The sequence below is a fragment of the Salmo salar genome, chromosome ssa15, assembly GCF_905237065.1.
Source record: "Salmo salar chromosome ssa15, Ssal_v3.1, whole genome shotgun sequence".
In the NCBI taxonomy this organism is placed as follows: domain Eukaryota; kingdom Metazoa; phylum Chordata; class Actinopteri; order Salmoniformes; family Salmonidae; genus Salmo; species Salmo salar.
The window spans coordinates 53,455,969-53,516,916 of NC_059456.1; the positions used below are offsets into that span (position 1 = coordinate 53,455,969).

Consider the following 60,948-nt stretch of genomic DNA (forward strand, 5'->3'; position numbering starts at 1 on the left):
TATCTCTGTATATTACACCAATCACCCTTCCTCTCCTCTCCTCTCCTCTCATTCCTCTCTTTGTCATCCCCATATCATGCCAATCCCTTTCGCTCCACTTCAATACTCGGTGATATCGCTTCATCCAATCCCTCTCCTTCCTCCTCTCAGTCAAAGCTTGACTCCACAAGATGTGTCAAAAGGTCCCACTGTATCTCTCTCTGTTTCCAGACGTTGCAGCGTCTTCTTCTTCTCCTTCCTAGTGTTCCCCACCCATGACCTGGGAACACCAGGTAGGAGATGAAGACGGCAACGGATGCTTTGTATTTCAGAGAACGGGATGCGTTGAGGATATCCTGCAGTCCGTTTAGAATAAATACACTGATACACACAGTATGTAGTCCTAAGCTGACGGAGCCAATCAGTCGTCGAAACAATAACAAAAGAGGCTCCCCACCTCTGTTTTGGTAAAAAGCTGAGGGATGGGGCTGGAGAAATGTAACCACTCTTGAATTCATAGACAATGCTACGGATGGACGGACTGACCATCCATGATATCAAAATGACCATTTTAACCAACTATTGTTTAGAAACAAAGGAGTAAAAAAAAACATATATTATGGGTTCTGATGGGGTAGGACAGTTGAGCTGAGCTCATGAGGCATTTATAAGTTATATTCTTCAAGAATCAATGGGCACATTAACATTCATTTAAAAGTTTTTAAAAAATGATGTGGCAATCGCAGATTACCGCTTTAATCATTTGATGTGTGTATCACACTTCTTGCAGAATGGGAAGAAGAATGACTGTCCTTCTTTCGTCTACAGGCACTTGGGCATGAAAGGGGCGGTTGGAGGACTGGGGGCGATATAGGAGAACAGAGCACCTTGTCGGGCAAGAAAGCAACAGACAGGAAAGTTGGCTAAAGCTGAAGGGGACTGGCAACCAGGCAAAGACAGCACAACTGGCTCATCACTAACTAATGCAGCATCAGAAGAAAATATAAAACAGCACCACGGGAAAGATACAGTTCATTCCAGCCAATGTGCCTCCGAATTAGCCAGCTCCAATGCCTCTGTGTTATATGTTGTTTCTAAAGCTAGTTGTAGAAACATTCGAGTTTCTTAACATTCAAGTTTCTAAAAATAACTATTTTTCATAATAATTTATTCCATCCACTGCAGTCTTAAAGTAAATCCAAAAACCTATTCTAACATTCCTACATTGGGTTGCTGTTACATGTACGGTGAAATCCTTCCTCAGACAGTGAGTTTCTGGTAGTCTGACAGCTCTCTCCACTCCAGGCGCTGAGAGGCCATTTTAATCTGAACGCTGGAATCTGGCAGCCGCTCCCAAGCACCTGCGTCCGTCCAGTCAGTCTGACCCGCTTTTGTTCCAGTCCGACCCCCTAACTTTTCCCCCTTAATTAACCCAACAGAAACTAATTAAACCCGGCTCTCCTGGACCAGGCGCCAAACAAAGGGAGAGAAGGAAGGAGGGATGGGAGTGGAGCGGAGGGAGAGAAAGAGAGGGGTGCGAGCCAAACAGACAGTCAGGAGTGGAGAAACAGTAACAGTGGTCCCCATTAAGGCCCTCGTACCCCGGGCCCTGAGACAGAATGGAGGGAGAGAGAGAGAGAGTGAGAGGGGGAAAAGAGAGAGTAAAAGAGAGAGAGAGAGACACACACAGAGAGAGAGAGAGGAGTGCGAGAAAAGGAGAGGAGAGAGAGAGAGGGAAAGAGAGAGATAGCTATAATGTATTGTTTTCTGGGGAAAGGTGCAGGCTGTTACATGATTGGCCCTCTACTGAAATGAGGAATAGAGGGAGAGTGAGGGGAGGAAAAGTGAGAGAAGGGGAGTGGAAGAGAGGGAGTAACAGAGAGATTGGTTCAGGGTTTGGGAGGAGACATTTTGTTTCCTTTGGGGGAGGCGAGGTGAAGCAAGAGGAGGGGAAGAGAGTAAAGAAGAGGGGAGGAGAGGAGAGGGGAAGAGAGTAAAGAAGAGGGGAGGAGAGGAGAGGGGAAGAGAGTAAAGAAGAGGGGAGGAGAGGAGTTAATGCACTTGGCAGTGGCTGGTGTCTCTAGGCGGAGGAGGCAGGCTCTCTCTGGAGGCTTTGTGTGAAACTCATTGTTTTTTTAGTTACTGTGTTCTGAACACACAGTTGCTCAAGGAGTGGTGTGCGGAAAGGCTCATTTTGGCCAGCGCATTCAGCATGCAGCCGTGCACAATTGGCCTCTTTAGAGCGGATGATTGTTTTATTTGAAAGGGGGAGGCATTCTGCATTCAATCCACCAAATCTAACCTCTACACTATACGGTCAGAACATCATGCAGCTTTTACTAGAGTGGAAGAGACGGAATGAGTGAGAGAGACGGGACGACATAGTGGGAAAGATGGAGAAGGAGTGACACAGGCAAATAGATAGAGATTGTGGTTAGTTGTAGTATCTGTGGCCCTGCTCTTTTAGCCCAGTCCCAGTCTGCTAAGTGATAGAGAAGGTAATTAAGGGCAGGCTGTTGAAGTAGATAGGCCTGGAAAGGAGATTTAAAGAGGGGAACTGATTGTGCATGTCTGATTCCAGCTCTTCAGAGAGTTCTCAGCCCCAAGGCTTATAGCTTTCAAAGGGTGGGTTCTCTCTGTCTCCCTCTCTCTCCCTTGCTTTCTGTTTTCTGGTCCAAATCAAACACACTTTATTCATACTCATTACAGTACAAGCATGACACACACACGGCCGCATGCACGTGCACACACACACACCCTGAAACGTGAGGGTTGGTGAGATAGGAAATATGACCGCGGGCCACAGAGACACTTATAGTCCTCTTTAAAGCAATGGCCTCTTGTAATGAAATCAATTTACAGGGGCAAATAAAAATCAAGTGTGGTTGAGAGAAAGAGAAGGGGGGGGGCATTCTTCAAACCGCATCTCCTAATGACACATTACAGCTTCATCATGTCAACACTTTGAAACAAGTCCATCAGCTCCACAATTTCAAATCCAATCAGTGTTTACCTTCATCAATGGTTGATGTGAGATCTCAACTATGATGAGAAATGTGCTGAGCCTCACAATGAGCAGCAAGGAGGGTTTGTGGTATCACGGCTGTCCGTTGTGCCTGGGGATATGGAGATATGCGTTGGTCATCATAGTGCCGTCCATCATCTATCCCCACACACTGAGAGAAACTCTGAGCCTGCTACACGACCACTGGATGTAGAAACTGGAGAGCGCTTCAGATAGGACTTGACAAAGTTATAGGGCAACACTGCCACCTGTCTTTAAGAGAGCATTACACATCCCAGTTGGTGCATGCATGAGTGTGTGTGTGTGTGCGCGCGTCAGAGTCAGGGTCAACTCTATCTAATTTCCAGTCAATTCTGGAGTTGAATAGCTTTCATGTGGAGAATTCCATGTCCAATTCATCTGACAGGAATTCAACTGAATGGGGTGGAACTCTGGGGAGACAGAGTGTGTGTGTGTGTGTGTGTGTGTATTTACATCATAATCTGGTGAACCCTTATCCAGCCTCTCCAGTGCATCTAATCTCCTCCACCTGCTCAAACACTCAAACAGTCCGGGCCACCCCCTTCACCCCAAACACACACACCCCCCTCTGGGTGGAGTCTCGCCTCCCAGCTTCCCCCTTATCACCCTCAACGGGGAGAGCTCCACCTCCCTCTGATGCCCAGTTGGGCACTGCCACCCCCTCACCGTGCTCCAGCTGGAGAGTGTACCCCCTGCCCTGTAACCTCCAGCATCGCTGCCCCCCACCCCCTTCTCTTTACTACCTACCCTCTGTGCCCCGTCTGCTGCCTAGCATTGCCAAGGGCTTCCCCAGTGTTAGGGGTCAGGCAGTGTGTGTATATACAATCACTATCTGTCCATGTCTCCATGAAAATAATATTGCAAGCAGTTGTTATACTGGTTAACGTATTTGCAGAGATATCAGTTTTATTTTAATTTGTGTACCTTTATCAAATCCATGACGTCCCATTGAGGTAAAAATACGTATTTTTCAAGGGAGAGCTGGCCAATGAGACCAGTATTGCTCTCTCTCCATTACACACACTTAACATTACTTCATCAATAGCACTGCATAATACTTTGCGAGAAACTAGACAATCGCACCATATTTCAACGCACATAACAGTAGCACCCTCTGCTGGCAAGAAAGTATATGGGCTCTGGAAGGAGGCATGTTTCCGTTCATGAACTTGACTTGAATATAATACCTCGAAATGATTGGTTATTTATCTGGTCACTATTTCATTTGTTATTTTGTCATTTATTTGGAATAGCCAGTCCACCTAATAACTTCCAAAGCTTTGCAGAAGTTTGAATTGTATATTTATGACGAAAACAGTGGTAATGTGCGATCTTCGCTGATGCTTGACAGAGCTGTGAAAACCTCAATATTGATTATGATCAAAGATTATCTATTAAATTGACAAGATAGTCAGGTGTCCGCTCTAACAACGGAAATACATGTCCTCAAAGATGGAAGGCAAACGGGAGTAGGCGAGATCAGGTCTACCATTCTAGCCAATGAGAGGGCGGATACTCGTGTGAACAACAGGCACAAGTCGTTTTTCTCAAAGTTGCCGGAATGCCACCTATGTTAGTACGTTTGTAACAGCCTAAACATTACGAAAATTCTATTTAATCAAATAAGCATCACGTAACTCGACACTATAATAGGCCTCCATACAAAAAACACTTTGTCTACTTCTCTCACCCGCCCAGACTTTGGGCGGAATCCTCTCCGTTATGAATTGGTCCCAGGCAATCGTCGGGACGTCCCAACTATGACGTTACCTTCTTCTTCGATGGGGTTTAACGGCGTTTGGCATCCAATGTTAACGGTGCATTACCGCCACCATCTGGACGGGGTATTGAATAAGAAACAACAAAAACATTGTGGGAAAGGGGGAAAACGACATCATGCAAAATGAAACACTTCAACTAACAAAACCCATCCCACTTGTTCAATCACAGTCCACTACACAATACATCCATACACAGGCTCAGGGACCTGTCCACTACACAATACATCCATACACAGGCTCAGGGACCTGTCCACTACACAATACATCCATACACAGGCTCAGGGACCTGTCCACTACACAATACATCCATACACAGGCTCAGGGACCTGTCCACTACACAATACATACATACACAGGCTCAGGGACCTGTCCACTACACAATACATACATACACAGGCTCAGGGACCTGTGATGGTGGAACATCCACCGACAGGATTTCTTGCATGGCCTCCGATGTGAAATCATGAACACCCAAAAAACCGACAATGATTCCAATTTTCATATATACTTCTTCTCCGCTTGTGCTGTACAGTTTATGACCATTGCAATGAATAATACAAAGTCCACCTTTTTAACATGTAGCATTTCACTATCCCTCAGTTGATGTAAAACCTTCACTGGTCGTGGTGGCTCTACTACCATTGCTCCTTCCCCGCCACTCATTCCTTCCAATCTTCTCACAGCCTCCACGCTGGACACTCCTTACTCTTGCCATCTTATTCTCCTTCACCCTAACAGGGCACTCCAGGAATTCAGGCCCATGTTCACCTCCACAGTTGCAGCATATCACTTAATCTGGCATATGATTCCCTTCCCTTCTGCACACACGTGACACATGACCAAATATTTTACATTGATGACACTGAAGGGGCTTGCGCACAAAAGCTCTTAAAGCGTATCTGATGAATTCTAACTTTATATGAAAATGGGAGACTTTATCAAAGAACAGTAAGCATGGATGAAGTTCATTTATTTTTTCCATCCACCAAACAGGTCAGTCGACGTGCACCAACCACTCCATCAATGTCTTCAGTTATATCCTCTGCCTTTTTTTTTTCTTACGTCACCCAATAAATAACCCCCTTGATAGGCGACCTGCTACGAAAATCCACACAGGAAACATTTATTCTCCGATATCTTTTTGAGTCTTAAAACACGCTTCTTCTGCGCCGTAGACACACAAAAAAACATAATTAGATAACTTTTTGTGACTCTCACTGACTCCACACTTTCTTCCAACACATTCCAGATTTTCCTCGAGATCTTAAACGGATTTCCCAAGTAGCATTGATCCGAAATCCTCACTCTGACTAAAAACGAGTCTAGTGGTTTCCTGTTTCCACCACAGCTTTACTTCTCTTGTTTCTCTTTTTATCTGCCACTGTAACCCACTTATTCTCACTTTCTGTACTATTAGCTTCAAATCAAATCAAATTGTATTGGTCACATGTGCCGAATACAACAGGTGTAGACTTTACAGTGAAATGCTTACTTACAAGCCCTTAACCAACAATGCAGTTAAGTGTTAAGTGTTTAGTAAAAAATAGATAAGTAAAAATACAAATAAAAAATAATTAAAGAGCAACAGTAAAATAACAGTAGCGAGGCTATATACAGTTGAGACCTGTACAGAGTCAATGTGCTGGGGCACAGGTTAGTCGAGGTAAATCCGGTAATATGTACATGTAGGTAGAGTTAAAGTGACTATGCATAGATAATAACCAGATAGTAGCAGCAGTGTAAAAGAGGGGGTGGGGGGACAATGCAAATAGTCTGGGTAGCCATTTGATTTGCTATTTAGGAGTGTTTTAGCTTGGGTGTAGAAGCTGTTAAGAAGCCTTTTGGTCCTAGACTTGGCACCCAGTTACCGCTTGCCGTGTGGTAGCAGAGAGAACAGTCTATGACAAGGGTGGCTGGAGTCTTTCACAATTTTTAGGGCTTTCTGACACCACTTGGTATAGAGGTCCTGGATAGCAGGAAGCTTCGCCCCAGTGATGTACTGGGCCATACGCACTACACTCTGTAGTGCCTTGCAGTCGGAGGCCCGAGCAGTTGCCATACCAGGCAGTGATGCAACCGGTCAAGGATGCTCTCGATGGTGCAGCTGTAGAACTTTTTGAGGATCTGAGGACCCATGCCAAATCTTTTCAGACTCTCTAGCAGTTTCAAACAAAACCTCAGTTTCCACCATCTTCTAACTGAGGCAGCACTGTCTTCTGACGTTACCCCATTAAAGTTGACATTTAAAATGGTTACGGTTAGGGTTACGGTTAAGGTCAGTGTTTAGGGCATGAACGTCCCAGGGATTCCATATAGCACTAACCGTTATGATTCCCATGACTGTCGTAAAGCACCACCCTCTTTCAGCTGCAATGGCATTTGCTGCGACAGTACTTTCCGGCAGCGGTGAAACCGAGGAGAAAGCAACGATAGGCGTCGGAAGTAAAACAGAAATAGTTTCTGAAACCCTCGTATTTGCACAATTACCGCATAAGGGAAGTGAGCTTCGTTTATAAACCCTTTCACCTTGTAGATGAAACTTTATTTAGCGTTTTTTTTAAACGTGTATCGCCCCCTTGATGAAGTGGGATGGCTGCAGTGCCGACTGGGCCTAGCAGCGCATTGCCAGCATCCCCGGCTGAAATTATTCCCTTCCCCGGGGATGGGAGTTTCGAACCTGGGCAAGGGGAGCAGTCCAGTTGCGGTCGGGAGGGCTCTGTAGCCTCTGGGGCTAGACAGGACCAGCAGGTCAGCGAGGACAAACGGTCAAGTAAGAAAAAACAGAAAAACATGCTATCCCATGCTAACCCGGCTGCGCTACACCTCAAAACGCAAGCCCTGCAAGAACAGAAAATGAACGGCTTGGTCAGTCCGTTGGAAAATCGACCCAAAAATCTGAGAACGTCCACGGAGTACTGTGACAACAGCAGTTTTGGAGACGACCCGAGCGACAAAAACAATAGCGACCATTGCTGCCAACATGAGGACCACAGTCCGTGTTCGAAAGGCAGCCACCCTCACTTGAACAACAATAGCATGAACGGTATGCTGACTATCACAAGAACTGAGGCTATCCAAAGCCACCCTGTAACGGGAGACAGCCCCGGTGGTAACGTTAGGAAAGGGGAATGCGACCCCACGGAAGCCCCTCGTCCACCGAGCCAGCAGTCCCCAGACTGCGAAGGCCCCGGTGAGCCCCGGGCTGGAGTAGAGAGTGAACCGAACGCCTCATACCAGCCGCCGGTGTCAGAACTAGCGAGGCTGGATCTGAACTGCTCGCCTTGCCGAGGAGAGGAAGAGAGCCAAGGGATTCATTATGTCCGCTACGAATCCGAGTTACAGATGCCAGGAATCATGAGGTTGATCACCAAGGACTTATCTGAGCCCTATTCCATTTATACCTATAGGTACTTCATCCACAACTGGCCGCAGCTCTGCTTTCTGGTGAGTATGACATAATAATTGATTGGATTTATACAGCACTTTTCTAGCAACTGAGGTACTCAAGCGCTTTAGTAGTAAGGGGGAAACTCACCTCATCCACCACCAATGTGCAGCAACCACCTGGGTGATGCACTGTGACCATTTTTGTGTGCAAACACTCACCATACATCAGCTATCAGGTGGAGAGGTGAGGAATGATATGGCAATTAGGAATAGGGCCAGGTTGGGAATTTAGCCATGACACAGGGTTTAAGAGCCTCTTAAGATAAGTGCCATGGGAATTCTTATTACCACAGAGAGTTAGGACACCTGTTTAACGTCCCATCAGAAAGGCCGCACCCTACGCAGGGCAATGTCCCCTTCACTGCTCGGTGGGCATTGGGATCTCCTTAGAACAGAGGGAAGAGTGCCCCCTGCTGGCCCTCCAACACCACTTCCAGCAGCATCTTGTCTCCCATCCAGGGACCAACCCTGCTTAGTTTCAGAGGCAAGCCAGCAGTGGTATGCAGGGTGGTATGCTGCTGACAAGACACTATCTATAGCCCTCAAACTCAACTCTGGACCACTGCATTTTTTTTCATTGTTCCCTTCTAATCAGGGACTGATTTAGACCTGCGACACCAGGTGTGTGCAAATCATTATCAGGTTGAACAGAACCAGCAGGCTCCGGGCCTCGTAGGGTAAGAGTTGAATTCCCCTGACCTATAGTAAAACACCTTCATGACTTGACTTAGGTGTGGTTGGGTAACATTAGCTAAATAAACAGGCCAGTAGTGTCCCATAGCACAGTTCTGATGTAGGCCTATTGTTACTGCGTCTGCTTCTGTTGTGTTATTATCCTGTCGGTCAGTAATCTAATCCTGCTCATTCGACATTCCTAAAGTTCCAGGTAAGTTGTAGGCTTCTCTGTAGGTGGATCCAGACCAGTGTCATATAGGCTAACTGAGAAGAGTAGCCCTTCCACCCTCCTCCCTCCTTGTTGTGTTATCTGACAGTGAAACTTGAGTTTGTTTTTAGGTTGAACTAAAAGGGCTGGTGGGTTAGGCCTAGGGTTGGTTCGGGTGTGACTTCTAGTGTAAACGTCCACTATATCTAATAATCTCGAGGTGTGTCCCACAGCTACAGTTGAACATGATGTGGCACTTATGTACACACACACACACACACACACACACACACACACACACACACACACACACACAAATCCCATTTGACAGCCTTGGGACTTCTTATAAATAGTGTTGGAGCCTCAGATGCTTTCTGACATGTGGAACACTTGCCTGTCTCTTTCAAGTCATTCACTTTTCTAGTCTTGTTTAATTTGTTTTAATTTGGTGTTTTGAGGTGAACTCTTGGATAATTCAAAACCATTTTAGGTCCATGAATTCAGAAATGTGTTGTTGATCTGTCTCCCTCTCCGTAGAGGAATTAGCCATTGTCATCATTGTAACCATGCTCGTTTATATTCAGCATGATTTCCCAGTCTACTGCCGTCAGTGAACTCTAGGAAGGAGGAAATGCCATGTGCAGTGTAATCAAACCTAGAGGTCAGGGTAGATGTGTTCTGGATGCTCATTGGCTAGAAGCATAGGTTTTGTTGGGTCAAAAGAAAGATTTAAAAACTTTAGAATTAGACACAGCACAAACATGTTTGTTCATTTCCAGGCCATGGTGGAGCAGGAGTGTGTGGGGGGCATTGTGTGCAAGCTGGACATGCACAAGAAGATGTTTCGTCGTGGCTACATCGCCATGCTGGCTGTGGACTCCAAACACCGGAGGAAAAGCATTGGTGAGAACGGGCGCGCTCTTTGTCGTTATCTCACGGCGACCTATCACATCTTATTAACAGTCATTTTCGCAATAATACTTTTTAAAAACATTTTTTTATCTCAAAGTGCTTTATCAATTCCATTTTCTCTCTGCAAACTTGTACATGTGCAATCCCACTGAAGTAATTGTCTGTGTTTTTTCAGGTACTAACCTAGTGAAGAAGGCCATCTATTCCATGGTAGAGGGGGACTGTGATGAGGTAAGAAGATTGGTACTGGCTGTCTGATGATGTCCCAAGGCCCTGTTGTCCATCTGGGTCCTTCACTCAGTTAGTGACCCTGACTGCACTGGTACTGATGGATTAAAGGCACAAATGTGGATTCAAACCACCACAAAGTGGTCACCTGACACTTTTGTTGTGAACAGCTGAGTGATGGGGGAGTTTATCTAAGCTTATTAGGCATTTATAAGTTATTCTTCAATAATCGTTGACGATAGCTATGCATTCATTTTAAAGTCCAAAAATGTATGTAGAAATACTAAATTACCCATTTAACCTGATATTGTATATCCAGACCAGAACAGAAAACAAAAAACAGCTCTAGTGAATACAATGGATAGAATAGAAAAATAACTTGTGCACATCTTTCTTATAAAATTCACACAAAATCACTCATCCCATATTTTAATGTTTTAATGTTGTTTCTCTTATGACAAAAACAAACAAAGCAAAATCATCCAAACACTGCTTGTATTGCTTCATATCTGACAAGCTCTATTTCCTTCTCTCTCCTTCTCTCTCCCTCTCTCAGGTGGTTCTGGAGACTGAGATCACTAACAAGTCAGCTCTGAAGCTGTATGAGAACCTGGGTTTTGTCCGAGACAAGCGGCTCTTCAGATATTACCTGAACGGTGTGGACGCGCTGAGGCTCAAACTCTGGCTCCGCTAGAGAGAGGAGGACCAACTCCACAGTCTCAGTCACACACATACACCCTTATGCACATGCACGCATATTCACATACATATGCATACACATAGGCACACGCACACTACCCCATCAGACATACACGCCTCCTTTTTTGATCCTCGACATCTTGGATAATGGCTCTTTTGGTCAAGGCTGCACTGAAAGGACAGACAGAAATCCCACCAAATGTTTTTATGAAGAGACCCCTGTCGCCTTAGCTATAGGACCCTGTGAGAGGGGGGAGGGATGTGTGATGTGGTCTGATGACCTTTAGCCTCTAAACTTTGACCCCCCCCCCCCAACGGAGCAGTGTGTGAGGCATGAGGTCAAGTCAGTACCCACAAACCCCCGGAGGGCAACTCATCACATTGAGTCATCCACCAGAATGCAGGAAAGAATAAGAAGAAGTGGGGGAAAAAAGAATAAACGGAGGGTGAAAATAAGGAAGTGGGGGGGGGCAGACTCAAGAAATATTTGTCAAGGTTTTTTTTGCATTTCTTTTTTAATCTCATGAGTCAACAGGGGGTTGGAAAAGCTATAGTGTGTGTGTTTGTTTTGCCTAGTGGATTTGGAAAAGTGAGTGTTCAGGCTATTTCTTGTATGCACGTGTAAGGGATGTGGCTGGTGTGACTGGGTGTGAGTGTTTGTGAAGTTGTGTAGTGCTTGGTGGGAATCCTGAGTTGTGTGTGTGTTTCTCCCCCTGTCTGTCTTTTTGTTGCCCCCTACGGTGTGAGATGATCACGCCGATTGCTTTGCTTGCTGTTCATTTTCACCCCCAGACAAAGAGCTGGAGCCTGTAAAGATATGCATGCATTCATTTTAACACAAGTGGCGGATGAGTGTGTGTTGAATAACACTGAGCATTGCCCAGTTCCAAACAGAACCATAGTCCTAACTCCTAGGCACATGTAGATCTGAAAGGACTGGATAGGTGTAAGCAGTATGGTGCAAATTCTTCCTGGCCTATCAGAGGGCAAGGTGGAGCTATAACCATTTTAGTCATTCCTATCCAATCATTTTAGACATATATGAAGTGCTTAGTGGAGGAGGGGCTGTTTTGAGATTGGGCCTTTTTGCAGATCAAAGCAAATTTTCACCAAATGCACTTCCAGCCACTGGAACACTGCTGAAGAACCTTTAGAAGGAGAGAATTCAGTTTAATTCAAAATAGTTATTGACAAAGGAGTCGTTTTAGGTGTGGGAGAGAAAACTATTCCATTATTGCAGTTTGTTCATTCAGATTCCTCCTAACTTGTAGACTCTGGTTCCATGTACCACTCTGTCTTTCAATCAATCTTCGTCACAGTTGTCTGTCTGAATGAACCCCATCCAGAGCACCAGAGTCCTGTTTCAGCATGGCAAAGAGTCAGGCTGGAGTAGTAATATTAAACATGCTGGACCCCTGTTGGCTTCGCTGTGTGTTTTGAGTATGCTCACCTTTGGTTCACCTCTGGTAAAAGAGGGCAGAAGTATTGTTAGCAGTTTTATAAATCAGCATTTTGCTTTCTGAGTTTGTTTAGATTCCTTACTATACACTCTTACACTCGCTTACTTTCCCTTTGTGTCCGAGCCTTTGTGTGCACTTCCCAGGGACCCTACTCTGATGCAGATCACTCCCCAGTAACATCTTAGATCTCCACTGTCCTCCTGGGAAAGACTAACGCACCAGGCGTTTCCTATCCACTCGAATTATGGCCAAGAAAATATGCATTTGTGGCTGCTTTAAAAAATTGAAAAAAATAAATATATATACATTGTTTTTTCTTCCCAGAGTACATGAACAAAGGTCAGATGCACTTTGTTTGGCTATTGCTGCAGTGAGCATGTGCGTGTGAAAGAGTTACGTGTGTTTTGACAGATTGGTATGGAATCGGTTCTGTTCAGACTCCCACTTCGCCCATTCCCATTTAAGTCCTCCAGATAGCCCTACAGTATAGTGAAGACACGGACCCCGGGACCTAGTACTGAGCAGCAGTAGGAACTGAAGAGCTGAATCATGTCCTAGCAGAGACACTACTGTTCTGTACCGCTGAGCTGTGATGCTGTCACAAAGGCCAAGAGGGAGCAGCTATCTAGTATCTACCCATGATGTGTTCTATGGTATACATTGGCATACACAAGTCATTTTGGGCCAGGTTTACTCAGTGTTTGCATCTGCTATTTTACATCTGGTATAAAAACATGCAAACAGGAACTGTTACCCGAGGTCTTTGTCGAAATAGGCCGGTCTGCTATTCAACTGGCTACGATTGCGGAATGGGAAGTAAGAAAGGATGTAAACCGACGGACTAACCACCCAAACATCATCTTGTGTGTGTTACAAAATACAGATCAGATGACCTTTTTTTTCTCCATTTTTAATTGCAGATTTGTATACGAGTGTTGGTTCTCTATTGATTTGATATTTGAGAGCAACTTATTGTGAATTGTGTTTTTTGAGGGATTGATTGACTGGGTTTTCTGTTTCTTTTTCTCGGCTCATTTATTTTGACCGATCCAGAGGTGTATATTGGACAGCGATGATGTCATTAGAGATCCAGAAGCACAGATGGGAGCTAGGTTAACTGTTCCAGAGCTAAACTGCTTCGAACTGTTCCCATGGCGCTCTGTTCCATTCACTGGGAAGACTTCCATTTGGCTCCCTGTGTAGAATCTTGACTCTTTCTGACATCACTCTGATCCTGTTATATACTAGAGGTGTGAGGCTCGCTCCTGTCCTATTTTCAAATGAAATGGGTCTTTTTAATTTGGTCCGACCCTCGCTCCTCATTCTCATGGAACGGGTCTTTTATTTCCCCCCTACTTTTTAACATTGTTAACCCCTGGCAGTGCCAGTAGGAACCGTGGGCATTCTAGCATTCCATGATAGACCAGACCGCTCCGCTTTGACCATCAACACCAGAGGTCTGTTCAGGAGGGTGCCCTTTTACAGAAGGCTCATATAAAAATGTTTTGTCTAGATCCAATCTGATTCTCGGTCTTGTAGAATTGGGAATTGTGTCGGCTCTATTCATTACATTTCTAGCTGCAACGTTCTGAATGTTGCACCTCATTGAATAAACTCCAGTTGAAGGGCTTCCTCAGCAGTCTGTCATTGGTCATTTCTATAGTCCTTGATATATCTATTTAATGTACATCTAATGCTCTGGTCTGTTTCGACAAAGGAGTGGTCTAAAGAAGAAACAGACGCTTCCAGACTAGCTGATACCTTCCCATCCCGTATGTCTTCATATGAAATCAATAAATGGTTTTCACTCCAGAGAAATCAAGTTGCCAAACCAGTTTAGGGTCTAAGGATTTCACAAAGGCCCCTTAACTGGTCCTGGAGGACTACCGTCCCACCGGTTGCCTAGCTACCCTTCATCCCAGAGCCCACCCACTCCTCTCCCATCTCATTGGATGAGAGCGAGAGTTGTCAAGCTTTTTATTGGATGTTCCACTCTGTTTATATCTGCAGCAACTGGCCTGTTGATAAGATAGTCCACATAGGACTGGAGTTGAGCTGCTCCTCTTGCTAGAATTTCCCTTTAGGCACACCTATCTAGGATCAGCTTACCCTTTCCAAATCCTAACCTTCACCATTAGGGACGGGGGATGAAAACTGACCATAGCTCAGTGGGCATATATTCTAGGCACCCCACACACTGTGCCCCTGCAGGACCAGCTAAAGGGAGGCTACATTTGTTTTTTGGGGTGACCAGCCCTGGCCCCCTCCGATCTGTAAGATGTGCTAAGGGAAGAGAGAAGTTGTTTGTTGTTGTTGCTGCATTTCAGAGTTCTCTTCCCCTGTCGCCTCTTTTTTGTTTTTTTTCTGAAAGTGTCCGACGATATCTTTTTATTTAATGTGGAAAAAGAAAACAGAAATAAATTATTAGATTTTTTTAATGCTGTAAGGTGGATTGTCATGGTTGACTTTTGGATCTCTGGTGGTTCTCTTTCTTCCATAGAATGCAAACAGAACAATTGAAACATTATAAAATAATGCAATGTTTTATTATGTATCATGTAATTCTTTCATGAGGCATTTTTGTCTTCCAACTGAATTTTCAGCATTAAGTGTTTAGCAATAGAAACAAAATAAGGAACCCTTCCCAAACAGAGATTTATTGGTAAATACTTCACATTTGATATCTATAGAAAGAAAGACAAATGTTGACATAATTTTACAGAACCCATATGATACAGTATTATTGCATATTCACAGGCTTATCTCAAGCAACCTACCAGGAGACGGTCACACGAAATGACACATTTCACAGACTTGAAATGAGTGACTACTATAACAATGCAAGATTACTTAGATACATTGAATTTGATTTTTGAAAACACCTTTGTGATATTTAGTGCTTAAAGGCAGACAGTTTAGATGCATCAACCATAGAACTAAATAAAGATATGATTTTTGGATCCCAATGGCATCAACGCTGTAGCGGAAAGCGTCAGAGGGGCTGCTAGGCTCAGCATCCCCGAGTTTTGGCTTTCACCTGACTTTTTTTCGTCATGATTCTTGTTCTTGAGGCAGCTTTACAGAGTGGTCACTAGCTGGCACAGCCACAAAGTCCTGAAATCAGATTTTTAACCTAACCTTAACCACACTGCTAACCCTAATGCCTAACCTTAAATCTAAAGCTACGTTTTGTTTTCATACATTTTTACAATAGCCAATTTTGACTTTGAAGCTGGTCCATCTAGCGGAAATCGCTCCGTTCTGCCTCAAGGGCAAGATTCATGACAAACGTCAACCTGCTGTCCTTTCAGGTACCAGTGCAAATTAACAACATTCTATTCCTACACTGTTTGGAGAAACAACAGTACAGGACAGAAGCTGATGTGGATGTAATGACTCCAAATGACTTGGGCTTTCTGTAGAGTAATGGACTATTAAATGGGAAATGATATAGAGATTATTAATTAATTATTAGCCTTGTATATACGGTTATGAAAAAGGTTGCTTGCCATGCACTGGAGGAAAAACCTAACGTTGTCAGGAAGAGCAACGAGGAAAAATATCAGTATACTGTACACACACACAGAGCTGGTTCCTGCTGCATGCTTTCAAATAGGATGATGACATGCCTTTGGCCTTCAACACTCGACAAGGTTGAATCAAAGAACCGCTGTCAGTATTTTCAATACATATTTACTTAATGCAACTGGTGCCAAGAGCTTATGTTTTTTTTTCTTCCAGTGTCTATGATGTGCTATGAACAATATAGTATGTGGCAATCTTACTCCAGTAAGTGGATCTCTATAGTCTGAAGTGGCTTCCTTCCTAAAATGACTTCCTAAATGTAGGAAAGGAGATGAGAGGAAGCCACTTTAGACTATTGAAAAGTAACCCTGCTAAGCTTTATAAACTGAGAGCCTATTGTATGCCATGTAGGTGTCCCCTCTAGCGTTTTAATTACAGAGCCAGTCATTGAAAAAAAAAGAAGAGGCATCAGCACACTGACATCCCTTTATGCAGTGTGTTTAAAAGGATCTCAAACTGGTTTGCGCTCAACACACTGTGGATCATACAAGAATGTCAATATCCTGGGGTCTCTTCAAATTTTCTATAATTTTCCCTCTGTGCACCTGTAGCTACGTAGGTGTGCAAACATTCAACCGTGTTTTACATGTCAAAAACCCATCCGTCTGTCGGTTGTACTTCCACTTCCCCCATTGTCTCATAGCCAGGCGGCCCATAGTGATTGGCGATGTGGTAGTCATGGAGATGTGATGCACAGGGCTGTGGGAGGGATCAGAACTCATCCTCAGAGCTGTCAGCCAATAGCATGGCTTGGTCCTGCCCGTTGCTGCTTGGCTCCCTGGGTTGCTGGAGATGAAACGGACAGATGGCAAAACCCAAAAGTCAGGACATTCATTACATGGAGGTAAAGGTTGTATACAGCTCAATAAGTCCAAAGTATCTTCCTCTCCGTCTCCTTTCCTCATCTGCACTGATGTGATAGAAACTCCAATCAGTGCAGATGAAGGTGAGGAGATGAGGTAAGGAAGCCACTTTAGACTGTTAATGCCAATTTCTACCGTAAGCTGATTTGTGGATCCTTATTTAATAGTGTAGCGCTAGTAAGCGTATTCCTATTAACCTCAGTGTGTCTGACCTTCCTCCTGCGCTGGTGTTTGAAGCTGTTCCTCTTACGGTGGATCATCCTGATGCTGTAGAGGGCCCCAACGATAAGCAGGGCCCCTGCGATGCCAATGCCCACCGGGGCCAACATCCCAGACACATACCCTGCCTGGAGGGAGAGGGGACATGGTTGGGGCATGGGTAAAAGAGGGGCCACACACAGGAGAGACAGACGAGACAACGAGTAGTGTCTTAGAGAAAACTCTTTCAGTAGATGTTTTACATGTTGTTTTTTTGACTAACTAAACTAAATAGCCAAACGGCCTGAAGGACCACACTTTCTATCCTTTATTTTATAATGGAGGATAGTATGGTTCCATCAGGGGAATTTAGCTGAATGCGGTGCAACTCCATAGGAGTCAAGGTCGCTACGTCCACGTCAGAGGAACATAGCAGGGGTGAAATTTACTGTAGGGTGCAACTCCATTCGATATGATGTCTGGCTCTGTTCACGCCAGAGGAATTGAGCAGGAATTAATGAGCACACGGTTATTGCGTTTTGGTTTTCGTGTGTTGCACTTGCACCCAGAGGCATCTATGAATCACGTGATGAGGCATAGTATTGAGGTCAAATGGAAGAACCAAGGACACGGATGGTTCCTGATGTTGTGAAATTCTCTCTGGTGTTTACAGAACAACTAGTGCTCTGAGATTAGGATATCAGGATTCAAGGATGCTGTGAGATTAGGATATCAGAACCTGTTTAGACAAAGCACTTGTAACAGTTGAGCAAAGGATTGCAATATATGGGAAAATGAATGGCTTCATTATTGCTGTTATGAGTGAATGATGCATGGAATGCTAAGGCATAAATGTATGAAGCAGACTATTCTTATTTTCAGTGTACAGTATGTACTATAGTTCTGTGCTGTACTTGTCTATAAATGTTATGTATTATGTCATGTTTTGTGTGGACCCCAGGAAGAGTAGCTGATCCATTAGAATTAGCTAATAGTGATCCTAATTTAAAAAATACCATTAGGGGGCAGTCTTACCTTTTCTCTGATCAGTTCCACCCATCTACGCACTGAAAAAGAGGAAGAGTGGCTTTGAAGCATATTGAATCCACACAAGGGATTTTTACCCACCATTTCAATTATACTTACACAATGGATTTTTACCCACTATTTCAATTACACTTCTCTCCTAATTGAAAATATTTACCTCATATTTGATCGACCACAAAGAGCCAAAGTCAGTTTTACATGTGCATGAACGCATGTGTGTGTGTGTTTTTTGAGTATCCTCTCACTCAGGCCCTGATTGCGCTGCACCCAGACAGGGGGTGGGGGGATGAGGCTGTAGGGAGGTCGGGTGGGGGCTGGGATGGGGGTCTCATTCAGGTCCTCTTCGCTGTCCTCTTCCTCTGACTCCTCCGTGTTCTCATCCTCCTCATCCTCCTCTGGCTCCTCTACAGGAAGGAAGGAAAACAACTAATGCAACTTCCTGTAAATTTGAACTTTCATCCTTACACTGTGAAAACAATGTGTACATTTGTGTATTATGTGTGTGTATTACTGTGACACCTACCTTCAGACTCCAGTTCCTCCAGACCTGATTTGGCTGCAGGCAGTTTGGTTGTCTTGGTGACCATTGTCATGGTGATCTGCTGGGAGGTGGTGCTTATAGGATTGGGTTCGGATGTTGGCGCGGTTTCCTTTGGGTTCTGTATGGTCTCACCGCCATCTAAATATAACCATCACAGTGGGATCATTATAGTAGATATAGTGAAGTCTAACATCAACAACTATCCCTTTTGTAAAAAAAAAAAAAGAAGAGACGTGATAATGTCTCAATGTAATGAAGTTGTGAAATTATTTGTATATTCTAATACAATCTATTTTTGGGCTTAATTGTGGTCAATTTGCTGTGTAAAATTATTATTATTTTCTGGCCATTCACTGTAACAAAAATCGTCCCGCGGCTGAATCTAGTTGCCTACCCCTGCTTTAGACACTATTCTAGAAACTTCTAGATCTGAACAGATCGGATGACTGTAAGCAATATGGTGGAAAGATAAAGCGGACGAATGGAAGAGTGTGGAAGAATGAACTCTCACCTGTGTCAGACTGGTGTACTAGCTGTTCTGCCTCTGAAGGGGGCTGGTCTATGGGTGAACCAGAGGGGCTGATGGGCTCAGAGATTTCAGCCCCGGATGTCTGCCATGGCGACGTCCAATCTGGTAGCACTGGGGACGGGACACGGGATGGCCCTGTGTCATCTGTATCCACAGTGACCACCTGGTCAAGATCCGCCTCTGACAGCAGCATCCCCGTGGTAACCATGGTGACAGACGGCTGTGAGTTGTCAGGCGAGAGAGTGGCCGCTGCTATCCCCGCCCCTTCGGGTGTGACATCAAAGGGCTCAAAGATGAGAGGGAGGTCCTCCGAGGACATCGTGCCCTCTGTGGCCGCGTCCTGCAAGGGAGGGGCACTGGCATCCATGGCTGTTTGTAAAATACACACACACATACACCAAAATATGTTGGGTCAGGACTCACTGATTGTCCATAGGCAATTCCTACTGGTTTAGTGACTACAAGAGATCAGCTTGTGGCTAGAAACATTGTGGAATGTGTACTGGTGACAGTAGATCAGTTTTAGGCCCACAACTCTGATTCCAGTTCTCAACTACATTCTAACTGCTCTGACAAATAAAATAAAAATACATAAATCACATATCATAACCATGGGTTACCATATGGTGTTCAAGTATTCATGATCAGTGCAGCTTTCTGGGACAGGTTATTCTTATACAGTAACTTTTGATTTACTCACCTACTTTTCTATAGAGCTGATGAAGGTTCAATCGAAATGTTTCTTTCTGCATCTCTTTCCGGCATGTACAGTGCATTCGGAATGTATTCAGACCCCTTGACTTTATCTACATTTTGTTACGTTACAGCCTTGTTCTAAAATGGATTTAAAAAGAAAATCTACACACAATACCCCATAATGACAAACGAAAGCTGCTTAAACTAAAAACTGATATCACATTTACATAAGTATTCAGATCCTATACTCAGTACTTTGTTGAGGCACCTTTGGCAGAGATTACAGCCTTGAGTCTTCTTGGGTATGACGCTACAAGCTTGACACACCTGTATTTGGGGAGTTTCTCACATTCTTCTCTGTAGATCCTCTCAAGCTCTGTCAGGTTGGATGGGGAGCGTCGCTGCACAGCTATTTTCAGGTCTCTCCAGAGATGTTAGATCGGGTTCAAGTCCGAGCTCTGGCTGGGCCACTCAGGACTTGTCCCGAAGCCACTCCTGCGTTGTCTTGGCTGTTTGCTTAGGGTCGTTGTCCTGTTGGAAGATGAACCTTCGTCCAAGTCTGAGGTCCTGTGCGCTCTGGAGCAGGTTTTCATCAAGGATCTCTTTGTACCTTGCTCTGTTTATCTTTCCCTCGATCCTGACTAGTCTCCCAGTCCCTGCCGCTGAAAAACATCCCCATATCATGATTCTGCCACCACAATGCTTCACCATAAGGATGGTGCCAGGTTTCCTCCAGATGTGACGCTTAGCATTCAGGCCAAAGTGTTCAATCTTGGTTTCATCAGACCAGAGAATCTTGTTTCTCATGGTCTGAGAGTCCTTTAGGTGCCTTTTGGCAAACTCCACACGTGCTGTCATGTGCCTTTACTAAGGAGTGTCTTCCGTCTGGCCACATCTACCATAAAGGCCTGATTGGTGGCGTGCTGCAGAGATGGTTGTCCTTCTGGAACTTCTCCCATCTCCATAGAGGAATTCTGGAGCTCTGTCAGAGTGACCATCGGGTTCTTGGTCACCTCCCTGACCTAGGCTCTTCTCCTTGGCCGGGCAGCCAGCTCTAGGAAGAGTCTTGGTGGTTCTAAACTTCTTCCATTTTAGAATGATGGAGGCCACTGTGTTCTTGGGGACCTTCAATACTGCAGAAATGTTTTGGTACTCTTACCCAGATCTGTGCCTTGACACAATCCTGTCTCGGAGCTCTATGGACAATTCCTTCGACCTCATGTCTTGGTTTTTGCATTGACATGCACTGTCAACTGTGGGACCTTATATAGACAGGTGTGTGCCTTTCCAAATCATGTCTAATCAATTGAATTGACCACAGGTGGACTCCCATCAAGTTGTAGAAACATCTCAAGGATGATCAATGGAAACAGGATGCACCTGAGCTCAATTTCGAGTCTTATAGCGAAGGGTCTGAATACTTATGAAAATAAGATACATTTCTAAAAACCTGTTTTCGCTTTGTCATTATTGTGTACCGATTTTTTTTATTTAATCCATTCTAGAATAAGGCTGTAACGTAACAAAATGTGGAAAAGGGGAGGGGTCTGAAATCTTTCTGAATGCACTGTACATATTGGCTCAGACTGACTCCTCTAATCCACTAGTCTACTGCATCACACAGTAATAACCTGCCTGGCTGACCCTGCCTAGGTATTTACTGTTCCGCTCAGAGGGGGAGAGAGAGAGAGAGGGGGGGGGGAGGGAGAGAGAGAGAGAGAGAGAGAGAGAGAGAGAGAGAGGGTGAGGGAGGAGCACAGAGAGGGAAGGAAGAAATCTGGATGTTGTGTGAGGAAGAGAGAGAGAGAGAGAGAGCGAGAGAGAGAGAGAGAGAGAGAGAGAGATGGAGGCTGAGTGAATCCCCCAGAGGCTTGTATTACAGTCCCTGTCACTGCTGTCTGCTGGCAGTCATGTGGGTTTATTTCCACAGTCAGAAATAGAAAATAATTAGACTGCTTCCCTGGGTCCCTGCCTGCTATGGTTCAAAGTGAAGCGTGGAAAACCAAGGGGACGCCTCTCCCGTGTCACCCCGATCATCAAAGGAGATCTCTGCTGCTAGACGTGTCACTTTCATTTCCCCTTCTATTTTGAATGAAACCTCATGAAACCCGGCGAAACGCAAAGAGGCAGAAAACTACGGTTTCCTGCCACTGAACCCATGTCATGGAATTCTATGGTGTGACACAATAACAGCCAGAGCAGCACCTTACCTTGTTGTGAGGCAGAGCAAGTCTGTTTGTGTGGGAATGTGCAAAAACTCAACAGAGAATGTCAAGGGAAACTGTAGAGTAGATTAACTCCAGGTGGCCCCCAGTGGCTCTTTAAAATATCCAGTATGTACTAAGTGGAACATAGCATACTGCGTACTCACCCTCATTTCGCTGCAGTGGTTCAGTCCAGAGGCTGTCAGGGTCATCCTGTCTGGAGGATCCTGTCAGGGCCGGTCCAAGGTCGGCCAGGGAGGGGTTTGAGAGAGCAGGCTCTGTCTCTCCACCTTGGTGCCGCGGAGTGGCAGGGCCGGTGGTCTCTAGACCACTAGGGGGCAGCAATGAAGCTTCTCCTCTGGATCCCCATACTGACAGAGGGATGGAGGTCAAAGGTGAGTGTTTAAGGATGCTTTGGGGAGATAAGGAGCTTGATCTGGTCGTCTCTGTCTCCTGGCCCAGAAGAGGAGCTCCGATGTCGGTCAAGCTCTGTCTGAGTTCCCCCTCCTCTCCTCCATGGAGGTCTGGCCTCTCTTCTAGGATGAGGTCTCTCCTCTCCCCAGCTGGGTGCGTCCCTGACTGGCTGTCTGGCTCTGGGTCTCTGGCTGCTGTGGAGGCATCATGTAAAGCAGCTCTAGATGTATTCATGGCCACTGTCATCTGGTGCTTCTCTCCTATGGAAGCTAACATTGCCCCAGTGGTGGTAATAGGTACATTCTCCATGGTTTTCTCTTCGGGCCCTACTCTCATCTCTTTGTCTGTGTAGAGTTCTGGAGCTTCTGCAGGCTGTCTGTGAGTCTCCCCCTCATACAAGCTCTCAGAGGCAGCCCCCGTCTTTGCCTCCCTCCCCTGGCTCTCAGCCCCAGCCACTCCTCGTCCATGACTGTCCCTGTTTCCTACCTGCGTCACTGGCTCTATCCCCCCTGGTTCGCTTCCGTCCACATCTGGGCCAGTGCCTCTCCCTACTCCTACATTCTCTGATAGTTCAGTCCAGCTGCCAGTCATGTGTTCTGCCATCCCATAGGACAGTCTGCCAGGATCAGAGGGCCCAGATTGGACACTTGTTGATATGACACTGGCAGGTGTTGCTGGTGTTAAACAGGGCTCTCCCTCCATTGGCTCTCCAGCTTGTCCATCACAGCCACTGTCCTGTGTGGAGGGTGCGTAGTCGTGGAGGGGTGGGACTGGGGTGCTGTAGACGCAGAGAAAAACCCCTGCCAGAAGGAGGTGATGGAGGGTCACAGAGAAGAGCATCTCTCCAATCTCTCACCACAAAGTAAACATGGAGAAGGAGAGAGGGGTCGCAGTGGCTAGAAGGGAGGGGTCAGGCGACAGGGGCAGGTCACACCCAAATGGTCTGGAGATTCAGCTTAGGAAAGAGAAGGGGTTAAAAACAAAGAGATATATTCAGCTCCTGATAAATGCAATGACTTAGGACTGCTGTGAATATGTGGCACAGTGGCGCAGCGCTATAAGGCACTGCATCTCACTGCTAGAGACGTCGCTACAGACCCTGGTTCGATTCCAGGCTGTATCACAACTGACCGTGATTGGGAGTCCCATAGGGTGGCACACAAGTGGCTCAACATCGCCCGGGGTAGGCCATCATTGTAAATAAGAATTTGTTCTTAACTTACTTGCCTAGTTAAGTAAAGGTTATATTAAACTGGAGCATGTAGATATTGAAGCCAGGTGAATAAAAGAAGGTGTTCGAATTATGACTGAGAGGCACACTGCCCTTATAGGAATAGAGAATTTGTTTGAGAATTTCACCACTCATTTATTGCTGAAGCCTAACCTAAGGTAATTGAGGCTGAGAATTATATGAGCTTTTCTGTCAGCCTTTCCTTTGATGCTGCAGACTGGCAGTTTCTTAAACAGCTTTGTGGAACATTTGGACTATCTCTCTACCCCTTGCTGTTTTCTATCCCTCTCTCTGGCTATTGTGCTTCTAGTCCATTCCTTTCCACACACACGCACACGCACATGCGTGCACACACACACACACACACACACACACACACACACACACACACACACACACACACACACACACACACACACACACACACACACACACACACACACACACACACACACACACACACACACACACACACACACACACACACACACACACACATTCAGTACAGCCTGACACAGCAAACCCCTGCACTTTTAAAATAACTATTATTAGCAGGTTTTCTCTCCAGAACTACTCAGTCTTTTTCAGTTGGACTCTGTCGAATTCGGCAGGTTAATATGTTTAGATAGATAGGCCTAACCCTCACATAACAGTTTCAGTGAGTGCATTTTCATATCAAATGCACCATACAAATAGATACTGTTTGTTTATCGCTTTGGTGCTATTTTCACAAGTATGTGGTGAATTTTCAATACTCTTAGTACAAAACTCCAAAGTAGTAACACTCAAAACTGTTTATTGTGCATTCATTTTGTTAGGAGACATCATTCACCACATAACCATTGATCCAAAATATATGTTTACTTTGAAATACCATGATCACCAAAACACAACATAATGATATCTTCAGTTGCTTTAACAACCAGATAATCCAATAGCAAACAATGCAAGATATATTTTTCAAATGTAATATGCTACAATACTGTAGAGTCAGATTAAGTAATAGTAAAATGTATTTTTGTCATTTCACATCGGTTACACTCACCCCCCTTTTGACCTCCTCCTTTTCCGCAGCAACCAGTGATCCGGGTCACGGCACCAATGTAACAGTATAGCTTCCGTCCCTCTCCTCACCCCTACCTGGGCTCGAACCAGGGACCCTCTGCACACACATCTACAACTGCCTCCCACGAAGCATCGTTACCCATTGCTCCACAAAAGCAGCAACCAGTGATCCGGGTCACGGCACCAATGTAACAGTATAGCTTCCGTCCCTCTCCTCGCCCCTACCTGGGCTCGAACCAGGGACCCTCTGCACACATCGACAACTGCCTTGTAGAGCAAGGGGAACAACTACTTCAAGGTCTCAGAGCAAGTGACGTCACCGATTGAAACGCTATTAGCACGCACCACGCACCACGCTAACTAGCTAGCCATTTCACATCGGTTACACTGACATAGATCTGGATTGATGTCATTTCATGCCTCATCCATGACCTGAAATAGGGTGGTAAACTCATGGGGATGGCAATCATTCATCTTCCACCTGTATTGTAATCATGCATTGTATTTTACCGTATTGTATTGCACTTACAGTGTCTTCAGAAAGAAAATCCCAGCAGCGTTGCAGTTCTTGACACAAACAGGTGCGCCTGGCAACTACTACCATACCCCGTTCAAAGGCACTTAAATCTTTTGTCTTGCCCATTCACCCTCTGAATGGCACACGTACACAATCCATGTCTCAAATTGTCTCAAGGCTTAAAAATCCTTCTTTAACCTGTCTCCTCCCCTTCATCTACACTGATTGAAGTGGATTTAACAAGTGACATTAATAAGGGTACATAGCTCTCACCTGGATTCACCTGGTCAGTCTATGTCATGGAAATAGCAGGTGTTCCTAATGTACATTTTCATTGTGTAGTTCTCAAAATCTGTTGCAGACAAACCAGTTCAAAATCTATAGGTTTACCAAATGGTTACGGGATCATCAATTAAGTGCAGTCAGGTTAAGTAATAGTAAAATGTATTTTAACAAATGAGAAGACAATCATATGAAAAGTAATGTGAGTATTGCATTGTGAAAGGCAACTACTTTATATCACCATGTATTACAATGTTTAACATGTATTTATAGATGAAAAACCGAACAAAATGTGCTTAGAGTTTTAAACAACTATCTTTTTGATGACCTGTTTTGAGTGTGCAAAGCTGTCATCAAGGCAAAAGGTGGCTACTTTGAAAAATATAAAATACTACATTTTGGTTACTACATGATTCCATATGTGTTATTTCCTAGTTTTGATGTCTTCACTATTATTCTACAATGTAGAAAATAGTACAAATAAAGAAAAACCCTTGAATGAGTAGGGGTGTCCATACTTTTGACTGGTAGCATACTTGTGAAAATTGCACCAAAGCCATTGGGGAAAAAACTGTAATACGATTATAATAACAGAAAGAACACGTTCAAATGTGAAGTAATGAAGAGAATAGGACACCACAGTAAAACGTTTAAATGGTACCACACTTCGACGATCTACAAGGGACATTTTTCTAGATTTGAGTTCCCATTGGGTTGCCTGGGAGACACCCTGCTTGCCTCAGCCTCCCTGTATTGCTGCGTGTGTCAGACAGGTATCTCACAGACATCAACATCAAATCCTGACACACACACACACACACACACACACCTAACTCTTACCAAACACCACCGAGCCCTGCTGTGTTGCTCACAAAGATGTCCATCGCTAATCAATGTTAATTAATGCACTCAACAAGAGTCAAGAGAGCAGCCTGCTGCTTGACACCCAGAATACATGTTATGAGCCAATTCTGAGGATTTGAATAGACCTCCGGTAAACAAACATCATCATACAGATGCACGCCACTGCGGCGCAGGCACAATCCGCTTTAGCGTACACATCCCATGCCGAGATCTTAGTAGTCTTCTAGTGCATTCAAATCCGCGTATTCATATGTACGTTTGTGACTATGCAACATAGGCTAGAGTGCTTCTCATCATATCAACGGTTCAATACTGCAGATCATTTTTATATTAAAAATAGATATATACATTAAAATATGTTAGGTAAAATGAAAAGTCTAAGGGCAGATTAAGATGCACGTAGTATAATGCATGGTCCTTACCTGCCAGAGTCGTAGACGGGAATGATGTTTACCTCATTGCAAAGGGCGGTATGTTTTTTCCACCACCCCAAGCTTTCCTTTAAACAATGGGTTGTATATTACAACAGCTTCAATATCATATCAATAAACTGCCAATATCGATCCGGAAGCAAGCTGAAGGAATAGCCTAGTCTTTATTATTGTACTGATCAGCATCAACCAATGTATGCTTCGGAGTGCGTGTGCATGCGCGCGACTGTGGTGCTGAACTGGCAGTGTCTCAATCATGATCTGTGATTGAGCGTGTGGAGAGATATGATGTATGAAGAACGTTCAGTAATATGTCACGTTTAGTGCGTTGAAGAACAGGCAATTGTTTGACTGGTGGATATATATTTTTTTTTTTTCAAATTCTATTTGTAGAACCTCAAGTGTAGTTTTTGTTCGAGGTGGTGCTAAATGGACAGCTCCTTGGATCCTGTGTTGTGCGTCTCTTAGATCGTTACAATTAATACGCTCCTTGAAGATACATGTGACATCTAAACAGTAGCCAAATGTAAGGAAATTGCCTAATTAAAGTGTATCTGTAAAAAAAAAAAAAAAAAATGGTGTCAGACCAACTATCTCTCTACTCAAGGCATAACTTCATGGCAAATAAAAAACACAGAATGTTTCTCTTTTCATCCTTTCATTTCTAGATACTTTGGGCAATATAGGGATAGGCTATGCCATTCATTTCAAGTCCTTTATAGACAGTTCATATTCTCAGTGCATATATGGGCTGTACAATTGCCTTTTATAAACGTTTGGATGTGACTATAGACCGGTAGATTTTTTAAAATGTATTTCAAATGTTTGTGTGATTTCATTTAAAACATAAAAGTATCATCCCATAAATTAATTTACAGAGGGCCAACTATTTTTAAGCAGGCGAGTTCCACGGACGTCATTCCTCAAGCTGAAAGGATACAGCCCAACCCAACCGAACCGGAATTAATGTCATTGCACTTGCATGTCGCATATTTAGTAAATTCTCCATATTGGAAACGATTAAATAAATATAAACGTTAAAATGCCCTTGTTTGAAGGGTTGGGGAGTGGAGGGGAGAAAACTGCAGTAGTCATTGATTTAGGAGCAGCCTACACGAAGTGAGTATTTAGCTAGCTAGCTATGTTGTTAGCTGGCATAGCTAAATTTGGCTAGCTGACTACGTTAACTACTGTTAGCAACATTGCCACTGCCAGTTATAACTGCTAAGTAATGAACATCAATCAGAGATTTCATGAATTTAAGTAAATATAGACCGAGTGTCCACTGTTTAAAGCACGTTATTTAGTTAGCCAAAATGTGTTAGTAATATGCTATTGCTGAAAAAGGGCTAGCAATGATGTTTAACGTTAGCAAGATGTCTGGCGCCTGGGGCAGGTCATATGAGAAACAGATGAGACCCTCAATGACAACTCTGCTTCTGTTTCTGTACTGTATATTGACACACACTAAGGCCTTTTGTCAATGAATGTGGACTCAATGAGTATTGACACTGTCTGACAAGTGCCAATGATTTCACCCACCAAACTAAATGGTTTTGTATGATGATGCAGATGTGGCTTTGCTGGAGAGACGGGGCCCAGGTTCATAATTCCCAGCGAGATCCAGAAGCCTGGACAACAACAGGTGAGTTAGTTACTGAGCGAATGACTAGTGCTATTTAACTTATTGACAGACCATATTCAAATGGACAGCCTCGCATATTACCATTAGTGACGGTGTGTGTGTGTCTTCTGTCACAGTCTATCAAAGTAGTTCAGTACAACATCAACACAGAGGAGCTCTACTCCAACCTCAAGGAGTTCATCCACATGCTCTACTTCAGGTGAGGCTCTTTTGACGAAGTAGTGTGTGCAATGACTGACACATTAATAGAGAGAACCTGAAAGTAACCATGAGGAAGAAGCCATTTTAGATTTTGGAGATGCATCCCAGGTCATAATAACATGGATGATTGAGTGACTAGACTTGTAGTCTAGAATAAATGTCTGTGTTTACTCCCCTCCTGCCCCGCCCAGGCATCTGCTGGTGAACCCTCGTGACCGGAGAGTGGTGATCATTGAGTCCATCCTCTGTCCCTCCCACTTCAGAGAAACTCTCACCAAGGTCTTCTTCAAACAGTTTGAGGTACTGTCTGAGACCACTGATCTACAGTTGAAGTCGAAAGTTTACATACACTTAGGTTGGAGTCATTAAAACTAGTTTTTCAACCACTCCACACATTTCTTGTTAACAAACTATAGTTTTTGGCAAGTCAGTTAGGACATCTACTTTGTGCATGACACAAGTAACTTTTCCAACAATTGTTTACAGACAGATTATTTCACTTATAATTCACTGTATCACAATTCCAGTGGGTCAGAAGTTTACATACACTAAGTTGATTGTGCCTTTAAACAGCTTGGAAAATTCCAGAAAATGATGTCATGGCTTTAGAAGCTTCTGATAGGCTAATTGACATCATTTGAGTCAATTGGAGGTGTACCTGTGGATGTATTTCAAGGCCTACCTTCAAACTCAGTGCCTCTTTGCTTGACATCATGGGAAAATCAAAAGAAATCAGCCAAGACCTCAATGGGAAAAATTGTAGACCTCCACAAGTCTGGTTCATCCTTCGGAGCAATTTCCAAACGTCTGAAGGTACCTCGTTCATCTGTACAAACAATAGTATGCAAGTATAAACACCATGGGACCACGCAGCCGTCATACCGCTCAGGAAGGAGACGCGTTCTGTCTCCTAGAGCTGAACATACTTTGGTGCGAAAAGTGCAAATCAATCCCAGAACAACAGCAAAGGAACTTGTGAAGATGCTGGAGGAAACGGGTACAAAAGTATCTATCCACAGTAAAACGAGTCCTATATCAACATAACCTGAAAGGCCGCTGAGCAAGGAAGAAGCCACTGCTCCCAAACCGCCATAAAAAAAGCCAGACTATGGTTTGCAACTGCACATGGGGACAAAGATCGTACTTTTTGGAGAAATGTCCTCTGGTCTGATGAAACAAAAATAGAACTGTTTGGCCATAATGACCATTGTTTTGTTTGGAGGAAAAAGGGGGAGGCTTGCAAGCTGAAGGACACCATCCCAACTGTGAAGCATGGGGGTGGCAGCATGATGTTGTGGGGGTGCTTTGCTGCAGGAGGGACTGGTGCACTTAACAAAATAGATGGCATCATGAGGATGGAAAATTATATGGATATATTGAAGCAACATCTCAAGACATCAGTCAGGAAGTTAAAGCTTGGGCGCAAATGGGTCTTCCAAATGGACAATGACCCCAAGCATACTTCCAAAGTTGTGGCAAAATGGCCTAAGGACAACAAAGTCAAGGTATTGGAGTGGGCATCACAAAGCCCTAACCTCAATCCTATAGAACATTTGTGGGCAGAACTGAAAAAGCGTGTGTAGCAAGGAGACCTACAAACCTGACTCAGTTACACCAGCTCTGTCAGGAGGAATGGGCCAAAATTCACCCAACTTATTGTGGGAAGCTTGTGGAAGGCTACCCAAAACGTTTGACCCAAGTTAAACAATTTAAAGGCAATGCTACCAAATACTAATTGAGTGTATGCAAACATCTGACCCACTGGGAATGTGATGAAGGAAATAAAAGCTGAAATAAATCATTCTCTGCTATTATTCTGACATTTCACATTCTTAAAATAAAGTGGTGAGCCTAACTGACCTAAGACAGGGAATTTTTACATGGATTAAATGTCAGGAATTGTGAAAACAACTGAGTTTAGATGTATTTGGTTAAGGTTTATGTAAACTTCCGACTTTAGCTGTATATGTCTACAATAGAGGCCAACCGATTTATGATTTTTCAACGCCTATACCGATTATTGGAAGACCAAAAAAAGCCGATACCGATTAATCGGACGATTTTTATATATTTGTAATAATGTCAATTAAAATAAGTGTTCATTCAGTATTATTGTAACTTAATATAATACATCAATAAAATCAATTTAGTCTCAAATAAATAATGAAACATGTTTAAATAATGCAAAAACACAGTGTTGGAGAAGAAAGTAAAAGTGCAATATGTGCCATGTAAAAAAGCTAACGTTTAAGTTCCTTGCTCAGAACATGAGAACATATGAAAGCTGGTGGTTCCTTTTAACATGAGTCTTCAATATTCCAAGTTTAGAAGTTTTAGGTTGTAGTTATTATTAGGACTATTTCTTTCTATACCATTTGTATTTCATATACCTTTCACTATTGGATGTTCTTATAGGCACTTTAGTATTGCCAGCCTAATCTCGGGAGTTGATAGGCTTGAAGTCATAAACAGCGCAATGCTTGAAGCACAGTGAAGAGCTGCTGGCAACTGCAGGAAAATGCTGTTTGAATGAATGCTTACAAGCCTGCTGCTGCCTACCACCGCTCAGTCAGACTGCTCTATCAAATATAAAATCATAGACTTAATTATAATATAATAACACACAGAAATACGAGCCGTAGGTCATTAATATGGTCAAACCCGGAAGCTATCATTTCGAAAAACAAAACATTTATTCTTTCAGTGAAATACGGAACCGTTCCATATTTTATCTAACGGGTGGCATCCCTAAGTCTAAATATTACTGTTACATTTCACAACCTTCAATGTTATGTAATAATTATGTAAAAATCTGCCAAATTAATTAGCCTTTGTTAGGAAGAAATGGTCTTCACACAGTTCGCAATGAGCCAGGCGGCCCAAACTGCTGCATATAAACTGACTCTGCTTGCACTGAACGCAAGAGAAGTGACACAATTTCCCTAGTTAAAAGAAATTCATGTTAGCAGGCAATATTAACTAACTATGCAGGATTAAAAAAATATACTTGTGTATTGATTTTAAGAAAGGCATTGATGTTTATGGTTAGGTACATTGGTGCAACGACGGTGCTTTTTTGGCGAATGCGCTTGTTAAATCATCACCCATTTGGCGAAATAGGCTGTGATTCGATGAGAAATTAACAGGCACCGCACCGATTATATGCAACGCAGGACAAGCTAGATAAACTAGTAATATTGTCAACCATGTGTAGTTAACTAGTGATTATGTTAAGATTGATAGTTTTTTTGTAAGATAAGTTTAATGCTAGCTAGCAACTTACATTGGCTCCTTGCTGCACTCGCGTAACAGGTGGTCAGCCTGCCAGCAGTCTCCTCGTGGAGTGCAATGTATTCGGCCATAAACGGTGTCCAAAAATGCTGATTACCGATTGTTATGAAAACTTGAAATTGGCCCTAATTAATCGGCCATTCCGATTAATTGGTCGACCTTTAGTCTAGAACCACTTTGCCGGAGGCAGGTGATTGCTGATGTAATGAACCTGGTACAAAAACCCTATCCACCCTGACTAGATGGGTGTAAGCAAAATGGCGAATGCAATCCTCCCCTAAGCCAATTGGGAAGCTAGATGGAGGCATCTCCATATTGCTCACACCTAACAGTAGGTGCAAGACAAAAGGGGCAAGGATTTTATATTTTCAGATCAGGCGAGGATGTTTTGGATTTGTCTCTTACCCATGATGCATCTGTGTTTCCAAGGTGCCCTCTGTGCTGTTTGCCCCCAGCCACCTCATGGCCATAATGTCTCTGGGCATCAACTCAGGCCTGGTGATGGACTGTGGTTACACTGAGACACTGGTGCTGCCTGTGTATGAGTGCATCCCCATCCTGCCAGCCTGGGAAGCTTTGCCTTTGGGTGGAAAGGCCATTCATAAGTAAGTAGTATGCGTGTGTGTTTTTTTGATGGCGTAATCATGTGAAGTATGTTCGCTTATGTGTTACTTTGCTTGCCTCACATACTGAACTTCAGGGGAAACAACCTGTTGTTCACCTCTTGAGAACTGTGTGTTTCAAGCCGTAGTTTCTTGTTTTGCCGGCCTTGACAGAATGAAGTGTGTCAAGGTGTGTGCTTTCAGAGGTACTTGTCCCCCTTTGTTCTAAGTGGCTGTGTGTTTTCTACACTTCAGGGAGTTGGATGGGCTCCTGGTGGAACAGTGTACAGTAGACTCAGACTCCAGTACTGGACAGAGTCTGCCTACAGTCATTGGTAAGACCCCCACATCAGAAACCTACTTGTCAATAACACCAGCAACTTACCTCACAACTGAAGCAGTGCTTTGTCATTGTATAAACTGTGTTAGTTTGCTACCACCATGGATCCTGTTGTTTTCTGTGGCTTTACCATGCGTTGTGAATAGCTGTTGTTGACAGTCTTGTTAATTCATTTTTCAAAATGAGTTTCATAGTGATGCTGGTGTTCCGTTGTTATAAGAAAGGAATGAAAGTTATAATCTCTCTCTGGGTGAATCAATCATGCAACATTTTGTATTCAGAAGTTCTTGTCATGGCGTGATGTGAAAGGAAGGCGAGACCCGCTCCTTCTCTCTTTTGAATTATGTATATACACATGGCCTTCTTTCTCTCCTTCTGCACTGCATCCTGGGGGTTCTGTTCTGTTCTGAGAGTGAATCATCATGAAGAGCAGCAGTAGCTCTCTAGCTAGCTGACGCAGGGCTAGGCAGTTCGGATAGGCATCAATAATTAAAACAGGCATAGCATAAACCACCTCTCTCTCTGCACTACTGAACCACACCACTGCAGAACCACGGCACGACTGAATGGAGTGTTACAGTCAAATTAATAACGTAGACTATGCATTGGTTCGACTGTTATGAATGCATACATTAAACTGTAGCAAACATATCTGGAGCAGGTAAAAGGTATATATCAAATTGGGACTAGTGAACTGCTCTGCACTTATCAAGAGTAGATATAATCCACTCTCTTCACTTTCTCCATAATTCCTAAACACATGAGTGCACCTCCGTAGTCGATTGTGGTTTCGTCTCCTTGTCTCAGATGCACCCCCCATGGCGTGCCCCGTTCGACTGCAACGAGACTCAGTGGTTTAGTACAGTAGCAGAAGCATTGACGTGAAATGAAGGGCTCTGTGAGGTTTGTGTTTAAGGAAGGCTAAGTGGGTCATAGAAAAATAAGTCACTTTCTTTTCATCCTGTCTTTCTTTCCCAGGCTCCATCCCAGAGGAGGTTGTAGAGGATATCAAGGGTATGTTCAGAAGAGACTGAAACCACTTTTGTATTGCCTTCATACAGACAAAACAGACAATGCTGGGACGGGATTCCTGTTTGGCAGTTAAATGAAATTGATTTTGCTACAAAGGGCAGCTAAAGTGAAAATATTTTCAAACACCCCATTCATGTATGTTGGTGTTGGTGCAAGTATATTCACGTAGACCCTCTAATGCTGTTTGTCTTGTTGTCCAGTCAGAACCTGTTTCATCAGTGACCTACAGAGAGGCCTGAAGATCCAGGAGGCCAAGTTTAACCTGGGCGGCACGGCTGAGGTCAGTGATCTTTGACCCCCAAAACTGGGCAGTCAGTCATGACTATGTTTGGATTGTGTCCGGTATTTCAAAGAGTAGTTATTGCTGTGTTCTTCCAATAAATGCCTTTCATTAAAGTTGGTGTGGTGAGTATTATAGTGAGTATATAATCCAGTGCATTCGAGACCCTCACATCCATGTTCTTCCCCTTGTAGCGTCCAACACCACCCCCTGATGTTGATTACCCATTGGATGGGGAGAAGATTCTGCATATTAAGGGACCAATCAGGTAGCTGTTTGTCCTCTGGTCCCCCCACCCCCCTGAATAGCTGTTATGCTTTACTAACACTAGCAATGTGGAAAACTATGGAAAATATCCTCAAATATGGAACATATCCTCAACTGAATACAAGTAATGATACAATTACAAGACACGGCAAATGTGTTGTCCATTTCATTCATGTCCAGTACACTTCCAAACCTATATATTTGGTTCTGTGTCTCCTCTTTAATATCTGGGTCACCTTCTATTATTGAATCTGGGTTGTCTCTGCAAGGTCATTCATCATGAGTGTCTGTCTGCTCTTCTCAGCAGCGGCTAATGAGACGCTGCAATTTCCCCTTGGGGTCCCAAAAATGTTTATTGAATTGAAATAAGGGTTGTCTTTTTTGCAAAGACTTTATTGCAGGGACTCTGAGTGATGTGATGGTTCTGTTTTGTAAGGAATCGTAATACAATTCAGATTTATTGCAGGGACTCTGTGATGGAGATGCTGTTTGAGCAGGACAACGAGGAGAAGAGTGTGGCCTCTCTGGTGCTTGACGCTCTGGTCAAGGTAACATTTGTATTGGTTTCTTTCTGCTCGAACAGCAAAGCGATGAGATGCTGCCAAAATATGTGGGTACTGAATTCGTAAGTTGCAACACTGTCTTCATCAGTAATTACTGCACAATGTTGCGTCGGTCACAACGCCCTTTCATCAGACATCAGCGTCTTCTAATTAAAATCAGCCATTCCATAATTCCTTCCTTCCTTATTTTCCATTTTGTGATGAGGAACGATTCCCCCTGAAACGTACGAGAGACTTACTTTAACCCTGTTACCATAGCAACACTTCCAGACTGGTTCACCGAGGTGAAATCGGCTTGGTTCCTTTGAGAGGAGCCTGATCAGACCAACGACAGACCATTAATCTCAATAGGCAGTGCGGCCTCCATTACTCTTGCTGCTGGCCCAGCACTCTGTAAGCACAGTACCATAAGCACTCGTTGGTCTCAGTGGACTAGTTTGACAGGCAGTCACAGGAAGCTAGTTAACAGTCCACTCCACTTCTCTGCAGTCTACAATGTCAATGAGGTTTCTCTCCTGAGAGACCAGCACTTCTGTCCTGCTCAGGAGTAACAGGGTGACAGGGAAGTCAGCAACCCGAACCTCGTTTATCATGCTCATGTCCAGGTGAGCCTATGTCAGCATTTATAAACTTGCGTGACCATTTTCCTCTCTAATTTCAGTACATGCGTACATTACGGTCATACTGCATGGATGCTGAACTACTTCTACCTGGCTAGTCAGAGTCTTCTTCCTCTCTAGGTTTCTTCCCACCCAGGCCCTAAATAGTTTTTCTTGCCACTGCTGCCTCTGCTTGGCACAGTTTGCTGTAAAGCACTTAGCAAGTACAACTGATTTAGTTGTGCGGAAATGAACAAAATTTGAATGATTTGATTCATTGATACATTTCTGATCATGTTTTTAAAAAAAAAATCTTATTAAACCTCCATTTCTGTCCCATACACATAGACAGATAACAAGCTTGGGAGTTTAAGTCCAGCTTGCTGTTAATTTTGTGAACAGGACATTTGAGAAAATATGACTGATTTGATGCATTATTAACCACGTGTTTCCATCTGAATAACCCCCTTAGTGTCCCATCGACACTCGTAAGGCTCTGTCTGAGAACCTGGTGATCATCGGGGGCACGGCCATGCTGCCTGGCTTCCTGCACCGGCTCCTGGCTGAGATACGCCTCCTGGTGGAGAAACCCAAGTACCGCGACGCCCTGGCCACCAAGAGCTTCAGGCTGCACAGTCCTCCAGCCAAACCCAACTGCACCGCATGGCTCGGAGGTGAGACCCGGATTAGTCTGATAACCAGCCTTGTCCATAGACACTGTAGAGCTGTATGGATCCGATGGGTGTAGGAATACAATAGTAGCTAAGCTGCGAGGTGATTGATACTACAGCTAGTGGCCATGGGTTAGAGATCAACCTGCCCCCCTCCAGACTGATTAGGTCTAAACCAGCTGTGAATAACCCTGTGTCTCCTGCTTTCCTCTCCCTGTGTAGGAGCAATCTTTGGAGCACTGCAGGACATCCTGGGTAGCCGCTCCGTGTCCCGTGACTACTATAACCAGACAGGCCGTATCCCTGACTGGTGCTGTCTCAGCTCCCCACCCCCAGAATCAGTATATGATGCAGGGAAGACCCCACCACCGCTCATGAAGAGAGCCTTCTCCACTGAGAAATAAACCACCAGATCAGACAGTGTCTACTTCTAGTCTGCATCTGCTATCCATGTCATCCTATACCCTAAATAGTGCACTACTTTGGGCCCTGGTCCTGGGGAAAATGGTGCCATTTCGGACGTAGTCCACACTAGACACAACAAACTCATCCCAGACATAGAAAGTTAGACCTACCAGATATTATAGGTACGTCTCAATAGTCTATCGTGGCTTCCTCTCATGCTCCCGAGTGGTGCAGTGGTCTAAGACACTGCATCTCAGTGCTAGAGGAGTCACTACAGACCCTGCATCGATTCCAGGTTTTATCACAACCGACCATAATTCAGAGTCCCATAGGGCCAGGGTAGGCCGTCATTGTAAATAAGAATTTGTTCTTAACTGACTTGCCTAGTTAAATAAAGGTTGAAATAAAAACATGCCCTTCCCCTCATTTGTACTGAACAGAATTGGTGGTGGTGAGAGCAGTATGGAAAAATCCTGCGACAAAGGAGACAAGGCCATGAAGTCATGGTAGACTATGGAGATGCACCCAGCATCTCAACCCCCAGACGGCTGTGGATTGTAGTTTTAGTTCTGTCAGTCTTTATGTGCCTGTTCTTGTTCTGTAAGACTCCTCCTGACCTATGCCACACTGCCATCCAGACTCTGCTCACTCTTATCGCTAAACTACAGCTCACTGATACGGTAGTCAGCATTTTATATGAGAGATCTGTGCTGTGGCCATGGATTCCGGGGTCAGGTAGATCAGTTCCTGGCCCAGATCCTTGTAAACAAGGCGGTCTTGATTTGTGGCCGTGTGTTGACCTCCCCTTGAGGCAGAAGTATTGGTTTGACTCTGACGAACGGATGCGTTTCATGTTAAAACATGCTGTTGAGCTGTATTTGAAAACTGTCAGTAACAAAATGTACTGTAGGTGAACCAGATAAATTGCACTTCAGTATTCAAATGTTGCTTTGTCAAGTTGCTCTTTATGTAGTCATTGTGAATGCTACCCCAGGCATTGTTTTTCAGCAAATATGAAGTGTTTTATTAGCCTTGTATTTATTGTTTCTTCTTTGCCATGTAAAACATTGCAATATCAGTTTCAATCTCCCAAGAGCTCATATCTGTAATGCATCAACTCAAATAGCGTTAAATAAACATTCCTGAAACATTCCCACTGTTGCTCCTATCCTTTTCCTTAGTGTTGTCTTTCCTGTCTTGTCTGTTTATGTCGCTCTGCCCCCTCAGTCTTTCATGAGACTTCTTTCTCACTCTCCAGAGCCTTCAAGTGATGTTTCACACTGATATTCCCACAGCTTGCTTCACTGTTAAAACGCATACTGGAGAACATGAATAATGTTCACTCTTTAAGGATGTGAGGAGACAGCACTCAGGGGGTATTGTTTGAAGCTAGATTAGGGGTATTTCCTAGCCTCTTCCAAAGTAATGAACACCAGGCCAAAGTAATCATCATGAAGTGCTGGGTACTGCTAATACTGTGTGACAGTAGTGAGTCTGGCAAGCAAACACCAAGTGGCTTTGACTCTTTCTGTCAAAGACCGACAGACATTTTAAGGTCTTCATCGTTTTGGGTTGATTTGTTGCGCTATTAAACAATGGGACCATGATGCACCAGGTCACTGACACCATTGTGCGGGTGTCTATTCATGATTTCATGAGTTAATTTTTTTGAACCTAGCACCTGCAAGTCATTGGATGTGCTTACACTATGTTTGAAACATGAATGATCTATTTCTGGCATGAAACAGACGGCACCGTCATAGTGTATGATTATGTGCAATACATGCAATGTGACTGTTTTTGATTCAAGGTTCTCTATCCTCCTGCATTCATATCAGCTTACACAGACACACACACACACTCCTGAGTTCCACAATGACATGCAATCATATTGCTGAGATCCCTTTGGTGTCCATGTGCCTGTGTAAATCAACTCTGAATGTACCTGTCTGATCAGGTTTGGTCATTCTAGTTGATTATAGATCCCATATGGGCATTGGGATCCATATACTGTCTGGGGAAAATGACTTCAAACACCAAAATGTCCAGGTTTTGGGTACAACATGCATTGCCCACAAGGAGGCGCCATAGTGAAACCGAAGAGTGTGTGTGTGTGTGTGTGTGTGTGTGTGTGTGTGTGTGTGTATGTGTGTGTCTGTCAGGTTGTGGTTGTTTGCCCTCTCAGAGGTCACATAAACCATAAACTGTTTAGGTGGTTGCCACTGTGTGTCTGTCTGGGAACTGATGTGGCGTCATTACTCAAAAGATATATGCACATGCACACACCAATAGTGCGCACACACGCACACAACATGTCTCTCTCTCTTTCGTCAGCCCGGAGCTATCTGGGTGGGGGTCTCCCCTGTGGCCCTATAGGGCCACCTATACTATATGGTAGTGACAGTGAACCCAACAGGACTTCCCTGACCCAGATCCCTCAAGGGTCACACTCCTGTTCGCCTGTTCTCCCGAGCTTCCGCTCCATGTTAGGAGAAATCTGACTAAGCACTTCTTGGCAAACTCTATTCTCAAGTTCAAGTTTGTTTATTCGTTATATAAACATGATAGACACTGAGTATACCAAACATTAGGAACACCTTCCTAATAGTGATGTCCTTCGGGTGGTGGACCATTCTTGATACACACAGGAAACTGTTGAGCTTGAAAACCCCAGCAGCCATGCAGTTCTTGACACAAACCGGGCAGCCTGGCACCTACTACCATACCCCATTCAAAGGTACTTAAATATTTCGTCTTGCCCACTCACCCTCTAAATATGCCCCAGGAAAAAGATTGTGCACAATTCCCCAGCACATATCCGTCTTAATTTGTTGAGTGCCTTCCTACTCTCTCTCTCTCTCTCTCTCTCTCTCTCTCTCTCTGTAATGCCTCTGTCCACATCTGGGTATATGGAGATGGGTATCCCAAGGAGACACTCATATAGAACAGTCCCACCTGTGTTGCAAAACTTTCCCAAAATTCCCTGCTTTTCCAGAAATCCTGGTTCCAGGTTTCCTGCTTATTCCCTCCTGATTCCAGGCATCCTCCAACTGGGATTTTGGGAAAACCAGGGAGTTCATTGGATGTTCCCAGAATTTTGCAACGCTAGTCCCACCTGCTGTTGCTCTATCCTGGGAAAACTCCACCAAGCCTGGTCTTCATTTCCCAGTTTCCCTCCTCTGAGACTGGGGAATCACAAGTCACTGAGGCTGGGCTGGGCTGGGAGTGGGACTTGGGCGTCAACTCAGTTCCCAGGGACAGAAAGTCACAGCTGTTAACTTTGACCCTGCTATAGGGCACTCCCTGAGTAAAAAGCTGACCGACTGACTGCTATACTGTTCTTTCATTCACATTGTGGATTTCTCCCAATTCAATGAATTATAGTGCTGTGGTGAAAGAGTCAAACCATTGTATACAGTATACATCACTCAGAAGGATAACAGTGTCTACCACTCTTGTATACACACCAAACACCCCAGAGTATGTGATAAGTGAGATGTGTAAGATGGGGGGGGGGGGGGATCATCTATCCTGGTTATCTCTCCTCATTCAAAACAAAACTACCTACGTATTTATCTGGTTGTCTATCACTCTGGTTTTAACAACAGAAATGTGTGATGATTCCACAGCTCCACTACAAGTTACTGCCCACTGGGCAAGAACTGGTTGAATCAATGTTGTTTCCACCTCATTTCAACCAAAAATGTCAATGTGATGACATTGAATCAATGTGGAAAACTGATCAACGTAAGGGAATTTCTTCTTTTTTTTCACCCAACTTTTAACCAAAATCCAATGTGATGGTGAATTTGTTTGTTGATTTCACATTGAACTCACATTAGTTGACAACTCAACCGAATGTAAGTAAAAACAATAGACGTTGAACTGACGTCTGTGCCCAGTAGTTATATTCCTCATCATCGGGTGTGAGAGCTGTTCTTTGAACTAATAACAGAGCTGTACCATTATCATGGATGGAGATGGAAGGTCATCTTTTCCTCTAGGTGTGAGTAGCATGGCCTATGAGTTGTACATGCACAGTGAATTGTGTATGTACACTGGCCCCTCAGAGTGCGGCCCCTGTCTGGTCTTACACCAGACATGATGAGGTTATCATTGCACCACTCCAAATATGAGCAGAATGTCTGAAAGGGATCCTCCTCCTTCATTCCTGCAGTCGTGTAAACGCACCATCACCATCACACGTCTAGACAGATAAGGTGTGTTTGTGTCTACTGGCAGAGGAGGGTTCTAATCTACTCACCCTTACCCACTGTAAAGACTCGCCGCTGTGATGGGTCAGAAGCACCAACTCACTCTAACTCACTCTAACTTGGGTGGTAAAAATGAGCTCTGAGAATACTGCATAGATTGGAAGTCGATGACGTGCTTTCCTTCCTTATGAAGTGTTTTGAGCAATTGAAAAAGCAAAATATCTGGTTCATTATCGTGATTCATTCATTATCTTGGAAAATAAATGGATGATGAGAATTTGTAGAGGCTGAAGGTAAACAATCAGACTTCAGTGCGAGGGAGGACTGGCATGTTGTCATATCTCTCCTGCACATGTCTCAATAATGAACTATCATGTTCATTCCTTCATCAAAAATCACTAAGTATCATACCCTATCACTTATAATTACACATCTGCTGTATTAATTAATCTTCACGCAAAGGGATTCAGAGTAAATGAGTAATTTCCAAGAGTGTGCAAAGCTGTCATCAAGGCAAAGGGTGGAATTTTTTGAAGAATCTGAAATACAAAATACATTTTGATTTGTTTAACACTTTTTTGGTTACTACATGATTCTATATGTGTCATTTCATAGTTTTGATGTCTTCACTATTATTTTACAATGTAGAAAATAGTTTTTTTTAATATAAAATAAAAACCTGTAATGAGTAGATGTGTCCAAACTTTTGACTGGTACTGTAAATGGGGAGAAAGTGTTCGTGAGAGAGAGAGAGAGAGAGAGAGAGAGAGAGAGAGAGAGAGAGAGAGAGAGAGAGGGGGGGGGGCGGAGGAGGAGGAGGAGGGGGGTCTGGGGCAAGACATAACATTATGGGACACTGGAACGCTTTGATAAGCACTTTAGTGAAAGTAACCTAATTGAATTTCACGAATCACCTTTAGATTAGGCTATGTCCAAGCGCTGCAATATAGTATTTTACAAAAAGTCAGTCCTACTCTGACTGCTCTTCACGGGCAGCGATAGTCATCCAAGGGTCGCTCAATCTGTTCTCAATCGCGTCATTTCTACAGTGGTCGATAATACGCGCATCTCTTTACCTTGACTCAGGACTGTCAATGCCGACAGCCACTCAGATTCAGTGAATTTATTTTGTAAAAATTTGACTGCAAAAAATGAACACTTTTTCCTTCAAGATGCACATTCTCGTCGGCGTCTCGCAGATTTTGGCAACTCTTATGTTCCACTTGGCACCTACTCAGGTAAAGTAGTATGACTGTTTTATAGCCTGTCATTATCAAGGGACAACAGCGAACATGTGTTGTGTAAATGGTCAATACATTTTGTAATGTTGTGATGATATCATTCGGCTTTAGTTCTTGATAAACAATGGTTCAGCCTCCTTGAAAACCTCTGTACTCAGAAACAAATGATGATAGGCTATAAATCTTCCTATTAGTTTTAATATAGCAAGTAACACTTTATTAATTTTGTCCTTTATTGTATGCAATGTTCCAAACTGGACTCTCTGTGAAAGGTGAGTTCGTAACTGCTTCACATGTCTGTGTCTCCAATTTCTTCTCTGGCCCCAAAATGTGACTCCCATTTACGATTTTACGTGAAAAAGTAATGAGAGTCACATTTAGAGCAATTTTTTTCTAATACTGTAACTCACTTTTTGTCATCACGCCTCACTTTTACAGTGAGTTCAACATTAGGGAGATAATAAAATATAGTTAATCCTCTTCTAGCGGATATTGACCCCCTAATACTGAAGTGGCATCAAGATAAATAATGGATAACTATCAGGGTATTACAGTAGTTAGTCTACAAACGCATTAGCAACACATTCAACAGACACTGAGTGGCGACCGTCTGCAATTGGGCTGTTGAGGTTTTCTGGGAAATGTAGTTTATACCGACGTAATAGTTTATACAGGGATGCTTTGTGCTGTTTATCTTGACAGCGTGTTGCTAATTAGTCATGCGAGCAGATATTTACGGCAGCATAAGTCACAGAAACAGATATCCGTCTGCAGCTGCTGGCTAGACCACCTGGGACGGAGCAGAAAAGTCACAAAAAGATGGACGATATTTACTTTTCTAAACGCTGCAGTCTGAAAGTGAGAACAGCTAGGAACGTACACACATATTTGGTGCAATATCTTTGTGGCACCAAACGTACAGTCGCTATGGGCAGGGCGCACCAAATAATGCAGTAATGATGAGTTAATGTTGCAGCTGGGAATGTAAGACCGAATGAGTGTGTTGGGGATCGATAGTGAAAGCAAATCATGATATTGTCACTGGAGAGATAGAGACCCGTCGATCACACGGTGGAATGGGAGGGCGTCCTAAATAAGAGGGTAAAGATGTATAAAATGTGTTCTTTATTACATGTAAAGTGTAACTCTCATACACAATGGAAGCACTGTGGTGTTGCAGGCAGGGAGAGATGGAGGAACATGGGTTGGTTCTTAGGGACGTAACGGTAATAGTCTCATTACGCAGACGCTTCCTTTTCCTGTAGCAACGCCTGACCAGTATTGAGACTTGGGATGTAGCTCAACAATCAAAAGTGGCATCCTCTCCTCCTCTCCTTGTGGAACAGCAGGACTGGTGACACTTTCAGCTGACCAGTGTTTTCAGATCAGTACAGATAAACGAGAGGAGATGTGGACCCCACATTAATGCGATGCACTCGGCAGGGTGTGCAGTGTCATTGTCTGCGAAGTGTACTATGGTCCAAAATAGGGGAGAGTTGTCAAACTTTTAGTTTTTGTTTGGGGAGGGTTGTGTGTTTTTTTTATTGGGCACGGGAGGGTAGTGCGTTTTTCCCCTGGTTTACATTCTCTCTTTTGCAGGTTTTACTTTATCATTTCTTCCATCCTAGCCTAATTTCCTCATCTGCTTACATGCACCTCCCCTATATCATGGTGTTTTGGTACTTACCTTATGCCCACCGCTTTTCTGCCTCGAACTTTTACTATACCACAGGTCAATATAGTCTACCAGTCTAACTGTTTACCCTGGCCTCTATCCACCATTCATAGGGATTATAGTGGGAGGTGGAGGACAGGTGCGTCATTGCGCATGAAAGAACAGTGAAGACATGAGACATGCAGCTCAAAAAGGTACCCCATTGATATTGTTTAGGGACAATACAATTATCCTAGCAGCCTACAACCCCACAATGCAATGAATACTTGCATTATTGTTTTCAAGTGAGTACAAAATTCTACTCTAGGCTGCAGTGAAAATGTCATTTGAAACAAAAGCGCAATATCCCTGTGATTTAAATGTTTCATTCCATTTGGATCAGTGGGTGGGTCTACTCTCAACAGTTTATACGATCTAGAAAGGCACAATAGCTGGCCAGCCTGGCTGTGTTTTTTACTTCTGATACTGACATACGCTGTCTGTTGCAGATCATCATTCTCCCAAGTCGTCCTATAATAACGTGGCCACATATGGTTCTGACAGGCCCAGTTATTCAGGAAAGCTTAAAGCGCCCCTCTGCCTCCTCTCCAATCCGAGCAGCTATACCTCAAAAACATAATTCCAGCATCCTCAAAATGGCTTGACATCCAGTTTTAAAGCGAGTAAAGTCGTACCATATAAAATGATCATGACAGCTGTGATGGAAACAGGAAGCTTCGGTACAGTTTTATGAATGCCAACAGATAATTTGATCGCTAGAGATGGTGGGATCTTTTTGCGTCGATAAAAGTTTTTATGCGAGAAATGGCGGTGGAGAACGCCTTTATGCGAACATATCGATATCACAACCATCATATTGAATTAAACTTGGAGTCACGCGTGATGACATGGTGAGTGTTCCTCCCACTTTGTAACCATGCATTTTATTAGGCTACAGATGAAGTAAATTATGATGAACTTCACAGGGTGGTGAAAGTGCACGGTGATGAGCTTCATGCTCCTTTCAATAAATATCGAGGGTCTTATTCTGGTGACATGATGATCAATGCTTGGATGCTATTTGACAAATAAAAATAATATCACACCTTTGACCATAATAATCTCATCATGTAGTAAACTATACCTGCACTGTATCTGCAAGCTGTTGGCTAGAGCACACGAGCCAATACCAGAGTGGGCACATTTGCTATACCTATGCAACATTTTTAGCGACAAAACCATCAGTAGGTCTTGAGTTAAAAATTAGATGGAAACCCATTTAACTTGTATTTTTTATTTGGTGCATGGAAATTTAACCTTAAAAGTCTTTTTTTTTGTACACTACGTATTTACGCACAGACTTTTATCCGCAACAAGTCAATTTGATGGAAACACAACTCTGATGGGAAAGTGTGCATAATGTTTTTATGCAGATTTTAGAATATTTGCATGAAACTCTGTCGCCAATTGGATGGAAACCTAGCTATAGACACCCTAAAGCAGGGGTGTCAAACCTCCTTTTCCTGTGGGTCACATTTGGTCGAGGTCGGGAGGGCTGCACTGAAAATTGGTTATATTTCCTTGCAGTCAAAATGTGCAAAAAATTGTAATCTATCTAGTGTTTTTTCAATTTTAGATTCTCCCTGACTGTCTAGTGATTATTAGCGAGCTGGACAGTCAAGAATATCATTTCTACACAGTTTCGATTTGCTTTTAGTCCTTTTAAAGTATATTGAGTTCATCCCCCCCCTCCCCAAAAAATTGTTTTTGTTTCAATTGTATTTTATTTTATAGCCTATTTTTTAAAAAATACTCAAATCACCCACCGGCTGGATTAGACCCCCCCCCCCCCACGTGCCGTATGTTTGACACCCCTGCTCTAAAGACTCTGGCAAGCGCACTAGTCCAGTGTCACTTTGATTATACCTGCACATCATTGTTCACCAGCAGACCCAAACATCTAAAGAATAAGCTACAGACCAGCCAAAACAAGCTTGTAAGAATTGTAATACTCATCTGAATGTCGAGCATTTTTTGTCTGTCTCTGTAAAGTGTCTGTGTCTCTGTAATGTGTCTGTATCTCTGTAAAGTGTCTGTGTCTCTGTAATGTGTCTGTATCTACGTAATGTGTCTGTGTCTCTGTAATGTGTCTGTATCTACGTAATGTGTCTGTGTCTCTGTAATGTGTCTGTATCTACGTAATGTGTCTGTATCTCTGTAATGTGTCTGTGTCTCTGTAATGTGTCTGTATCTATGTAATGTGTCTGTATCTACGTAATGTGTCTGTGTCTCTGTAATGTGTCTGTATCTCTGTAAAGTGTCTGTGTCTCTGTAATGTGTCTGTATCTACGTAATGTGTCTGTGTCTCTGTAATGTGTCTGTATCTACGTAATGTGTCTGTGTCTCTGTAATGTGTCTGTGTCTCTGTAATGTGTCTGTATCTACGTAATGTGTCTGTATCTACATAATGTGTCTGTATCTACGTAATGTGTCTGTGTCTCTGTAAAGTGTCTGTATCTACGTAATGTGTCTGTATCTACGTAATGTGTCTGTGTCTCTGTAAAGTGTCTGTATCTACGTAATGTGTCTGTGTCTCTGTAATGTGTCTGTATCTCTGTAATGTGTCTGTATCTACATAATGTGTCTGTGTCTCTGTAATGTGTCTGTATCTACATAATGTGTCTGTGTCTCTGTAATGTGTCTGTATCTACATAATGTGTCTGTGTCTCTGTAATGTGTCTGTATCTACGTAATGTGTCTGTATCTCTGTAATGTGTCTGTATCTACATAATGTGTCTGTGTCTCTGTAATGTGTCTGTATCTCTGTAATGTGTCTGTATCTACGTAATGTGTCTGTATCTATGTAATGCGTCTGTATCTACGTAATGTGTCTGTGTCTCTGTAATGTGTCTGTATCTCTGTAATGTGTCTGTGTCTCTGTAATGTGTCTGTATCTACGTAATGTGTCTGTATCTACGTAATGTGTCTGTATCTACGTAATGTGTCTGTGTCTCTGTAATGTGTCTGTATCTACGTAATGTGTCTGTGTCTCTGTAATGTGTCTGTATCTACATAATGTGTCTGTATCTACGTAATGTGTCTGTATCTACGTAATGTGTCTGTGTCTCTGTAATGTGTCTGTATCTACGTAATGTGTCTGTATCTACGTAATGTGTCTGTATCTACGTAATGTGTCTGTGTCTCTGTAATGTGTCTGTATCTACGTAATGTGTCTGTGTCTCTGTAATGTGTCTGTATCTACATAATGTGTCTGTATCTACGTAATGTGTCTGTATCTACGTAATGTGTCTGTGTCTCTGTAATGTGTCTGTATCTACATAATGTGTCTGTATCTATGGAATGTGTCTGTGTCTCTGTAATGTGTCTGTATCTACGTAATGTGTCTGTATCTCTGTAATGTGTCTGTATCTACATAATGTGTCTGTGTCTCTGTAATGTGTCTGTATCTACGTAATGTGTCTGTATCTACGTAATGTGTCTGTGTCTCTGTAAAGTGTCTGTATCTACGTAATGTGTCTGTGTCTATGTAATGTGTCTGTATCTACGTAATGTGTCTGTGTCTCTGTAAAGTGTCTGTATCTACGTAATGTGTCTGTGTCTCTGTAAAGTGTCTGTATCTACGTAATGTGTCTGTATCTACGTAATGTGTCTGTGTCTCTGTAAAGTGTCTGTATCTATGTAATGTGTCTGTGTCTCTGTAATGTGTCTGTATCTCTGTAATGTGTCTGTATCTACGTAATGTGTCTGTATCTATGTAATGTGTCTGTATCTATGTAATGTGTCTGTATCTATGTAATGTGTCTGTATCTACGTAATGTGTCTGTATCTACGTAATGTGTCTGTATCTCTGTAAAGTGTCTGTATCTACGTAATGTGTCTGTATCTACGTAATGTGTCTGTATCTACGTAATGTGTCTGTATCTATGTAATGTGTCTGTATCTCTGTAATGTGTCTGTATCTCTGTAATGTGTCTGTATCTACGTAATTGTATATGTATTTATGTAAAAAATAGGGACACCAATGGAAATAAGTCTCTGACCTTATTGAGCAATCTTGATGATTTTCCTAAATCGTTGTACTGTGTGTATATATACTGAACACAAATATAAATGAATCAATCAATCAAATTTACATCAGCTGATGTTACAAAGTGCTGTACAGAAACCCAGCCTAAAACCCCAAACAGCAAGCAATGCAGGTGTATAAGCACGGTGGCTAGGAAAAACTCCCTAGAAAGGCAGGAACCTAGGTAGAAACCTAGATAGGAACCAGGCTCTGAGGGGTGGCCAATCCTCTTCTGGCTGTGCCGGGTGGAGATTATAACAGAACATGGCCAAGATGTTCACATGTTCATAGATGACCAGCAGGGTCAAATAATAATAATCACAGTGATTGTCGGGGGTGCAACAGGTCAGCACCTCAGGAGTAAATGTCATAGCCGATCATTGAGAGTTTCTCTACCGGTCTGGGACAGGTAGCATGTCCGGTGAACCGGTCAGGTTTCCATAGCCGCAGGCAGAACAGTTGAAACTGGAGCAGCAGCATGGCCAGGTGGATTGGGGACAGCAAGGAGTCATCAGGCCAGGTAGTCCTGAGGCATGGTCCTAGGGCTCAGGTCCTCTGAGAGAGAGAGAAAGAAAGAAAGAGAGAAAAAGAGAGAGCGAATTAGAGAGAGCATACTTAAATTCACACAGGACACCGGATAAGACAGGAAAACACAGACACAGACAGATATAACAGACTGACCCTATCCCCCCGACACATAAACTACTGCAGCATAAATACTGGAGGCTGAGACAGGAGGGGTCGGGAGACACTGGTAATGCAACATGCAACAATTTCAAAGATTTTACAGTTCATAGAAGGAAATCAGTCAATTGAAATAAATTAATTAGGCCCTAATCTATGGATTTCACATGACTAGGCAGTGGTGCAGCCATGGGTGGGCAAAGGCCCACTCATTTGGGAGCCAGGTCCAGCCAATCAGAATGAGTTTTTCCCCACAAAAGGGATTTATTACAGACAGAAATACTCCTCAGCATCCCCCCTCCCCCTCCACAGATGATCCTGCAGGTGAAGAAGCTGGATGTGGAGGTCCTGGGCTGGCGTGGTTACACGTACTCTGCGGTTGTGCAGCCGGTTGGATGTACTGCCAAATTCTATAAAAACCTTGTTGGAGGCTGCTTATGGTAGAGAAATGAACATTACATTATCTGGAAACAGCTCTGTTGGAAATTCCTGCAGTCAGCATGCCAATTGCACACTTTCTCAAAACTTGAGACATCTGTGGCATTATGTTGTGTGACAAAACTGCACATTTTAGAGTGTCCTTTTACTGTCCCCAGCATAAGGTGCACCTGTGTAATGATCATGCTGTTTAATCAGCTTCTTGATGTGCCACACCTTTCAGGTGGAGGGATTATCTTGGCAAAGGAGAAATGCTCACTAACAGGGATGTAAACACATTTGTGCAAAACATTTGAGAGGAATAATATTTTTGTGCGTATGGAATATTTCTGGGATCTTTTTATTTCAGCTCTTGAAAAATGGGACCAACACTTTACATGTTGCGTTTATATTTTTGTTCAGTATCTGTATGACACATAAAATCAATAATTCAATCAATCCAAACTGTGCAGCAGCCATTTGATGAATGGGAAGAGACATCTGTTACTAAACCATGTAGGGAGGGATGTATTTTCTGTTTGTCGAGATTGACATAGTCTATTTATTATGGTGTTGAAAACGCAAAACATGATATTGAAGAGCCCAAAGTCAGTATGCTCTGTTTATTGGTTGTGTGGTGCATTGTTATCAAAAACCATTTGGTGGAAAATGTGTAGCATATATTTTATATAATTGTAAATATGGCATCGAAATGTTGAAAATCTGATTTCCCCCTAACTAATCATTGTCTGCATCTGGCTCTGATCGTATTGTCACGAAACAGGCAGGGAGAGTGAGCTCGTCCGTGGTGGTTGGCAAACCCTTAAACTTCTGGCCCGTAGCCCTACGTGGCATCTACTGTGCCACAAAAGCATGCTGAAGTGGCAAAGTCGAAATCCACGTTTATAAACACAGGGTCACTACAGTTATGGTTATTTGTGGTCGTACATTTTTTTTGAGTTCATTCTAGGGTGCGCAATTCATTTTGAATTTAGATACGAACGGAGAAAGCTGAGAGCAGTGCTCCCTTTCTGTCAGACTTAGCGACCGTTCTCTCTGCATGGTGTTTTGGGAAACGCATGTTACATCACTCGTAAACCAGGCCCGGGACTTTCCACTCTTCTACCTAAATCACTACAAAACCTGACCGCCGCCTCCATCTCACTTCAGGGGGTTGTGTGTGATAAAATAACCAGCTGAAACCCGTAGAGAGAAACTAACTCTTTGTGTCAACAGGATACATGTAATGGAGGCCAGTTAAAAAGGAGCTAATGTTGAGATTTATTAGAGCCACTGAAACCAGCCCAGATGGGGCCACTGGATCCAGAGATACAAACTGACATTTATAAAATACAAATTATGAGAGAGAGAGAGAGAGAGAGAGATGAGAAAAGAGAGAGAGAAAGGACAGGAAGAAATAGAGTGAGGAGGAGGAGAGAGAGGGAAAGAGAGACCCCGTGAGGTCAAGGATGGCTAGCAGAATACTGTGAGAACTCAAACTGTGTCTCTCCCATTGTCTCTGTGAGCTGCCTGTTCACTGTCTGGACTTGTATTTGTGTTTGTTTGTGTTCATAGTTCCTGACCGGAGACATGTCTCTCACTGTGTCCAAACAAAGACTTACAGCAGAGACATCCTGGGAAGCCTATTTGTACTTGTGCGTTAGTGGTCAGTGGGAAGAGACTAATGGTCATGTATCGTTGGCTATGGTTGGTTATGCGGCGTCACTATGGCGACAGAGATGGATGGCTGCAGTTTTGCCACATCACTGCTTCTTGTTGCTGCTGAGTGACAACACTCAGGTTTTCAGCAGCACTGTAACACCGAGGAAAATGTGTCTCCTTATAGACAGACATTCTCATTGCATGGCCTAAGGTTTGTTGAAACCATGGCGTCCTTCCATCAACCCGGCTGACGCAACCAACATGAGCTTGTGTCAGCAAGACTATCCTTTCCATGGCTTCAAGTTCACAAAACAGCTTGAGTATTAACACAATGTAACAGTTTATTAAAACAGCAGGGGTATCATTCTGCATTGGAACTTTGGGTTTATCCAAACCATGGCTTCACCGGAACTGTCAACTCTCATCGGAACTCAAAAAGCCCCAGAGTGGGTGGAATCAGTAAGTGAAAATAAGGAGAGAAAAACTTTGGTCCTGAGGAGAAAGATCGCTCTCTCTCTATTACTGGAGATGATCCTGCTATCCTACAGTATCCCACTGCACTGCTTTAGTCTGGATATAAGTCTATGGTCTGGACTCTGAGGCCCTGTAAGATTATTATGTCTTCCCCCTCTGCCTTGGTTGAGCTGAAAATAGGCTATAACAGAACTCTCGCTTGCTCACAGCTGTAGCATTCTCTTTCTACCACAAGAGTACACTCATCAGCTGCCCAATAAATATGTTCAGAGTCCAAGTTTCTGTGACTGACTTGAGTGGGCGTCAACTGTCGCTATGTACTGGCTATGTTGTTCACAGTGACGTCTACCTGTGATCATTTCCTTCTATCTGAAATATAACGTAGCATTTTGTCCCCCTTCTTTTTATTCCAGACTTCTCACTCCCCAGTGGAACCACACTCTAGAGGTAAGTGCCTCTCTTGTTCCTTAAATGAAGTAACTGTATTATTAATATTTCTTAGAGAGTGAATACATTGGTCAGCTGTCAATCAACCTGGGTCTGAGTGATAGTTCATTGGTCAACTCTTTTTGCAGTGATGCTGTTCCGCGAGGTTTTGGGGCGGAGTTTGTGTCGTTCGATGGAGCGATTGGTGGAGGTGGAGCAGGAGTACCCTGGAGGGGTGGAATATATTTTTAGCCCTGCCTGCGTGCCCCTGTGGCGATGCGCTGGTTGCTGTGGAGACGAGAACCTGGAGTGTCACCCCACCCTCACACGTAACGTCACCATGCAGGTGGGGGTCACTTTGTGTCAGGAGGCCACATATTGCCTTGGGCTACCCTCTTCCAACCTTAAAGAGATATATGTTCCGGTAAAACACCCAATGCCAGTCCACATCTTTGAGTGCATGGACACCTCAATGCATGTGTTTGTGTTTTCCTCTGTGTGTTTGTATGTGTAACAGTTGATGAGGATAACTCCGACTGAGAGGACAGGGCAGTACGTGGAGCTGACGTTTGTGGAGCATCAGACCTGTGAGTGCAGGTAATAAAGCCTAATATCATCTGACATGTAATGCTATCTAAGTCATTCAAAATATGAACAGCCCTTTCACCCAGGCACATTCTCTTAAAAACGGGGTTGTATTTACTGGGAACGAAACGGAAGCAATCAGGCCAAAACGGGAAGGGACTACCCTGACCGTATTGAATAAGAAATGCTTGGTTTCATTTTCCGTTGTTAAATGTTTTGCTATGGTGCGCACTAATGAATATGAATGACCTTGATGAGACTCATAACACCGGTCCTCTTGTTTTTAGACACCGGAAGATGCATTTGAATGAGAGGTGAGTAAGTTAATGATTACAGATCTGATATTGGGTAGCACTTTATTTTACAGTACAGTAATAGTGAAATGGTAATCACATAGTAACTACCTAATAATTACGTGTTTGTTTCTGTAGATTTGTTAACTCAAGTCCCACTCATTTCCCTCCTTTTCAGCAGTCCCAGAGTCAGGATCCATCCCAGGAGGAGGAAGCACAGGAAAAGATCCAAAGACTGTGGCAAGTAAGTGTCACTAGACTGCCCTCAGCTGGTGATGGGAAGTCTTACACACACACAGAGAAATACACACCAGAGAGAGACAGCGAGAAAGAAGAGAGAGAGAGAAACTTAATTGCCTACGCATAATACTGATAACTCACGCCGCGGTGGTGGGTTCGAGGGTGGGAGCTGAACTACGCAGCGACCCAGACCTCCCACTGTCGAAGACAACACACACTCCCATTCATATATGTATATATTTTTTGTAATGTACGTAATCTGTAATGTACGTCTTGTATTGTAAATGTTTTGTATGCTTTGGCCATACATACTGCTTGAATTTCATGCCAATAAAGCAACCTTGAATTGAGAGAGTGAGACAGAGAAAGAGAGAAGGAAGAGAGAGAGAGAGAGAGAGAGAAAGAAAAGAGGAATAGAGAAGAGGAATAGAGAAGTGCTTTTAACAGTGTGAGCATAGCATCAGATGATGGAGCATTTACTCTGCCTGTTTCTTTGCAGGTGTCAGAACCCACACAGCTAGGTGGATACTTGGATCCCCGTCCTTCCAGTCCGCTGTCCAATCACCACTCAGCTGTGGAATGAAGACAGCATAGGGGGAAACCAGACACCTACTTGTTTACCCCCCAGATACAAAAATTCCTCAACTCATTGTCCATGAAAATACACTAACCCCAAACTGCAATTTATACCAGAGTAATAACAACTTTAGTTTTCTGATACTGGATACCCAATATCAGCCTTGAGAATACTTTTACGCGTTTACATGGATGATATTCCACTGTAATAGCAGATACAGTAGCTCCACCTCATGGACATAGAGGAGCTGGACAGAGGGATGGCAGGACAGGAGATAAGCAATTGCCAAGGGACAAGGGATTAAGCCACACTTTACAGGCAATGTTCTTGAAAAGCAGTAGGCCAATAAATGGATTTAGCTTCAATCTGGTATGGAACAACAACGAAGAAGGCTAAAACAGATGCAGAATGGGTGTGGACTGAACTAGGGAGAGAACGGACACCTACACAGTATACCTCTCCCTATGATGATCATATTACAGTACAGAATGGTCTGAACTGAAGAGTGCATGATCAAAGGGAGGGATGAACATACTGTAGGTTATATCAAGACCTATAATGTTTATATCTCTAACTTCCATCAGACAGAAAAGAATAACAAATCCATATGGATTCCACTGTATTATATATGAAAATGAAATATATTAAAATGTAAATACGTTTATAGCGATCACTGTATCAGAAATGGCATCTGGGAATTACATTTTGAGTTGTTTATGTTAGAATTACATATTTGTCTTGGGAATGTGCTGTGTTCATTTACTGAGTGTCATGATGTGTCTGACTTGACTCTCTTGGAAAGGAGAAAATATAAGATTTTCCTCAGGTGGGTTGTTTCGATTGTGTGTGTGTGTGTGTGTGTGTGTCCTGATGCCCCCCCTGAGAACTAGTATGTAATGTAACAGCACACTATGGTCTCACATCACGGATTCCCCATACAGGTGAAATGCCAGGTTTCCACTCGTTACCACAAACACAAAGTCAAAATTAGCTATATTGTGAAAATTCATGAAAACAAAAATGTGCTTTTTGGTCAGGGTTAGTCATAAGGTTAGGGTTAGGCATAAGGTTAGCAGTGCGGTTAGGTCCATGGTTACATTTCTAACAAATTGTAGAAATGGGCGGGGTTTGTGCCTTTGTAGCTGTGGTAACTAGTGACGGCCGAAATACCGGTACTGTGCAACCTAAGATGTTTATAACTAAACCAAGATAGACCACAGCCTGTCGTTTCCAACGGGAACAAATTTGTCATAGTGGACAGAAGAAGCAAGGATGTGGGCAGAGCCAATAACGAGCTAGCGAGATCATATTGGCTCGTTCTAGAATATATCTGCATATTTCCGTTAGGGAACGCCTCCTTTGTAAATTCTCCTTTGCACTCCTTTTAAACAACGCAATTTGTATAAACGTTGTTGTTTTTTTAAACAAAGGGTAAAGTCTACTAAACTTAGTCCACTCTGTTCATAGCAGATTTTAGTTTTGGAAACAGAAAACTGTATTGGGATCAAATGTTTCATCGATGAGAACATTTGCAGAAGGTCAGCCAAAATCCATCTCGTTCCTTCTTCTCCCACCGCCAGCCGGAAGGGCTTCCTCTCACTACCGTATTTGGAAAGGCCAAGCGGATGCTTCACATTTATACATCCGGTGAAATATATGTGTCATTGTTCTGTGGTACAACTCCCATAGTTTAACGTTGAACACAATGTCGTCAAATGGCATACGGGTGAAATATAGTAGTGGGTGGGCTAGACAGCACAAAAAAATACTTAGAATACGACGATACGCCCACATACTTCTAAATATGGATTGGTGAGGTACAAAGACTCTAGACTAGACTATCGTGTCCCATCCGGTTTCACTGCCGGGAGAACATTGTTGATCATTTGGAACATTAGCTACTCACTCACTCCCTGTGGTGTTGCTGCACCGTCTCGATCAAGAAAAATCACATCGGATTCTCCTGGAATTCCTCGCTGCATGTGCGCTAGCTGGCAGGAGTGTACCAGAAGTCTAGTCCCGCGTACATGTGTGCTTTACCTTGCCGACTAACGTTACACACTCACACCAGACCGACAGACTGTGGCGGAGACTGCGAGCGGACGACAGACCACAAGTTAGGGTTGGGCAAGGACACGAAGTTGGCTACATTTGTATTGTTTCAATGATGTCTATGCATTGTTCTGTATTGTAATCGTTGCTAGCTAATACGTCCAAAGGAAAGATGTGACTAGATACGTTGCATTCAGACATGCTAACGTAGTTGGTATAGCTAGCTAGTGGTCTGTAACAATCAAGTAGCCAACGTTAGTTAGCTAACTTCAAAAGCCAGAAATTGGAGTAGCTAGCTGTTATGCTAAAACTGCAGCTAGCTACTGAACTATAATCCTAGCAGGAGGGACACAGAAACGGCTAGATTCTAACAGAATAGAAAGAGTATTGCGCCCCTACAACACGGAAGGAGTTGCAATAGATATGTAATAACTAACCATATAATAATGCAGATTTTTTTGGGGGGTGCATCCCAGGTTTCCTATCCATTCTACTACACTGATGTGGGTGTAGTAGTCTGAGTGACTGACAAGACCATTGAAAAGAAACAGAGACGAGATGATTAGTACCAAGAGGAAAGCAGAAGGGCAATCTAGGACCATGGGCAAACTACGAACTGTGAAGTCTGGAAGCTCCAGAACAGACTCGGAGAGAGACTCTGGCTTCTCAGGTTAGTCCCTCACTGAGTCCCTTCGTTCTGATGTCTTTACTACCATCTTCATCATCTTTAGCTTCGAAAGGTGCTTTCTACTATACTTTCCTTTGTTGATTCCCAACTGTCTTCCCCCACATTATCATTGAAGTTGTCTCTATTTTTCTGGTCCCGAAAACACTGAATCGATCTTCTCCTCCTTCCCTCCACAGATGCCAGCACCATAGACCTGACAGATTCTGAGGACTCATCTCGCACTGTGTCCAAGAGAGAGGCTCAGCGCCCTGCATCGGGGTCTCACCCCTCACAGCTAGCTGTGGTGGGGGGGTCCTACTCCAACATGTCCCCCATTATCATGAAAAATGTCCTCCTAAAACAGGTATGTTAGAAATGTCCCTCTAAACCATCAGTGAAGTTGTAGCTATTCATGATTTCTTGGAGTGTCTGATTTTATTTGTATTACTTTGATGGTTCATTTAAAAATATATATATATATTTTCCAGGATGTAAGAACATTCTGTCTTTGCATTTTCCACCTTCTTTTATCCTAGTCATGGATTATTAATCTGTGTATTGGGACTGATTTCTATGTAGCCTTCTATAATACTTAAAGTATTGTTCATGGGCTAGTCTGTATTGTGATTGACTGTGTCCTCTGTCTTGAGCCTTGTGATACTCTCTTATACTATTGCTCATGAACTAATCTTTCTGTTTTGTGTCTGTGTCTCTCTCTCTCTCTCTCTCTCTCTCACTCTCTCTCTCTCTCTCTCTCTCTCTCTCTCTCTCTCTCCAGCCCAGGAACAACCCTCCCTCTCAGAAGCCATGGGGGTTCAGCCCAGCTGTGGAGATGGTCCAGCAGCCTCAGGTGGTCTTCGTCCAGCCTGTTGTCTCCCCTGTGGTCTCCCACTGCACCACACCCAACCCTAAGGAGGCCTCCTCCAAACGCCGGCGCCCCAAGAAGTATCTTCCCATCCTCAGGTCCTACCCGAAGATCGCCCCTCACCCTGGAGACAGTTCGAGTTCCTCTGGGAGAGAAAGCTCTTGTTATTTCCCCTCTTCTTCCCCCTCGGCCTCCAGCCACGGGGAACACCATCACAATCACAGAAACAAACATCAGAGGCACCAGTCTAGTAGTTCTAGCTGTGGTTCTTCTGGTTCCAGCACTCCCAGTCTCCCCTCTCAATCTAGCTCCCTGTCCCCCTCTCCCCAGCATAGGCTCACCCCCTCCCTCACAGACTCCAGTGCTTGCAGCAGCCCTGCAAGATCCTCTCTCGCCGTCAGTAGATCAGAGTTCTCCCCAGCCCCGTCCCCTGCCTTAACCGTAACCCCTTCAGACACCCTCACCTCTGAGGTCCCTGAGAAAACCAAGACCCTCTCCCTCCCACAACCCACCGTTGCCACAACCAACGACAACTGCTGCCACGATGACGGCAACCACGACGACAATGGCGATGACCATGACATAAAGCGCAAGCGTTTCTGCAACACGTACAACATCCTGTCCAAGTCTGGCCTGCTGGAGATCACCCTGAGTACCAAGGACCTGATTCGTCAGAACCGCAGGACCCAGGTAGACCTGGACCGGCTCAAGGAGCACACCAACCTCTTCCTGCAGGCCCTGCAGACCGGAGATACCAGCATCTGGAGCAAGCTGCAGACCAGCCTCCAGGAAGAGCAGGAAGAGAAAGGCAGTGGGCAGCAGAGCAGCTTAAAGGCTGATACAGATTAGATTTGAACTAAGTAAAAGCAGGGTTTCATCTGTTAGACTGGGTAGAGACTGAGTTGAGGTGGGGGAGGCTGAGGCAGCTAGACTGACAGTAATATGCCCACAATGATCACATAGACATATACTCTGACCTACATACTAGCAGTAGTCTCTCCTAGCAGTATATATATATATATATATATATATACTATAGCCTGCCTGCCTTACCCCAGGCCAGGTTGGATGGGAGGCTTCTGTACAATATGAAATCACTCTATTCCCCATAAACTGCACTACTGTGACTCTAGTGCACTACTTTGATTCTAGTGAAAGTCTACACACCCCTTGCACAGTCTTCACAGTTTGCTGCCTTAAAATTAAATCAATTTTCTTTCCCTACCGATCTACTCCACATTTTCATATTGAAAGTAGAGAAAGTAGACTGGGAGACCCATGGGGCGGCGCACAATTGGCTCAGCATCGTCCAGATTATGGGACGGTTTGGCTGGCAGGGGTATCCTTGTCCGATGGGGCACTAGCGACGCCGGACGCAGACACGGTAGCCGGGTGTACGGTGTTTCCTCCAACACATTGGTGTGGCTGGCTTCCGGGTTAAGTGGGCATTGTGTCAAGAAGCAGTGGTTGGGTTGTGTTTCGGAGGATGCACGGCTCTCAACCTTCGCCTCTCCCGACTCAGTACGGGAGTTGCAGCGATGAGACAAGACTGTAACTACCAATTGAATACCACGAAATTGGGGAGAAAAAGAGATTAAAATTAAGAAGAAGAAAAAAAGAAAACCATTCTGGTGTTTCTTCGACATTAACTTTTGTTTATTGTCCCGTGGGAAAAATAAAACTTCCAAGCGTAGGTTATCAGAAAACTGCGGCGGGTTTCCCTTTAACTTTTTACCTGAGCTTTGCTCCTTAGTCCCTGTCCTTAGTCCCTTCCCTTTAACTTTTTACCTGAGCTTTGCTCCCTAGTCCCTGTCGGTGACAAGCATACCCATAACATGATGCTGCCAAAAAGTTTATTTATATATTTATTTGCTGTGTTGTCTTGCAGTATTGTTCAACGTCCTTGTTGCAAACAGAAAGGATGATTTGAAGTGTATTTATAACACAGGCTTCATTCTTTTCAATTTGTCATAAAGACAAGTAATGTGGAGTGAATGCAAATGTTGTTGATCTTCTGTATTTTCAAGTATTGTGGTGGCAGCATCATGTTATGAGTGTGCTTGTCATGCTGGGTATCTCTGAGATAAGCCATAGGGGGCTGTTTTACTGAAAGCTGTAAGTGTCCACCAACTGACACTTTAACCAGTTATAGTTATGACTTGAAATGGGGCATGCTGAGTAAAATAGGCCTATTTTGAGGAAAGCTTGCGTGGTATGGTTAGTGAGAGTGCTAGAATGGGTACCTGAACTGAACCCAACAAACAAACAAAATTCAAATGTATGGTCTAAATTTAAAATGAAGATCTTTAACGATATGTTTTACAATAAATAGCCAGTAGGTTTCCACTGTAAAATGTCTAAGAATGGAAAGCAGGCAACATAGAATACTTTTTTCCTTTGTGAATTCATGGACTTCTGGACAAGGAAAGACAGTGATTTACCTAAAGACTCCTTCAGGACTCCAGTGAGGATTCTGTTCATCAAATAATTTTTTTAAACAACAAAGACTGATGTAAGAAAATGTTCAAGGCCTTATCAAAAAGCTGAACTTTATTTAAAACCTTGTATTGTATTTGCATGGGAAGTTACTCCCAAGTAAGACTAAGTTGGCACAATTTATCATGAGGTTGAAGTTATTTTTAAACCTGCGATTGTGTTTTTGTAATAGACCAAGCATCATATCTTCCTGTCCTATGTTACTTTCATGGCCTTATTTAGACAATTGATTATGTGGTGTTCAATTACTTTATGTATTTTTTCAAATAAGGAGTTCTCCATTAGAAGACAGACTGTCAGATGTCCAGTAGCCCTTAGTGACATATCTTGTTATTTAGTCCTGCAAAGCATTGGAGTGCCTCGAAGTTGTTACAAATGCAAAGAAGGTGATATAATTTGTGTTTTACAGCCTAAAATGCAAATAACAGTAGATGTTATCTTCAGTGTAAGTAGTAATAGGCCTCAGGGAAGCCATTTTAAAACTTGAGCTTCCTGAATTTCTCATCTATAAGAACTGCATAACACCTGTATGTGCTTGTTACCACAGTTCAAATAGGTAAAAACTGTAAAAGTTTGTCTTATATTTAAATGTTGGCAGCTGTTTTTCTATCGTTGTTATCCTGCCTCCTCATCGCAAGGATATGAATGAAATGTAATTATATTTATATTTATATTATAAGCTCAATGTTTCAATAGCACAGCAGTAGTAGCTTGTGGTTGATAACAAAATTAGAAAATTGTATTTATTTATTTCACCTTTATTTAACCAGGTAGGCAAGTTGAGAACAAGTTCTCATTTACAATTGCGACCTGGCCAAGATAAAGCAAAGCAGTTCGACAACATACAAAAACACAGAGTTACACATGGAGTAAAACAACATACAATCAATGATGCAGTAGAAAAATAAATAAAAAAAATAAAAAAAATAAGACTATATACAATGTGAGCAAATGATGTGAGATAAGGGAGGTAAAGGCAAAAAAATGCCATGGTGGCAAAGTAAATAAAGTATAGCAAGAAAAACACTGGAATGGTAGATTTGTAGTTTGAAGAAAGTTCAGAGATAAAATATAAATAATATGGTGCAAAGGAGCAAAATAAATAAAATAAATAAATACAGTAGGGGAAGAGGTAGTAGTTTGGGCTAAATTATAGATGGGCTATGTACAGGTGCAGTGATCTGTGAGCTGCTCTGACAGCTGGTGCTTAAAGCTAGTGAGGGAGATAAGTGTTTCCAGTTTCAGAGATTTTTGTAGTTCGTTCCAGTCATTGGCAGCAGAGAACTGGAAGGAGAGACGACCAAAGGAGGAGTTGGCTTTAGGGGTGACCAGAGAGATATACCTGCTGGAGCGCGTGCTACAGGTGGGTGCTGCTATGGTGACCAGTGAGCGGAGATAAGGGGGGACTTTACCTAGCAGGGTCTTGTAGATGACCTGGAGCCAATGTGTTTGGCGATGATTATGAAGCGAAGGCCAGCCAACGAGAGCGTACAGGTCGCAGTGGTGGGTAGTATAT

At 43.4% G+C, this 60,948-nt stretch overlaps 5 protein-coding genes across 8 annotated transcripts; 4 read left to right on the top strand and 1 right to left on the bottom strand.

Annotated features, from left to right (window-relative positions):
- Positions 1-7,178: 7,178 nt before the first annotated feature.
- Positions 7,179-14,878, top strand: LOC106571576 (N-alpha-acetyltransferase 30). Its single transcript, XM_014144802.2, has 4 exons — positions 7,179-8,250; positions 9,916-10,039; positions 10,224-10,279; positions 10,833-14,878. Exons 1-4 carry the CDS (start codon positions 7,396-7,398, stop codon positions 10,968-10,970), a joined length of 1,173 nt encoding a protein of 390 aa, XP_014000277.1. The 5' UTR covers positions 7,179-7,395; the 3' UTR covers positions 10,971-14,878.
- An 84-nt stretch (positions 14,879-14,962) lies between these two features.
- Positions 14,963-27,144, bottom strand: LOC106571575 (armadillo-like helical domain-containing protein 4). 2 transcript variants are annotated; one of them, XM_014144801.2, is made up of 8 exons: positions 26,894-27,144; positions 22,266-23,467; positions 19,181-19,567; positions 18,652-18,807; positions 18,374-18,532; positions 18,117-18,148; positions 17,096-17,230; positions 14,963-16,806 (listed from the first exon to the last, which is right to left on the bottom strand). In XM_014144801.2, the coding sequence occupies exons 2-8, from the start codon at positions 23,350-23,352 to the stop codon at positions 16,732-16,734; spliced, it is 2,031 nt and encodes a 676-aa protein (XP_014000276.1). In that variant the 5' UTR covers positions 23,353-23,467; positions 26,894-27,144; the 3' UTR covers positions 14,963-16,731. The 2 variants fall into 2 exon arrangements, with proteins under 2 accessions (XP_014000276.1, XP_014000275.1); XM_014144800.2 differs by having other exon boundaries at positions 17,081-17,230.
- Positions 27,145-27,807: 663 nt separating this feature from the next.
- Positions 27,808-37,950, top strand: LOC106571574 (actin-related protein 10). Its single transcript, XM_014144799.2, has 12 exons — positions 27,808-28,021; positions 28,475-28,547; positions 28,664-28,746; positions 28,940-29,048; positions 32,469-32,644; positions 32,897-32,976; positions 33,960-33,995; positions 34,214-34,293; positions 34,488-34,561; positions 35,027-35,108; positions 36,195-36,396; positions 36,616-37,950. Exons 1-12 carry the CDS (start codon positions 27,945-27,947, stop codon positions 36,795-36,797), a joined length of 1,254 nt encoding a protein of 417 aa, XP_014000274.1. The 5' UTR covers positions 27,808-27,944; the 3' UTR covers positions 36,798-37,950.
- Positions 37,951-41,851: 3,901 nt separating this feature from the next.
- On the top strand, positions 41,852-54,181 carry LOC106571724 (vascular endothelial growth factor A). The gene is made up of 7 exons (XM_014145126.2): positions 41,852-42,250; positions 51,645-51,678; positions 51,807-52,003; positions 52,175-52,254; positions 52,530-52,556; positions 52,714-52,779; positions 53,275-54,181. Exons 1-7 carry the CDS (start codon positions 42,164-42,166, stop codon positions 53,294-53,296), a joined length of 513 nt encoding a protein of 170 aa, XP_014000601.1. The 5' UTR covers positions 41,852-42,163; the 3' UTR covers positions 53,297-54,181.
- An 820-nt stretch (positions 54,182-55,001) lies between these two features.
- LOC106571573 (CLOCK-interacting pacemaker-like) lies at positions 55,002-60,367 on the top strand. Of its 3 annotated transcripts, none has more exons than XM_014144797.2 (4): positions 55,002-55,492; positions 55,881-56,074; positions 56,269-56,435; positions 56,850-60,367. In XM_014144797.2, the coding sequence occupies exons 2-4, from the start codon at positions 55,963-55,965 to the stop codon at positions 57,783-57,785; spliced, it is 1,215 nt and encodes a 404-aa protein (XP_014000272.1). In that variant the 5' UTR covers positions 55,002-55,492; positions 55,881-55,962; the 3' UTR covers positions 57,786-60,367. The 3 variants fall into 3 exon arrangements, with proteins under 3 accessions (XP_014000272.1, XP_014000270.1, XP_014000271.1); XM_014144796.2 differs by having other exon boundaries at positions 55,003-55,468; XM_014144795.2 differs by having other exon boundaries at positions 55,002-56,074.
- Positions 60,368-60,948: the final 581 nt, after the last annotated feature.

What these genes read in the sequence shown, in the direction of transcription:
- LOC106571575 (XM_014144800.2), bottom strand. Translation starts at nt 23,352, where the DNA reads ATGCTCTTCTCTGTGACCCTCCATCACCTCCTTCTGGCAGGGGTTTTT. An exon ending in AGTACACCAGTCTGACACAG is followed by an intron (nt 18,808 to 19,180) that starts GTGAGAGTTCAT and finishes GGTTATATTTAG; the next exon opens with ATGGCGGTGAGACCATACAG. An exon ending in GCAGCGCAATCAGGGCCTGA is followed by an intron (nt 18,149 to 18,373) that starts GTGAGAGGATAC and finishes CCTCTTTTTCAG; the next exon opens with TGCGTAGATGGGTGGAACTG.
- LOC106571573 (XM_014144795.2), top strand. Translation starts at nt 55,963, where the DNA reads ATGATTAGTACCAAGAGGAAAGCAGAAGGGCAATCTAGGACCATGGGC. An exon ending in GAGAGACTCTGGCTTCTCAG is followed by an intron (nt 56,075 to 56,268) that starts GTTAGTCCCTCA and finishes TTCCCTCCACAG; the next exon opens with ATGCCAGCACCATAGACCTG. An exon ending in AAAATGTCCTCCTAAAACAG is followed by an intron (nt 56,436 to 56,849) that starts GTATGTTAGAAA and finishes CTCTCTCTCCAG; the next exon opens with CCCAGGAACAACCCTCCCTC.
- LOC106571724 (XM_014145126.2), top strand. Translation starts at nt 42,164, where the DNA reads ATGAACACTTTTTCCTTCAAGATGCACATTCTCGTCGGCGTCTCGCAG. An exon ending in TCCACTTGGCACCTACTCAG is followed by an intron (nt 42,251 to 51,644) that starts GTAAAGTAGTAT and finishes TTTTTATTCCAG; the next exon opens with ACTTCTCACTCCCCAGTGGA. An exon ending in AGATCCAAAGACTGTGGCAA is followed by an intron (nt 52,780 to 53,274) that starts GTAAGTGTCACT and finishes GTTTCTTTGCAG; the next exon opens with GTGTCAGAACCCACACAGCT.
- LOC106571576 (XM_014144802.2), top strand. Translation starts at nt 7,396, where the DNA reads ATGGCTGCAGTGCCGACTGGGCCTAGCAGCGCATTGCCAGCATCCCCG. An exon ending in ACACCGGAGGAAAAGCATTG is followed by an intron (nt 10,040 to 10,223) that starts GTGAGAACGGGC and finishes GTGTTTTTTCAG; the next exon opens with GTACTAACCTAGTGAAGAAG. An exon ending in TAGAGGGGGACTGTGATGAG is followed by an intron (nt 10,280 to 10,832) that starts GTAAGAAGATTG and finishes TCCCTCTCTCAG; the next exon opens with GTGGTTCTGGAGACTGAGAT.
- LOC106571574 (XM_014144799.2), top strand. Translation starts at nt 27,945, where the DNA reads ATGCCCTTGTTTGAAGGGTTGGGGAGTGGAGGGGAGAAAACTGCAGTA. An exon ending in GGTGGAAAGGCCATTCATAA is followed by an intron (nt 32,645 to 32,896) that starts GTAAGTAGTATG and finishes TCTACACTTCAG; the next exon opens with GGAGTTGGATGGGCTCCTGG. An exon ending in GGTTGTAGAGGATATCAAGG is followed by an intron (nt 33,996 to 34,213) that starts GTATGTTCAGAA and finishes CTTGTTGTCCAG; the next exon opens with TCAGAACCTGTTTCATCAGT.